Consider the following 70,271-nt stretch of genomic DNA (forward strand, 5'->3'; position numbering starts at 1 on the left):
AAACAGTGCAATTTTCAAGAGCCTCCAGCTTAGGAGTTTAGATCCCACTTTCTAAACTCACAGAAATATAAATAGCATTGGCCATCCTATGGAAAGCAGTGAGTGCATGACATTGGGATACTTTAAGGTTATTTGCTCGGTTTCATACTGTAGGGAACAAGCCAATTATCAACTCCCAGTCTCCGAGTGAACACCTTTACCCCTAATTTCATCTTTCCTCTCTAGCAAGGGCAGAGCTCCATATCCCATTTCCAGCTGCATGAGTCATCTGTTCCCCTTTCCAAAGAGATATGTGCCTGTGTGCGCACGCCAGCGTGTGCACAGAGAATGCATTACCGTTTTTGACAGTGCAAACAAAAGCCCACACTTGTGGGAGCCTTTCTTCCCCCCTTCCTTTTCTTACCATATCTGTGCGCTAAGGATTCACACAAAATGCCTACACAGCTGGGGAAATTTCTGTCAAAGGGGCTCCTCCTTGTTTTCTTTCTTGTATCAGGAGAAATCGAGTGGCTGAATCACACACAAACACACAGATCTTGTTTCCAAAACGCTTCTGAAATGTTTCTAAGACATTCTAGCTGCATAATGAAGGTATTTTAATCTCAAATGAAATTCCTGTTCATTTATTCAGTCGCTCCTAATACCCCTCCATAAACTATACAACTCCAGGTCTTATAAGCAAGGCAGAATAGAGTCTGAAGCCACATGTTACAGTCTAGGTTCAAGGTTAGATATTAACTGATTTTATTTTCTTAATAATTGCCAGGAGATGCAATAAACCCTTGGTATCTTATCTAGTCAGAAATTCCTAAGTGACCGAAGCCTCAGATAACATTAGTATATCAAGACAGTTTGCAAATGACCCTTTTTAAGAGATATTTATGGATCCCCTGTGAAGGCTAGGAGAAGCATGCACGTTCCCAGTCAGTCACAACGCACTTGTCCCGCAGCCAAGTGTCAAGCCGCGTGCTTTGGAGCCAGGCTGAAGGTGCTGCAGCGCCCTTGGACATCGCAGCATTCACGCGGGAGGAAGGCTGGCATGGCCCAGGCTCCACCGAAACACATTCCCTGCTGGAACAGCTTGATCAGCCTCCGAAGAATGAAAGTAAACAGTGTTGCAAAGCTCCTCCTGGATAAGAGCTATCTTCTGGGGCCAGAGGTTCAAAAGCTTTTCTGCAAGCAGCAAAGGATGCAGATAGGTCAGGATAGAAAGGCATGCGACCCAGGCAGCTGATGCTGCTGTCACCAGGGCTGTGAGCACCCCAGACTCCCCTAAAGGCACAAAGGATCTCTTAAAGTCCAGCCTGCTGCTTCTTACCAGCAAAGCCTCTCCACCACCACTTCTGGTGCATCAGATACTTCCTGCGTAATATGGAAGACAGCAACTCCACCACAAATTGACCAGAATATCCTTTTGTCTTCCAACCAAAGAAAGTTCATTGTCAGGGTTTGCATTGCCGGTCTCACTACAGAAATAAATGCTGCATCACTGCTGGGTCCTTGCTGTGCAGAGGGATTGACTGGGCAGGCAGGGAACACCTCCTGATTTCCCCAGGTACCAGCTGGGACACGGGAAGGTGGGGTGGCCCCTCGCTGGGGTCCAGCCCCAGGGACCTTTAAAGGGACACATTGAAACATCTCCTTTAAGGTATTTCAGGCAGGAAAGAATAATCCCAACTTTCATGAAAATAGTAATCACTTCAAAGATAGGTGAAATGGAATAAAGAAATTTGAAACGCCTAAAAGCAGATAGCTCACCATGAGTAAATCTGTGCCTGAAAGCATTTCTCAGCACTAACATCACTAGTTTTTTTCCCCCTTCAGTTTTCCCTGCCTTCAGAAGGCAATATTACCACCCTACTAAGCCTCCCACGAGGTCTGCAGGACTTGCACCCTTCGCAAACTGGCCAAGCACATTTTTTCCACCCCAGTAAGAACCTTACTCATGATGAATGTTTCCAAATTGCATGTGGATCACGAGCAGAGCGTGCAGAGCATGCTCTGAGGCTCTCTGCTCCCAGGCTGCTGCGGTTACTGGTGTGGTTAACCCAAGCTAAAGCCAGCAGGGGCTGGCCAGAGCTTGGCTGTAAGGCACCAGTACGGTGGGGACAAGAGGTGCTCAGTAGCAGTAGGGTGTGCAGCCTCTGAAAAGGGGCACTGAGGGTGATATAAAGGGAATTCTCAAATGGCCAGCTGACAGAGACTCAGGGTGCAGAGAGCTTAACCCTGGATGCGGATCAGATGTCAGAGGCAAAGGAATAGCTCAAAGCTTTGGAAATTGGATACAGAAAAGGAAGTTTCACCCTCTCTCCCCATCCAGCTCATCAGTTAACACTACACAGGGGAGTCCTGATCCTCTGCTGTGCAGAGACAGGTATTATTGAGACACGGGCTGCAGAAGATGGAGCTGCTGCATCACAGAGGTTCCTACGTCTCATGGAGGTGAATGGAAGACTCTGAGATTTAAAAACCACTTAATTTGGATGCACAGCTCCTGGGACACTGCTAGTGAGGGTGGGATGACCTCCCCTCTGCCTAAGTGCAGAGGCTCTGTGCAGGTGACAGTTTGTGCCACCTCACACGTGGATGTGATGGACGTGGGACAGCCAAGTCTGGGCACAGCTTTTCCGTCTTTTGGCCACTTCCAGAAATGAGGCAGAGCCTCAGCCTCAAAGGACCCCTGCAAAGATGTCCGAGCTTGTTGCACTTCAATTTTTTTTCCCCCCACAGGGCTTTCAATCTTACAGTGCTGAAAATCCTAACTGTAAAAGAAAAGCTGCTCAGAGGGTGGATTACCAAACCTGTTCTTCAGATCCATGTCCTGATGTAAAAGAAGTTAACTTATCTATTGACAGAGCCGCTCAGTGGAAAAGGAAAAAAAGGATAAAATACCTTAACCTTGAGCCCCATCACTGCCACCACACACATTTGTCTGTCCCATCCTGACATCCCCTGCTCAGTAATGCAGTTTTTCAGGTCAGGAACATCTGACTCCTTTCTCTCACGAGCCGTAAGTACTCTGGACCCCAAGTGCCCATGGTTCTCAGCTTCAGGACCTTGTCTTTGGTCACTCATCCTCTGGCCAAGCACTTTGATCCAGGACCTGGCTTCACACTGCACTGCATGCCACAGGCTGCAGTAAAACATGCAGAACTGCCGGGACCCCTAAAAAAATGGCCTTAATTCAGGCATGAAGAAGCGCTACATTAACCATCAGGTAAAATGCTTCACCAGCATCGCTCAAGAGTTCAGACAAGGTGATCACAAATAGTCCTTTCTTGCTTTAAAGCCTGTAAATTTTACAGTAATACTGCTCATCATTGCATCCCTTCCAGAGCTGCCTCTCAGCTCAGCCATGGACAGAGCTCCCATCCTGAGATGCACACAGGTTTCTGATCTTCTCTGAGGACCACCAAACAACAAGACTGAGCTCTTACTCTTCCCAGGGTTATAACACCGAGCTTCATATTCCACTATTGACTTGCTCTTTTCTACTGGCATAAGTTCACCCCTTACAGGTCATCTTGCAGTGTAAAAAAAATCAGTGTTATGTGAACATGCCAGCATCCGAAGTGCCTTGATGCAGTGCCCAGAACTGTTTTTGCAGGGATGAAGCTTGGATTGTAATAAATGCCAAATCTCAGTAATCAACCCCAGCCCCCCAAAATTACAGAAACCTCTTAAAGACGTTTATTTCCACAGAGCTAACGCCATTGAAAAATCCCCACCAAGACATGTAAGAAGCTAGTGCCATCAAGAAACAAGGCGTGTCAGATTAAGCACATTTATATCAAGCTGTAATAAATTATGCTCTTCTTCCAGGTCCCTGGCTGTGTATAAGCCAAGAGATCACCCACATCATCTCCAAAATATTGAAAGCTACAGGACAAGAAGGGGGTGAACAACAAGGGAACAACAGATTGCAAAATCAGACTCTTCCATGATAACCTCTCCTCCTCCTTCCCCAACACTTCAGCTTTTGCCTAGAACTGACAAGTTACCCTCATCCAAATGAGGAAAAGCTGCCACAGATCTCCAGAAGAAACAGAAGAATGAGGCAGGCCTTTGCCAAGAAGCACCAAACTCCATGGTGCATCTAGCCATCACCCAGCCTGCGGCAGCCAGGGACTGCGTGGGTCCTCTTCCATCGTTTCTCCCCAAAACATTCATGCTCAGAAGGGTAAGAGAAGTGGGGGAAGGAAAGGGGATGAGTGAGAGCACTGCCTACTGCAAATATTGACATAACCATTATGGGCATGTATAAAACTCCCATTTGTGTTATGTGAGCGTTATATTCTTTGAATACTTCTGTCTCGAGGAATTCTTTATTTTGCTATAGAAGAAAAATGTTTTCATATTCTCTCCTGCCGTTCAGACCTGCAACCCAGTGAGCCCTTTTGCCCTTGAGAGCCATAACATTATTTGTTAACATTTTTATGATGCCAAATGGTCTGTGCTAGAACGGGTGCCATTCTTTAGCTGGGAAACCATATGGCATGCCGAGTAATAAATAAGGTATTGTGATAGTTAATGAACCTAATTGCTAGCAAAGGCTTTAATACAGAGAATGTGCTGCTGAGAATTTAGCACCACATTAGAGATGCAGCAGAGCTCCTCTGACTTCTGAGGCTTAATTTAAGTTCTATATTGCAAACTCCAGAAAATAATTCCAAACCCTCCTGCTGGAAAAGCAACCTGCTGGTAGACTGTGATTATACTGAATTACTAAAATCGCAATCAATTTTATACACTCAGTTAACCCTTGCTAGGGAACTCTCCTCTCGATTTGATAGGAAGCCACTTAAAGATGTATTGGAGCCAAATGACTGTAAGCATTATGGTCATCATCATAACCGTTTCTCTCCCTGGCATCTCCCTCTTTGGGACCAACCCCTTTTAAATCCTCTCCACGTTCCAGCCGAGCTGACTGCTGGCAAAGCAGGGAGTAAAAGCTCTGATTATGAGCGGTCACTGCTGTATGATGCCATGACCAACTTATTACCAGCTGCCATCAAATCATGGCAACCAGACGTGGCACAAAGCACAGACGTTGCATCTGCCTCACAGCTTACAGGCTCCTGTGAGATGCTCAAAAACTTTGCAAGAGCAGCACAAACTTGCAGAGGCAGTTTTACTTTTTCTGGTTTCTTCAGCCCTGGAGAAGGGAAGAACTCTTCTGTGTGAAAAGGACTCAGGAATAGCTACAGATCACATTTTGACACGAGACCTTTCAGCCCATAAAACCTTTGGATTACGCCACAACTGCAGAGGAGAATTTGCTCTTGCCAAAATGCTGCCACATGGCTACATGTATAGTCACTATTGCTGCTGTCTTGCATGGGTGCTTTGTAAAGAAGCCATTTGAGGTCCAGGACACCAAATATCCTCTGGTAAACTGATGCAAAGTACACCAAACCCCACACTGAGATATAATGGCTTATGAAAAGCTGTTTTGGAAGAGCTGCAGTCCTCCTGTTGGGGACAGGGACCCACTCACACATGGGGGATGGATGTCACGCATTTAGGGCAACACACAGCATTTGCTGCAGGTCTGTGCTGCGTGCTGCCTGCCCTTCCTGCTTCAGTGTTGCACACCCCAGCAAAACAACACTAGTGCTCGCTAGCAAATAGCCAGAGGAGGTAAATCAGTTCTGCACTGACGCCAGACACGGCACTGAAGTACTGCTAGTGCTCGCTGAGTGGAACCACTGAGCACAAAGCAATCTCAGAGGTAACGGGAGGTTTCCCATTGGGGCTGCCTTGCTCCATCCCTCTGGATCAGCCTCACTGCTCCCCCAGACCCTTTCAGGCACCTACCCTGCCTCAGAGCACCACGTCCCACCCCACTGCCAGGCACAGCACGCTGGGTGCCAGGCTGGCTGCTGCCCTTTTTGCTCTGTGGTGATCAGAGGCTGATGCTCACGCTTTCCTGAAAGCCCCAGAGACCAAGGCAGAGGTCTCATAGGCAGCACCAACACCTTCCACGTGTCACTCGCCCCAGGCTTTGGGCAAGTGACACGGATTCAGTGTGTGCTGATCACGCAGGGCATTACAGCAGATGCAGAAGGTGGCTGGGGCCAGTGCCCGACAGTAGCATCAAATGAGGAAAGTGCCAAGATAAAGAGTCGCATAGTGTGGATTTAATACTGTACATAAATACACTTTACAATCTCAGGAAAGCTCTGTGCTAAGAGGAAACCATTGGAATATTTTATAGTGATGCAGATCGAGTGAAAAGACTGTGAATAAATAAAAGGGAAGATAATTATTTGATGGAGTTCTCTTAGGATATGCCACAGCGGGGAATACTTACCGAGAATACATATTACTGGAGAGACACAGCTATTCAAGCATCAAACTAACCTATAAATTGTCACAGGAGAAAATTGGAGGAGAGGAATGGATGGGGTTTTGGGCACTGCTCTCATTATTAACGTCGGGTTTCGCTTTCTACCTTCCTCATCGCAATTCCCTGTGCCCAAGGAGTCACAGTCCCTGAAAAAGGGAAGACTGCATCTAATAACTGTCTTTTAGAAATTACGGCCAAACCACTACAGTAAAAAGATGGCATCATTTATCTCTCTGCCATCTGCACGGGATCATCTGGCCAGTAGCAGCAGCCTGCTCCCAGGATGTTTCGAGCCCAGTTGCACAGGGGCAGGTGAGAGGGGCTGGCACGAGGACCCCCGTGCGCACAGGCAGCGCATCCACCCTGCTCCCACTTGCACCAGGCACTCCTGCACTGGCTCTCACCTCCTGGCTGGAAGCTGGGAGTACCCTGCCCACAGGACCATTCCCCTCCCTGGTGCTTCGAGGGGATGCCCACTGCTGTGACACGGACATCACAGGAGGATAAGCACAAAACGAGTGCCTTCCTACCAGACCCCCAGGTGGGGACTGGTTTCCACCTCCTGCCCATCCAGATCTCCAGGGCTGTGCGGGTCTCTGCCTTGTGCTTCATTTCTCATCTTTGCCATCGAGCTGAGAACAAGCTGCAGCCACATCCTTCCCTGTAACACATCCTTTGTGCACAGCTCTCCCCACTACCAAGTCTTCTGACCCCAAAAACTCAGAAGCGCTTCCCAAAGACCACATTGGTTGCACTTCACAGCAAAGCTTAGAGTCCTCTTCCCCATTTTGGAGGCTCTGGCAGGGATTTATCTGGAGCCAGAGTGCTTCCTAGAGGCAGAGCTGGAAAGAGCCCGGAGTCTTTGCAGCGGCACGCGCCAGTGAGCCGCCGGGCTTCCCCCAGTGCCATTTACAGGCTCAGATCTACGAGTTAATAATTAATGCAGGCAGCCAAGTGACTTTACTCACCGATATTCTTAATGGCCACTTGCAGCTTTAAATAAGCCACAAAATCTTGATAGTAAAATGAAGAAATCACAACCAGTTGCAATACACACTGTACATTAACCTCTCGGTTACCCAGCCATTGATCCAGAGCGGCTCCAGAAGCGCGCCAGGGACACAGCACCGCTTTGTTACGGAGCCGACCGCTCCCACCAGAAACGTTTGGGATAATCACAGGCAGGCCTGTAATTAATAAAACAGCCATTCCCCTTTTCACACTCTGAATTGAACCCTTGTTGTGGCATGTGGACCCCAAACTTTCCTCGTATACTTGCATTTATTTTCCTTGGAAACAGCAAGATTTAAAGCCCCGGTTCTTGTCGGGGGGAGACCTGACATTGCCTGGCGTACAAACGTGGCCATGAAATTTCTAAGCAAGTTTAATGAATGTAACAGTAACACAGCAGGTGTTCATTAACCTTTCCCCTCCCAGACAAGTCACAAGTTGAAAATATAATCCCTGTAGTATTGCTACTATGGGAAAATCCTAACTGGATGTCAAAAATACAATATTACTTGTCCAAAGGCTAACTCAGGAATCCTGTAAAAATGGCACGCACAAAATCAAAACCATGCAGACAGAGAGCCTGTGGGTAACAATACTTCGGTTTATGGCACAAAGACCGTGTTCATGGGCTGGCTTAGGAGCAGGTTTTGCACCATTTATGCAGAGCTGTGTGGGTTTACACCACTTATAGGGGTGATGTGTTTTGCTCTGAACATCTGCAGTCTCTTCAGGAGCTGAGAGAACCTTTGGCACTTTAATGGAGAGGGTACAAGAAACACCCTGCACTGCGAATAGGTAGTCTGCTGCAATTAGCAGGGGTGCTCGTTATTTTAAGCAAGACTTGCCACTGCTTCAAAAATGCCAAGCAAGAGAAAAGCCAATGCAGAATACCTTTAAGGCTATCTTAGACAATAAAATCAAAGGCAATCTGATCATGACAGGTCTCCTTCCCTCTCTGCCTGTCAGAAGGGAATTGCTCACTCACCTGCACCCAGAATAGGGCTTTGTATCCAACACCATCATTAATTTATTTCCTGTGAATCCATGTGAATTGGTGGGACCCCAGAGATTTGCACAGCCCACCTGTTCGCACTGCCTGCATCCCCACTGCCAGCTTTGACATTTGGAGGCTTGGTAGCAGATATCAGCACTGGCAAATGATGCCATAAACCATCCGGCAGCGCAGGAGCTGCCAACCCCAGGGCTGTGGGCAGGGAGCTGGGAGCATCAAGCCCAGCACATGCCTTCTTTCCCCAAGCCCAGGAAAGCAGGTTTTAAAAACACAACACAGTTGTGGGGACGCTCAGGGGAATGGGTAACTGGGAGGTGCCTGGGTTTGGTGACTTACAGTGTGTACCTTACTGCCTGCTCTGCTGGTGCACAGAAATCTCACAACACAAATTTAATTCTTCTGGTGGAGGTCACCCTTCAGTGACTGTTAGTCCATTCATTCTAAATGAACAATATTTTAATTGCTGGCATTCTGGACACGCAGCTCTAAACAAGTGGGCTCTAAATGTGTATTTTGTTAAAAGGGGACAGGGGAGGCATGATTTTTAAAACCGCTATCACAGCAATGTGATGATGACGAAATTACCAGGTAGCATGCAGGGGGCTGAAAGCTGCAGTAAATACCCCCCACTTTCTGAATCCTTTGTGTCACAACAGCACTGGAAACAAACCTGCAGCAGGGACTGGTATTCTCTGCTCCTCCTCCTAGACCTACAAAGAAGTGGGCTCTGTGCACCGACTCCACTTTCTAGATGTGCAAGCAGAACCACTGTTGGAGTCCACAGCAGACTCAAATTTATTTATTCTACCTCTTTATTTGTCCCTCACATCATGGGAACAGAGAGTAATCAGCTGCATTCCTAATCAAGGGAAAATAGAGCTTTTAGATAATTAATTGTCAACAATTCCTATTAAAAAGGAAACTTTCCAGCTAAAGGAAGCTATTGAGTGAGAGCAGCTACACAGACAGCTAAACTCTGCCGACTGCAGCTGCTGCTGCCCTGTTGACTTCAGGGCTGATTTGTACCCACCAGGGATTTGGCCCTAAGAATGTATATTTTAACAAACGGTTCTGCATCTGCAGGCATCAGCCCCCACAAAGAACAGTTTATTCACACGCATCCCCCAGCTATCTAGTCAGAGGTTAACGCCACCGCTAGTAACAAGCATTTCTTTGCTCTGCTGCCAGCAAAAAGGAAGCAATATGTGAATACACTCAAAAGCTCTTGACAACTCACGTTTCTGGCTGCTGCACCAAACCTTGCAGCTTTGTCTGGAGCTCCGACTGCTGTGCAGATCTGTATTGACTTATTGTGTTGTGAGGGAGTCAAGGATGAATCCTGATAAACAAAGCACGAGGGCACGCTACAACTCCCAGAGACTGTGTCACGTAGCAGCACGTCAAAGGGCAGTTGTACAACTAATTCTGGCTTATTGAGGAAACTGATAAATATTTTTCTCCAGCTCAATGCACAGGGGCTGATTGAATAATGCCAAGGCTCAAGATGATGCAATGAGACAGGGTTTGCAGGGAAGCCTGGTTTCATGAGCCATGCCTGTGGGACAGAGCACTTGCTTTCCTTTTGCAGTTGGGAAGAATGATGTGAGCACCTTTGGAGTTCAGCTGTGCCTTTATTCTCTGCTTTCTGCTGCCCGAGGTGCCAACCATGCAATTCTGAGGGCTTTCACCCCCTCTGCTAAGGGGTAAACCATAGGTCCTGAACTCAGAGACAATGCTGATGCAGACAGCTGTGTCACTGCAGGTGAGGAAAGAGCAGGACCTTCAGCAGGGTCTGCAGGGCACAGCTGGAGCCAGCACACATTTCTGTGCTCCAAGGCTCAACAGACTCCATGCCCAAGTCTGGGCAGCCCAAAGCAGCCCCAGCACCGAGACCCAGCTCCTCCAGCTCACCACCAAGCTTTCTGCACTCATCATCCAATTCTAGATCACATCAGTCTCCCAGCACTAGATCAATTTGCTGGCTGGGGCATTAATAACCCAGCCAAGCGACCTGCTGCTGCCACAGCTCTCAGAGCTCTGCACCACTGGGCCAAGCAAAGGCTGAGGTTTGATATGAATCATGTTGGGATTTCTAGGCAAAGTCCCATTAATGAAACCGCTCAGAGCCTTGCAGTTCTTAGTCGAGTACTGTAGAGATGAAAGCCTTATTTATGAGTAAGATATATCTGCAGAGGGAGCAATAAACCGCAAAGCAAAGTATGAAGGTTTGCAGCAAATGTAGTAAAGTTTTATACTCCTGAAAACTAGGAATAAAAGATATAACCATTTAAAACACAGTGGATAGAAAGGGTTTCCACAGGACTGTAAAACACTCTTACAATAGTTAATTGCTAGTTTCTTGTTACAGCACAGAGAAACTTAAACCAGGAAAAGAACTGCTTCAATCTCCATCAATGAGTAAGAGCAGAAAGAGAAAAAGAAATGCTTGGAGAGGGAGAGTTTTGTTTCAGGACCCTCTGTGCCATGCAGAGCATGAGGAATCTTTGGTCCCAGCACACCCACAGTGCCTCCAGCCCCAGCTGCTCCCAGTTCCAAGCAAGTGCCTAGGGTAGGACCCAAGGTGAGGTCCCAGCAACATGCACTGCCCATTTAGCAAGAACATAATTTAGCTAAGAGCATATCAATATGCATGCAACAGAAAACCAGCCAGGTCCCTGCACCTGCTTGGCAGCAGGAGACTCATCGTGGTCCCACTGAGACCCGCAGCAAGGAGGAGCAGCTCCCAGGCTGCTGCCCACCTCCAGCCCCTGTTCCCAGGATGGGACTTCCAGATACCAAACATAAAACAATATAAATCCAGATCGGTTGTCCACATGTTTCTTAAAGCTAGATAAAAGAGCACCCAGCTAAACTGCTCAAAACTTCTCTGTTGAAGCTTTTAAAATGCAGCAATTTTTACCAAGTAAAAAGGTAGATACAGAAGGAAAAAATTGCTGAAAAGCCAACAACATGCCTCCAACCAACTCTATCAAAGGTGGAGCATCCTACCTCAGAGCATACCTCTGCAGAATATTTGGGTCACTAGCATATTACCTACCCAGACCCCCTGGCCTGCTGCCAGGAGAACTACCCAGGAACTTCTGCCTGAGGAAGTTTCGCAGTGCTTGAGAGAGAAAGCTGCAGCATTTGCACAAGCCCCCCTGTGTGAAACTTATATTCCAAGAGCTGTTTTAAAGTTATATTTCAGAAAATAAACACATTTTATCATTTAAGAGCACGATTGCCTCTATTTTTTTCAAGTAACCCTTTTTCAACAAAAGAATAGCTGCTCCCCTTCCCTACAAATATCTGAAACTAAAAACATTTGCTTTTCAGGCACATACTTTATGCATTTTCTTGCAGATATAATGAAGGAGAGCATCTAATCTCTGTCTGCTTGAAAGCACATAAAATACAGATTTGTTTCCACCCTCCAGCTCAATGCACCCAGCACACCCCCAAGGGCAAACAGGGGCCTCCTGCACACCCTTTATAACCTCCCTGGCTGCTGCTGCAGCTTAGCCAGGTGGTGAGGTGGGTGCAGGTGCTCCTTGTCATGCTGATGGGACCAGGACAAGGCACAGAGCTGCCCTATCAGGCCTCCACTCCTCTCCTCCCACCACATTTTCTGCAGGAACTTTTATTTTTATTTTTTTTTCTCCCTTTAGTGGCAGATTTTGTGCATTATCCAGTAAAGTAACCAGAGAAACACATTCCACTTACCACAGCGTAAATATCGAAATGCTGTTTATATCAATCAGAGAAGCACTTAGGTAGAGATGACAATGGAGCCCACAGAGCCCTAATCACATACTTTGATTGAACTAAAAGTACTGGGGAAAATGGAAATCAGATGTCTAGTACTGAGATTTCAATAGAGATGGAAAACCGGGGAGGCAGAGATGTGCAGGGAGGCTGCAGCAGGCAGGGGGGCACGCAGGGAAGGGCCTTGCAGCAGCAGCAGCAGCAGCAGGAGGCACTTTTCTCAGGGGCACAGGCTGAACCAGCATTGCATTTTCATTTTCAATATTAGCTTTGCTGTTGGCATCTCCCCTTGGGTGGGAGTTTCTGCTTTGCAGCCTACCATGCATGCCCGGGGGGGAGGGTTAAGGTCCATGGGTACCCCACTGTGTGTTTCCCTCGGTTCCTATTTCAGAGCTCAGATTCCAGGTGTCACCGGGATTTGTCCTAGGGCACTGTGAATGGGCTCTGATGGCAAGGTGGAAGTGCTTGTGGTCTGCTTTGGGGTTGAAATCCCAGTGCAAAGAAGCCCTAAAGGCCAGGAGGGGCCCTTTGGAGACCTTCTAGCCCCCTGCTTCTGGGGGACACGCTGCCGGAGTAGCAGGGAGTGCTTGCTGTTCACTTTGCCCTCTGAGGAAGGCCTTTTTATCGTGTCCATCTTTCAAGCTGACTTTCTTTTCTGCTTCATACCTTTGGCAACTGGCTTGCAGCGACCGGTGGGAACGCTGGGGCACGAAGCAAAGCCGGGGATGGTGCTTGTTAGCGGGAGGGTGACAGCGGCTCACCCGCTCCTCGCAGCAGATCATTAACGAAGTAAAGGCCAATTACACAGATCCCGAGCCCGTAATGCTCCCCGGGCCCTCTGAGCATCCCGGCCCCGCTGCGGGAGGCTGCGGGGCGAGCGCGGGGCTCTGCTGCCGCTGCGTGGCCGGCACCGCACAGCGCGGGGCTCCCGCTGCTCCCGGCACCGCGGGGCTCGGGGGGGTCCCGCAGGGAGCAAGAGCAGAGAAAGCACTGGGGCAGAGCACAGCAACCCTCCCCGGAATTGTTTCAGGCGCTGTTCAGGACGTGGACCCATTCCTCCTCCTCCTCCCAGCACCGGGAAGCACGGCACTCACTCTCCGGCCTTAAACTCCCTCGCCACTTTTTCTTGCCAAACACCCCAATTTGAGCTTGCTGTTAAGAAGTAAATGCATTGGGTGCTCTGATCCTGTTTACAAAGCCGTTGGGCTGCAAAAACAAGCTATACTGATTCGCACTGTACCGCGTCGTTGCTGTCAATTGCTGTAAAGCCATGGACACGTAACGTAATCCCAGGGATTGCCAGTAATTACAGTCATCTTTAAAGGGATTGTGTGGCTCAGGGACTGCCGGTGGGATTGCAATCACAGGTGGTATGGGAGAAGTAAAATGATGGGGAAGAAAAGGAGAGCAGCAGAAGGCACCAGGAGGGATATCGGTCCTGAAGGAGGGAGGCAAGTGCAGCAGAGCCACCCAGAGCTGGTGGGAATGCTCGGAGCAGCTGTCCCTGGAGAAGCAAGTGAGTTAAATGGAGGGGAAGGAAGGCAACCCAGTGCTGAGCATGGATCATTCCCTCTGCCACCTACAATAGAGTGCTATGCTCCGGCTGGGGTTAGCACATGAAGAAGTCGAAGGTTGAAGCAAGTCATGGGCTGCAAGTATCGTAAAAGCTCCCCATGACACAAGAGCAGGGGAGGAGTAGAGGGGTTCGTCCACCTCTCTGCTGGTTTTCCTTTCACTTTCTTGGTAAGAACTTAATAAAAAGCCCCAGTGACGTTTTTAGGGCTGTGGTGTAACATTTGCACCAGCGCAGACTTTCTGCTGTGCTGGAGAGCGCAGAACCTCTGACACTCGCTACTTAACGCTGAATATAACATAATTGTTTCTATAAAGACCTTTGCGACTGTCACAGAGGCACAGTAAATGCAGGAATTCAGCAGCTGCTGACATGTTCTCTGGAAATAACATGCCCAGGTCTTGTAGTGCGGGTGTCTTTAATCGCTGTTTAACTGTTCGAACATCAGCATTGCTGGAGATTTTTATGGTCTGTTTAAAAAGCACAATGATTCCCTTCATGGAGAAGTTTGTAGCTACAATTACCCTTCTGTTGCAACCTGCCAGGAGTAATTGAAAGTCTTTCTCAGCTAGAAGGCTGGGGTATCCTGCCTGCTTGTGCGCTCTCTGGCAAAAAGCGTGGTGGCACTGGCTTGAGCAGCTTCGGTGGGACCAGTGCAGGCAAGGGAAAGGCTGGTGTGACACCCTGCTTGTAAGGACAGGGGGAAGGAGGGTGGCTGAAGGGAGCGGGTGTCCTTTCACCTTGGAGTGAAGAGATGGGCAGATCATTTGTTAATGTATTTCTAAAAGATCATCAGGGCATGAAATCACAGCACAGAGCAGCAGCAAAACCGGAGAAAACCAGGCAAAACTTCAGTATTTGACTTGTAAAATTTATTAACATAATACAAAATTATTTGAGAGAAAACATGAAGGGGAGGAACCCCTCTCCCAGTCTTCTGCTACTCGTCTTCACTTCTTCCTCCCCACTCCAGGCTGAGCTCTGCCTCCTCCGTTTGCCACTCTGACTTGCCCATAACTCACTCCGGGTCTGAACGAGAAGCCAAAGAACTGAACCACAAAAGCCCGTGGAAGTTCACTTTATTGTCGTAACTGTAGCTGTTATTTTTATCTATCTGCTTCTCTCCCTCTTTGTACAGGTGTCAGTCACAGACATTCAATGGCCCTAATGAAAATTGCATATAGGGATAAGGTGTGCGGTTATTGTATTAGCTGGCGTGACCCATTCTTTTAGGCTCTCCAGTGAAAGAACTGTCATCTGCGATGGCTTTGTCTGACCGAGCTCTCTGCCATTTGACGTAATTACGGGTACCTGTTTTCTGGTAGGATAGCAGGGCGTGGAGAATTTTCAAGCATGCACTTTCAATTGAGCAGCCCCATTACCGCAGCACTGAAGAAGATTGTCATCTGCACGGGGAAGTCAGCGAGGCAGCTGAATAACCTGAGGAGCATGAGTGCAATCAGGCACGAGAAAAGGCACAGCTGACATCTGCAATCAGCGCTGAGGACAGAGGCTGCACTACAGACACGGGACGGACAGACAGATGGACTACAGTCCTGTGGGCTCATGGACTGTCCAACACAGCTGAGGCTGAGGGGAGTTCAGATATCTGTAGCTAGAGTAGCAAGCTGTAACACACACCACCACAGAGCCTTAACCAAGGTGCATCCCAACAGAGTTACTGTCTCTGCATTGCATTTCCCTGTTACATTTCAGAGCTTCAGTAGAGAATTATTGTACACCCACGCCCTTTCCCAGCCTGTGAGCTGGGACTAGGTGGTAAGATCACACACGTGCAGCAGCAATCTGAGAACTAATTGCTCTTCTTGCCTCCGCTGGTCTGACATGAACACCGCTTTCTCAAGTAGCTGGATCAGGTCAGGATGCAAATGACGCTGGGGAGAAGTGGTGTCTGGTATCTGTGGCTTGTGTGTGTCACCTGCAAGACTGACACTGATTTCTTGGGCTCTTTCCTTTGCAATGTAAGAGTAATTGTTAACAATGATTAGTGGTGGAACAGGAAGACTACTAAGACCCAACACTAAGAGCCTAATCTAAAGGTGAAAACTGAATTAAGCAGAAACAAGCAGAATTGGTAAGTCTCTGTAATGTTCAACAACATAAGCTCCTTTATACTAAGAGTTTAAATAGGAAGCTTACAAACATTTTTTGCCCTGAAAGCAAATACCTTTGAGGGTTTTATTAAAGAGCAAAATGGGAATAAAGCAACAAAAAAGGCAAAAACCACAACAGGATTGTAGTATGCCTGTAAAAAAATCTGAAATTGTTTTCTCATTCCCCTGTTGTGCATTTTTTTTGGGTCTTGGCCATGCAAGACAGCAACAGGCCAGCCTGAGCCCATCACCTCTGGGTGGGTCCCTCTGAACTCAGCCAGCTACGTACCGCACACCATGCAAAACTGCTACATCCATCTGAAGATGCCCAGCCCAAGTGAAGAAAGCTGATGATGGTAAAGCTGTCAAATACACTTCCAACCAAACCTACGGGGACCCAGTAAGGAAAAAAAAAACCACAGAAGAAAGCAAATGAGGCTCCAGGGAAATTAAGCCAAAGTGGAAGTCCTGGCAGAGTAGGGTAATAATTTCCTTTCTGAATGAGTAACTGTTTAGAATTTAACCAGGCGAACACGATTAAACCAAATGAATATAAATTCTAGGTGCGGTAGTAAGTAATGAACTGGAGAAAATGAACAGGGCCTAATTAACAAGAAAATAGGATATGCCATAATGCATTGAAATCTAATGAAAAATGAGGGTTGAACTTCCCCTTTCAAAAAATTTCCAGATGGAAAATATCCTTGTTTTACATCCAGCGTGTTCCAAAATATCCAGGGGAATTACAGTTGTTGCAAACTGTACTTACCATGCAATCAAACATCATGGGAAAGGGGAGCTATTTCGCAACACGCTGGAGAAGTACCTTAGCTGAGAGATGGGTGTCCAGAACTCTGCTCAGACATAAAAGCAAAAGCGCTGTCTTCACATTAAGAGTAATACAGCTGTTCAGAGGAGGAATGCAAAGCAGCCTGCGTGTGTTTGTGCCATTACAGGAGGCAGTATTTGGGATGGTGGCGAGTATTGCAGCAATAAAAGGGAACGAACCAACGGTTCCACACTCCACTCAGTGCTGTGCTTCCTTTTTATTATTATTACACAAAACAACCGTGCTCATCCTGGCAGCTCAGGGCACTCACGGCGAAGTTACCTCACCCTGGTGGTGGCTGGGCTCTGGAGCAGGACCTGGAAGAGAGGGAGACGGTGAGAACAGGGGACACCGAGGGGACACCGAGGGGACACCGAGGGGACACCGAGGGGACACCGAGGGGACACCGAGGGGACACCGAGGGGACACCGAGGGGACACCGAGGGGACACCGAGGGGACACCGAGGGGACACCGAGGCCGCCTCACGGCGGGGCGTGCCGGAGGGAGCCGTTGGCGGCTCCGCGCTCCCCACCGCAGCCCTCACACCCCCCTCGGCCCCTAATTATGGATTTTTGGCCACCGAATTTCCCGTCCGGTGCCTTTTTTCCCCGTCCCCAGCCCTCCCCTCACGCAGCCCCTCAGCCGTTGACACCGCCCGCCGCCGGGCGGGGCTGCCTTCCCCTCCCCCCTCTCCTCCCCGTGACGTGGCCCCGCGCTCTTCCGCGCCTGCGCAGCAGCGAGCGGCGGCGGCGGCGGCCCCGGGCGCGGGCGGCCGGGCCTCGCGATGGGGGCGGCGGCCGCCGAAGCGGACCGGACGCTGTTCGTGGGGAACCTGGACCCGCGGGTGACGGAGGAGCTGATCTTCGAGCTGTTCCACCAGGTGCCGCCGAGGCTCCGCGGCTGCGGCCCGCCCGTTTTAGCCCCGGCCCCGGCGGGGCGGGGATGGGATGGGATGGGGCGGGCGGTTGGCGGCGCCATGATGGGGAGGGGCCGGGGCGGCGGACGGCGGCCGCGGGCGGACAAACTTGTGCGGGAGCGGAGCGCCCCCGCGCGGCCGCCTCCTGGGGGCCCTCCTCCTTCGTGGTTTAAAACTTTAAAACCTTAAAAATTTATTTATTTATTTATTTATTTATTTATTTATTTATTTATTTATTTATTTATTTATTTATTTATTTTTAAAGGTTTGGGGAGTTGCTCCGCTCCCGCTTAACGTCTCTCGTGTCTTGATCCGCAGGCAGGGCCGGTGATTAAGGTTAAAATCCCCAAGGACAGGGATGGCAAGCAGAAGCAGTTCGCCTTCGTCAACTTCAAGCACGAGGAATCCGTCCCCTACGGAATGAGCCTGCTCAACGGGATCAAGCTCTACGGGAGGCCCATCAAAATTCAGTTCCGATCAGGTACCCAGGAAAAGAAACACAAAACAATGCAGCTCCCAGGTGGGAAGCAGAGCTGCCGCCTTTCTCCTCCTCCCCAAACCTGGCAGAGGTGCACCGAGTTGGTCAGCGATGGTTGTTGCTCACCCTTCTCATCCAACTGCCCCTCATCTGCTAGCCGATGACGTTGTAGAATGTGTTGTCACACAGGCATGTGCTTCTGCCCTTGGGTTTTGACCAGGGACCTACCTGCCACTTCAGGGGGCATATAAACCCCGGGCTGAGTCTTCTCTTTTGTTCGATTATTCGTTCTGTACCCTTGAAAGCCCTTCTAAATTATAGCAGCAGTGAAAGTTGCTGCTGACTTTAGTTAAGTGAGGCGTTTTGGCCAGAATGTTGCAAGCCTGATTGCGTCTTTCCCAACTGGGCATTAAGACAGATGCGGTATCTTGTTTTGGAAACCAGATTGTATGCTTTTTCAGATCGCTGGTGAAACTTGAGAGCTAATTAAGCATGCAGAAATTGTTAGCATCTTACAAGTTCATTTCATATCCAAGTTAATCTAACTGATGTTTGGCGGTCTCATGAAATGTTTGTTTCTCTTCAGGGAGCAGTCATGCATCTCAGGACGGTAATTCATCTTCTTTACCACATGGAAATGCCAATACGAGCCCATCTGGCACAGCACATCCAGCTTCCAGCAGGTAAGAGTCCGCACTGTAGGTACACGTGTGCGGTTCAAGTTAAAAAACAGCACTGACACACTCAGCTTTCCCAGTTCTCATTCCAAGCACAACTTACTCTTTCTTCCCTATGGAATCAGTACTTGCATTATTATTACCTTCAGTACCCTGCATTCTTGGTACCTGAATACCTAATGCAAAAAGAAGAGGGTCATCTTGAAAGTGACTTTCCAAAAGATCTGATTGCCAGAGCTTATGGCCCAAGTCACATTCCTGTTTAAAAACTGTTTTCCTATGAGTATGGAAAAGATTCGGTGATGTGGAGAGAGTTCTGCCAAATACACGATGCAAGCGTCTCCGCACTACTTCCTCACAGCAGTAGTAATTTGAGGTGAATGCTTGCCCAGTTATTTTTTTTCTAATTGTAGCAGTGTGACTGGGCTGCAAGTGCCCCTTAGAGTGGCAATAGCCTATGTTAGAAACATTTAAGACTAAAACTCCTAATCCCTTTTTCTGCAGATACGATAAGAGTCCAGATAATATGGTAGCAGCAGGATTCTCATCTGTGCAGAGGTCTCTGCCGTCTCCTGATAACCTTCAGAGACAAGGAGTGGTAAGCTGTGCTGTTAATAGTGTCTAAACCTGCAGTCACTCACAGATGATGGATAATGTGAAAGAGCTGGCTCTAATTTTGAGTACTTAGATGTGTCCTATAATGATTGTATTAGGTCACAAGAATGTATTTTTGGAGCGTTGAAATAACCGTTCCAAAAGACTGACAGTGCCTGCTACTAAGCTGTGTGACGTCTGGGTGGTCTTGGAGCTTTACGAGTCCAGCTGTAGATAAAGCCCTTGGTAGCAGCCGTTCTGTACATCTGCAGTCAGTCTCATATTGTTGATTCATTCTCATTTTCCCTTGTATTTGCAGCATGATTCACATGGAACTCAGAGGCCAGCACAGGAGATTATTCTATGGCATGGGGTCCTGATAATTTTTAGTTTGAGCGCTCTGCCAGAAGGAAAGTGCATCAAATCCACCGAGCCTTTTTCTCTTTTGTTTTCCAGATGCACGGTGCGATGCGGCAGCAGTCCCAGTACGGTGGGAAGTATGATCACCCTGGCTTTGCTGCCTCCGGGTACCAGCACGGGCACTCGTTTAACCACTCGTCAGCCTCGCAGATGCAGTGGCGCCCAGACGTCGCAGCGCTGCGCAAGACCAGGATGGGCTCCCACCCCTATTACTCGGACAGTCGGCATTTTGGCCGAGAACAGCGTTTTGGGGACCGTGGGCCTGACTATTGCAGGGGCAAAAGGGATGACTACGGGTTTGAAGACAGAGGCCACGACTCTGACCATCATTACCGGGGGAGCAGAGACGATTTTGTCTACGAAGACAGGAATCGTGAAGGCTGGAGCCACGATTACGATAACAGAAGAGAGAACTACAGAGAGGGCAAGTGGCGCCCATCACGGCATTAACAAGCACTCAGTAGGCTTCAAAGAACTCTATGGGAAACTTTAATCTGTTTCTAACCGAATCTCTGTAAAATAAACCCATCAAAGTTACCATTTAACATTTGTAAAACTACTAGCAGAATGCTCCAAAACTAGCATCTTAATTTTAAACGTGTTAACTGCACCAAGCCTGTCTGAATTTAAGAAGTGCTTGGACTGTGCACTTAGTCACAGGGTCTGAACTTTTGGGCAGACCTGTGCGGTGCCAGGAGTTGGACTTGATGATCCTTACGGGTCCCTTCCAACTCGGGATATGCTATAATTCTGATAACTCAACACCTCAGGGCTCTATGCAAGAAAACAAACGTGCCACATTTTAAGAGTTGTTGTTGGGTGCTTGTATTATAATGCAGAGTGTATTTTTGTAGGAGGAGGGCTCTGTCAGGTGCAGGCACACACCCCTTGAAGCAGAGCCCGAGGGGTGTGATGCTTTGTGGCACCTGACGTGCGTTTCCAACCGTTTTGATACACAAACGATTCCTTTTGAATATTCCTTGTTTTGGAGAAGAACATTAAAAGCCTCCCCGTGGATAAACCACACACACGCGAATGTTTTCACAGCCTGATTTATTCGTTCAGTTCACCCCCGTTTGTACCCATTTGGCCTTTGAAATATGCTTGGGAAAAGCTGTGGTGGTCGAAGAGCTGAGAGTGCGGCCGGTTAGCGCCTGCACCGACCACATTCCTTCCCCTGGGGGTTGAAAACAACGTGTTTTAACCAAAAAGCCACCTTTTAGCCCCAGACCGCCCCCAGCCCGCTGCCGCCATAGCCCGGGCCGCAGCCCGGCAGCCCCGCCCGCCGCTCCCGGCGCACCCCGCGCGGCCGACTCACTCGGAACTACAACTCCCAGCAGCACCCGCGCTCGCCGCCCGCGCTCGCCCTGGGGCCGCCGCCGCGGGGCCCGCCGGGAAACGTAGTTCGGCGGCGGCGCTTTGCGGCCTGGCCGGCGATGCTCGGCGGCAGCCGCGGTGGCCTCGGTCGCCTGCGGAGCTGCGCCGGGCGCCTGTGGAGGGGCCGGCGGCGGGCGGCGGCCATGGCCGGCGGCGGCATGGGGCAGCGCATGGTCTGGGTGGACCTGGAGGTGCGGGGGAGGGCGGCGGTAGAGGGGGTGAGGGGGTGCGGGGCGGCGGAGAGGGGGGTCGGGGGGGTTGGGAGGGTCGGGGGGGCCGGGGCGGCCGGGGGGGGGGTGGCCGCGGTGACGGTGCCGCTCCCCTGTGTGGCAGATGACGGGGCTGGACGTGGAGAAGGACCAGATCCTGGAGATGGCCTGCCTCATCACCGACTGCGACCTCAACGTCCTGGCCGAGGTGAGCACGGAGCCGGGAGCGGCCTCACGGAGCCCCCCCCCCCAGGCCCCATGAGGGCAGCGCCGGCCCCGGGATGCCGAATTGCCCCGAACGATCCCCCTCAGGAAGGTTTGGGTTATTTTGTGCTTTCCCTCCCTGCAGGGCCCCAACCTGATCATCAACCAGCCCGACGAGCTGCTGGATGGCATGTCCGAGTGGTGCAAGGAGCACCACGGGAAGGTAAGCAACCCTGCGAGTCCCATTTCTTTGTAGCCATGACGTAACTCAGAGGTGCTAGTTGCAGTACAGGCCTCTAAAAAGGGACAACAGCTGTGCTGAACGGTTTTTGCAATCAAACAGAGGTGATGAAGAATGTGAGAACAGTAAGTATCATCCTTATATACCAAGGAGCCGCCGTGTAGCGTTTTACCCAAAGAATCACAGGTCATCCGTGGCATAGCCACATGTTACATCTGTGTATCTGTAATCTCCATCCCCTGTTGGAACTGTCAGATTGTCCCGAGGTATCCTGTGCTTAGTAGCTTGGCTTATTATAAGTTTGAATAGTGCTTGAAGCTACTTTCTGACTTGAGAATCAAAAGCATCAGCAAAAGCTAACAGTGAATGAGTCCAAGAGAAGGCTCAAGCAGCAACAGCACACAGGAAAGCTGCAGACTGTGAGACAAGCTTTGGTAGGTCATAGAATAGGACCCATCACCCTGATGCGTGCCACTGATTCCCACGTTCCAAAGTGGACACTCAGCATTGTGCCTTTTGGCATGAGATTAAGAGCTGGGTTCAGCTCCCTGCTCTGCGTGCTGAGCTCTGCCGTGGCTGGACTCCACAGCAGTCCCAGTGCCTGTGTGGCAGTGGGCTGGGTTGCATGGACCCCTCTGACAGCTCCTCATGTTGGAGCCTGGTCTGTGTTGCGTCAAATAATGCAAATAATGATTCCAATACAGAAGAAAACGACGTGGTATAACGTCCCAACTAAAAATAGCTACAGGGTTGGTGTAGAATAGTCCAGAGCTGGCAAAATAGAAACTTAGTGAAAATTAAGGTCCTAGTATAATTAAACAGATCTATTTACTGTAAACACTGGATTGCTGTTTTTGCCTGTCCCCCTCAGCACTGTAAGCCTACCTTATTTTTTTCACTGAAAACTTAACTTTTGTAAGAGTAGATTAATTTTAGTTTTTAGTCACCAAGGAAAGCTTCCTCCTTGCCCGTAGCAAGAAAGTGAATGGATTTTCCAATCCCTGATTACAAATTTAAATTCAATGTAGTTTTCAATTAAGTGCTGAAGTTTTAAGACACTCACGGCCCCTCCTTCCTCCCCCCCGGTAGCATCTTACTCTCCCTGGGAAGGATTAGTAAGAGTTTGGAAAATGAATATTAATTTACTGCGATGGGAGCTTTTCCCCTTCTGCAGCTGAGGACACAAACTCAACTTCAGTTCACAAGTGAATTGAAGATGGTAGCATTCGTTATCACTGCTCCTGAGGAGCTACTTATTTTTAATTGACTAAGAAAAGAGAAGCAATTAGAATATAGATGAAAATGCAGCCACATAATGAATTTTTTAACCACCACTTGGATCTGTCAAGTAGATTTTTGCAGCACAGTCATGGAAATATATAGCATAGCCAGATGGAAAAAAATCACTGAGAACACTTAGAGCAGATCTGACATTTAACTGTTGAAAAAAAGAAGGATGAAGCTTTTCTGATTTATAGTTATCTTGATAAACACTTCAGTCAGAATTCTGATTATTTCTGTTTGTTTACACATACTACTCTGTGCTGGGGAGGCAAATGTCTCTCGTTAAACAGAAATATAACACTCTCCTGGATCATGTGCGTGCAGGTGTATAAACGAGGTGTGCATAATGTGTCAGTAATTGAGAGTAACACCCTGTGAAGTATAGCAACAGAGAGGAAAATCACAGGAGAGGCAGTGTCCTTAGGACTGCTCTATGATCGTCTGCACTTGCAATGGTTTGCGTCTTGTGAGTGGTGCCCTGAAAGTCAGCAAGGCCTTATACCTCCTTATGGAGGTATAAAGGCGATTGGGTTCCCCAGAATACCTTAAAATACAAAGTGAATTTGTACTCTTAATACTTCTGGGCATGCTGGGGAGCAAGCAGTACTTTACTGCTTGATCTTTTGCTGTTGAGTATTTCTAGAAATATCTTTGATGGTAGCATATATATAATTTATGACGAATGGCTCTTTCTTGCAGTCTGGCCTTACTAAGGCGGTGAAGGAGAGTAAAATTTCATTGCAGCAGGCAGAGTATGAGTTTCTGTCCTTTGTACGACAACAAACACCTCCCGGTCTCTGTCCTCTTGCAGGTAAAATGTGTTCTTTCTTAATAATAATAATAATGTCATCCCTCCCGCAGTTCCCAGCTGGATGCTGAAAGGCCAGTTGATGCACGTGGCAGGGATGCTTTAGTTTTCTGTGCAGAGATCTAACGTGCGAATCAAAACCTGCTAGTAGAGAAAGGCATCATCTATTCTGCTGATTCCCTAAAGCAAATATTGCACATTGCTACTGCAGGAAACTTTGAGTTCTTTTTAGCATTAATGTTTCATTGTACAGTTACAATTGGGAAGGGCAACTTAACTGCTGACAGCAATCTGTGACCGTAAAATCGGAACAGTAAACCAAAGTGTCTTTTCTTCACTGTGTGTATTGAATGAAGCACCAAATGCCAATCTGCTAAATATCCTGTTACCTGGAACTAAATTCAGAACATTCACATACGGCTTTAGGATTATGGCTAAATGAAATTAATACTGATGCCTGTTTTCACTTGGTGAAAAACCCGATGCTTTTACAATTCTTTGATACTTATCTGTGCGACAGAAATTGTAGTAACTGAAGAATTAATATAGGGATTATGTATTTAAACCATGTGTGATCCTGAAATGAAAATCTGACAAACCTTTACAATCATATTTGCTAGAAAATGAGTTATATGAGCTGCCAGTGAATAGCTTTTCGTACCCTATGATCTTTTCCAAGCATGCATAGCCTGTTTGTAGTTTAGATATTCATAGTAGCTTTGCAATGTCTTTGAAGAAACATCTTGTTTTGTGTCTTTGTAGGTAACTCTGTTCATGCAGATAAGAAATTTCTTGACAAATACATGCCTCAATTCATGAGGCATCTTCATTACAGGATCATTGATGTGAGCACTGTCAAAGAACTTTGCAGGTAAATATTCCCCAAATTGAATAGTTGTATGAAAGATAATCTAGGGAAGCCTGTTAAGTGGCACTAACATGCGCTCTTCTAAAACAAGGTTAAAGGCTGCTGGGAGATGGCTGTATGCAGCCGTCTCATTCTTTCATCTCTTCTGTTCAGGCTGATGGACAGAATGAACCATAAAGTACTCGGGGAGTGATGTAGTCTGCCATTTGCAGCACTTTGATTCACGGGGTTGTGGCTTCGCCATAAGCCAGTGAAACTGAACTTCTTTCACCAATTGTAACAAACCCACAGCAGCCACCGAACACGTCAGTGAATCCCAATTTCCTTTTTAAGTGGTGTTTTTTTTTGTTTTTTCCTGCTTACAGACGCTGGTATCCAGAAGAATATGAATTTGCACCAAAGAAGGCAGCTTCTCACAGGTGAGGTTCCTCGTTATAACAAAGTAGAGTTTGTCATGCAGGAAACATGCTCCTCATGAGCAGAAGCTGGTGCTGCGTGCTTCCTTTGATTCCAGGCATGTTTGTTCTAATGCAGAAGACAGCAGAGGTTGTACGATTCTGCTCCCTGTCATATAGTTTGTATTCTCCAGTCAGAAGCCTGGTTACTGTAAGGGAAGGAGTTATACACAGAGTCAGAAACTTTCTTATCTGTTCTGATTCACTTTGTTTACTATTCAAGCCGAGATGCTTGTTTGGCAATGTAGATACATCTATCACTTTTTAGACATCACAGTGAGAAACCACGTGAAAAAGCTCGCTGAACAGTGCTTTTTTTCTGTCCTTGAATTGGGCAAAGTTGTTCATAGACAAACTAAAATTGGAAGACTGCACATGGGGAGATAAGAGTTCTGGTCCTGGCTATTTCCCGAGCTTGTAGTATGTCAGAGAGCTTGTTCTGCTTTCTGTGAAAGGATTTCATTTTGAGTTATGCTCCTGCTGGCATCTAAGACATCCTTAAAAGTTGAAGTTGCTTTGAGGTTTTGGAAGAAAAGGTGCTATGTAGTATTAACAATTTTTAGAAAGCCACATTTTCTAAGATTTTAAGTTCTGTATAGAGGAGATGGTGGGTCTCACACAAATCCCTTGGGATCTGTAGGCTTTGGTAAGTCCATATGCACAGTAAGTGCATCCATTTTGCTTTTTCATCTGCTCAGACTAAATGTGGAAAAAAGAGCAACACACCTATGCATTGAAATGTCTACACTGGGCTTTCTGTAGGCATTACTTGGTGCTTCTAGCTATGACATTCCTAAATGACAGTGGAAGGAAGTAACTGCATCTTTACCTCTTTGTTCTGACATGGCCTTGTTAGGCAGGAGAGGAGGTTCTGGTATAAAAAGAGAAGGGATGTCTTGTAGAGATCTTGGTGGAAATCACAGGCAGGTGTGCTGCACATTTGAAAACGTGCAGTAAGATTCCTACTTCTGCACAGACCTTACAGTCCAAGCAGGCAGAGCATGGTAACAAAAAGTACTGGGTCAAAACCAGTCACCCTTGCTCACGTAGCAAGCAGATGACTGGCCAGAGCAGGAGCAACAAACAGGTCTCCTGAGTCCTTGTCTCTTTGTTGTCTCAGATTAATAGAGAATTGTTTTTAGTAGTTGAAGCTGTAGAACCTGTTGGCTTTCAAGAGCTTGTATGTCGCGCAGTGACATAAACTAATAAGCTGTACATTACTCCCTGGCACGTCAGTGCTGGTGGACTTTTATTGCTTTCCACATGCCCAAGAGTAGCGAGGGTTGTTTTTATTTCTGACAGATTTGTGATCCATGCATATCAGAGTTTTATTTCTCACAGCCCGGAATTTTTTAGAAGCATTAGAATCCAGATGTAGTTGAAGATGTGTGCAGGCATTTTGAAGCCCTCCTTAATTCTCTTTCAGAGCACTTGATGACATCAGGGAAAGCATCAAAGAACTTCAGTTCTACAGAGATAGCATCTTCAAGAGGAAAACGGATGAAAAGAAAAGGAAACTAATAGAGAATGGAGAAAGTGATAAAACTGCCAGCTGATTTCTCATCTTACCAAGCCATCCCATAGCACATACTAGATGTATCTCCTGTTTCTTTTCTGTTTGCCAGTCTTTTGAGAAGCTGCACCCTTATGTTACCCTGTTTCTTAGCAGTTGATAAAACGCAGATGGAAGTCTGAGTTACTGCTTCTTTTCTGTTTGAGCAAGAAATCTACTACTCAACTCTCAGCAGCTTCTTCGTTTGTACGTACTAGGTAAAATACGCTGTTTGATACTCCTCTTCCTCTGGTTTTAGATGCAGTCTTTCACTACACAATAAAAACAGTTACGTTGAAGGATGATATTTTCATACAGTCTTTCTTTTGTGTGAGACGTAAGTTGGGTATGTCAAGATGCTAGGTGAACCAGCCTCTTGTACATTGGCAAAAGAAAATACGATTATTTTCACGATATGGTAATCGTATATTCTTGTTTTGTTTGGGGGTATTTAACGAGAAAGCCCTTTGTGCAACATGTCCATTAAGGAACAGAATGAAAGCTGCACATCAATAGTACAGTCTACTGGGTATCAGACACTTTGGCATCAAGGCATTGCCCCTCTCCAGCTAATGCGCTGCAATTCAGGTAACAAATCTGTCTTCAGTTCCAAGGTGAACACTGGTTTGCTTTATAAAACCACCAGGTGGGCAGGATCTGTGTGCAAAGAAGCCGTGTGAGCCACTTGGTTTGTGAGCAAGCAGATGACATTTCAATTTGTAAATAACTCTTAAGTGTTTCAGGTCAGGATAGAAGGTAATGATATGACAGCTGGATCAGCATTCGTCTTTTTAGGACGGAGCCCAGAGCAGCAGGTTCATGCTCTAATTGACGGGGAGGAACACCCCCAGTACAGTGTTACAGTACCAGAGAATAAGTGCTGGTCAATTTGATCAAACCAGCAGAACCAATTTGTTTTCAAAAAGAAATGGGTCTTCTGAGTTTTATTTGGCCAAATAAAAAAAATAAAAAATAAAAAAACAAGGTCATCACCTGTTCTACATTAATTCATTGAGAATGCAAAGGGTATCGTGGAAAAAAAGAAGCACATAGCCCCCCAGTGGTTTTGGAAGAGTCGTTTTTCAGAGATCTCCGTTTCCCTGCTGCAGCCTGGCCTTGTACTACAGTCTGTACTGATATGCTGCTGCTGAAATAATACGAGAAGGGAAGATTATCATGTTTACTTTCCCACACAGAACAAAAACCTGTTGCTTTTCTGCTCACACTTTGTAAGCAGCATATGTTTTACATATTGGCCTTTTATAAGATCACGTCTTGAGTCATCTGAATATAAAACCGTCCTTTCATACACCGCAGACCTACATATAACACCACAAATATCTTATCTCCTATGCATATGGCAAAAATGTCAGATTGCTGCAGAGACGTCCTCTTCATTTCAGTTAAACATGACTGGCTGCTGATTCCACACCGATACCCACTCAGCACTCATTAATATTAACGTGGCACTCGCTTTGCTGCTGTTGGCACAGGGCAGGCACTCTGTCGGTGTCCAGGTCACCGGAGCTGCTGCAGGAAGCCCACGAGAGCTGCACACACCCACACTGTGCCTGCCTGCTCCCCCTGTGTGCCAGCAAGCTTGGCAGCCCCCCAAATGGAGCAAGAGGTTCCCCCCCGTGCCATCGTAAGGCTGCATCCTTGCTCCCGTGCTCCCACAGCACCAGAGGGGCATAGGGGCACCCGGAGGTGCCAGCAGTCCCCTTTTCTCCCACACCAAACTGGGATATATGGAGTGGAGCTAAGTACAGACAGGCAGAGGACTGGTTCATTGAGCACTACCTACTGAGCACTCCCCACTTTACCAATCTACTGGCTCAATTAAAAATAAATAAATAAATAAATAAAAATGCACCATTTCTGCTGTTTGTCCTGCAGCAACACTAATCGTGCTCCTGGTGCCAAAAAAAAAAAAGCCAACACACCAAATGCTGATTCTCAGAAAAGAAAAAGCTCTCTCCTGACATCCAATAGCTCCACAGCTTGGAGGTGCTGGTGCTGCTGGTTTCAGTGCAGAGAAATTTAGCCTGAAGCTACAATCCAAAAACAAAACACCTTCAATAAACAGCACAGAAATCTTCTGAGAGCCACAATCACAGTGCTCCTCTGGCCGAGGAGGCCAGGGCCAAGGTGTGGTGGGAGCACAGAGGCTCCCTGCAGGGCTGGGGGCAAGCACCGACCACAGCACGCCAGCGACCTGCCGCACGTTGCGGCCACCTCCCAGCCTCTCACCGCCGCCTGGAATCTCTGCAAGCCTCTGGCAACGTTCTGGACTCATTTCTAATAGAAGCAGTTGTCAAAGAGATCCTTTTCAAAGTCACTGGGATTCGCGCACAGCTCACGTTAGACGTTAAGCCCCCGGACACACTCCAAGGCTTAACACAGGGCCACGTTTCCTTGCTGGTCTGGGTGCTCGTGTAATTTAGCGTGGGTCCTCACAGTGAAACCGGGTCCACCTGAGCACCTCCCACCAGCCAACAGCCCACTGCCTGCTCTCTGTCCCTTGCTGGCCACCAGCAGAAAGTCCTCTGCTGGGGTGTGAGAGCAAAGGAGAAACTGCAACCGTGCCCTCATCAAACAGATCCAACTTAAAAGCCCAGAGATTCACTGCTAAAGCTTTTGATTCAGCAAGAAACGTAGCCTTAAGTGTGAATGAATAAATAGCAGCTGTAGAGCAAGAGCTGCCATCTTCTCTTGTAAAGCCTAAGGGTGAGATTAGGCTGAGGCCCCTGACATGTCTGCACGCCTTGGAGGTCCACGTGAAACCCCTCTGAAGCTGGTGGGGCTGGGCATGGCAGGACGGGCACGGAGCTGGGGTGGCTGTGCCACAGGGTACACTGTGCAGGATGCCTGCAGCTGGTGAACGAGGTAGCTTTTTGCACTGCCAAACACGTTGGGCACCTCACTGCCATGGCTCGTGGTTTGGGCACCTCACCGGCTCTAGTTGGAGGCTGTGGACATCTTACCAGCCCAGCCCAGCTCCCACCACAGCAATGACAAAATCCACACGGACACCAGTGGCAACAAGATTTGCTTCCAAACACTTCAACGTCTCTGTGGTAACATGTCAGAATATTGCACCCTCACTCCCCTGGTGCAGGGAGTTACTCATCCTATCCATAATGTAACACCACAGAGCCCAATAACACTTGAATTAAAGCTTATCTTCTAGGAACCCATCCAATCTCCACTTGAAGACGATGGTGAATTTATCATTTCCTTTGTTAAAGCGCTCCAGTGTTTAATTACTCTCATTGTTATGAAGGTGTGTGTTATTCCAAAGCTGCATTTTTCTGTCTCAATTTTCCAACCCCTGGTGGGTTTCGGTCCCCATCCCCTAACAGAAGATCCCCCCCGTATCGGGTACATCCTCGGAAGGCAGGCTGTACATGTTCACCTTGCTCAAAGAATGGGGATGCTGTAAGTCGTCACTGATTTTTACAAAATACGTGTGTTTATTCTTCCCTGAGAAGTAGCAATAGTTTTAAATTAATATCAGATAAATGAACTTTTATTTCCATCACTGGAATCAGTTAAGCAGTAAGTCCTCACTGCGGAGCTTTCACTGTGAGATAATTGACCACGTGTGTTATTTATTCTGCATGGAAAATGAAGGAACAAGCATCTTCAAGCTCACTTTTCACAAGGAAACTCCACTCACATTAGGGGTTGTTGTCATCAGAGCACATCACTCCAACCTTTAAGCCATTTCTAATACTTTTGAAGTGCTAGAAATGTTTTCCTGGAGTGCAAGTTTCCTGCTGAGTGGCATGTAAGGAAATAAAAACTCAAACCGTGGCTGTTCTTGGGAGCTTCCAGCCCACTGTGGCTGCACGCAGCTGTGCACAGCCACTACCCGCAACCCCTGCAGGTACTTCTCTGTTCAGGGACCCCACATTTCTCCTGGGTGAGCTCCCCCCATGCCCATGAGCTACTGCGGAGCCCAACACCACACTGAGGGACCCTTCCCTTCTGGCACGGAGTGCTGCCAGTGGGTAGAGCCATTGCCTTGTGCAAACCAGCCCAGCTGTGACTGTCAGTGGCTCCGATTTGCCAACATGTGCAAATTCACACAATTCGCACAAGAAAATGGCCGTTTTGCTGACGCTTTGCATAAAACAACAATTCAGGGAAAAGGCAGGAAACCAAGCAAAGCAGCAGACCCTGTAGCTGAGAAAAGGAGCCGGAAAAACTTACAAATATCAAGTACTGCTGCTTTACCTTGTGGCACACTGCGAGCAACACGCTGCTCTAGCATGGCTGTGGTTACTGTGGTAGGAAGTTTCAGCACAGCTGATCCTTGCCCGGCGAACTAAAACTAAGAAGGTTGCAAATGCACCTCATTACAGCCTTTATGAGCACAGCCTGGCAAGCAAAACACTCCATTTAGACCAGGTCAAAGCAGCGTATTTTCATAATTGCTGAGCATGTTCAGCCAGCAGCATCCATCCCCTCACCGTCTTCCCGCCTCCTGCCACGGTTACTGCCTGCCCTCCCCTGAGATAGCCCAGATAAAAAACCTACCAGTCTATAAAACAAAAGGGTATAAAAGAGCACACAGGGTGTATGCATCCCTGTTTCATTTTTATTATCAGTATTAATAATAATGGCCATCCAAGGCTTTTCAATCGCTCTTATTATTTGAACACCTGCTCTTCTCAACGTTGGAATGATTGTTATTTGAGAGAGGCAGTTAAAATGGTTAATGGTGCAAATAAATGAGTCTTTCAAATGTCTCTCTCCTTTGTCACCAATTCCTGGGTAATTTCTAGGTGATGTAACTGTTCTGTTTATTTACTGTATACCGGTACAGACGACCTGCAGTCGGGCTCGGACACCTCCAGCATCACAGCTCTGGTGCTGCTGGCCCTGGAGCCCTGGCAGGGCAGGGACCCTGGCACCTGCAGCTCCTGCTCTGCGAGGGATGCTGGCAGGACGCTGCTGACATCCCCGTGACGACCGCATGCTGCTGGAATATGCTCTATCTTTGATTTTCATTTTGTTAGTTTTCCCTTTCCTTACTTTGAGTTATTTTATTGTGACCTACTTCTCCTTCTTTTCATATTTTATTCTATTTAAAGAGGCTTTTATTTTTTCTTGAATCATTTTTTTTTTTTTTTTTAAGGAAAATATACCATCTGTGTTTATACATTTTTAAATATTGTTTATTCTAGCTTCTGAAGTAACGGTAGTGTATAAAGGATTTTTATCCCATTTTCTTGTATTATGCAATAGCTTTCCTGTTTTTAAACACTGGCATCTTTTGAGGTTCTGATTTAGCTCAAATTTGTTATGCATCTTGGCAAACCAGCGATAAAACCCACCAAAGCACTCAATTCTCTCTTCACAGCGGGCCTGATCCCCTCAGCCCAATGTTTCCCTGTCCCCGGTGAGAGGCGGGGGAGTCCCGCATCCCCCCCGGCGCAGGATGGGCTGCTGAGCTGCTGCCTGCTCGTCCTGGGAATTTGAAGACACCAAATATCAAACGCATCGGCTTCAAACAAGGTAACAGCAGCTCTCGCTGGAACACCGACTCTGGAGCGCCTTGATAACGTCTGTGGCTTTCACACTCATCATTCTCCTATTGAAAATGCATCTCTCTCCTCTGACTGCACAGCTTCTGTGGAGGAACAGGAGAACGAAACGGCATGAGCCCACCTCTCCGCACACACCTGCCTGAGAGCAGCTCTCCTTTTCTGAATGGCACATTTATTTTGATAGTATTAGTTACACGAGCATTTATGTGCATAACGCTCTGAAAGCTCAATCAATATAACCCTTATGATTGCAGAGGTTTTGAATAATAAAACAACATTTTGCACTCGCAATCTCATTATTTATTTAATCAAAGTGCTTTATGAAAAATTACCGACTGGTTGGCACATTTACTTGCTTGTAAATGACCAACAAATGAGATGCAACCAAGCCTTGTGCAAGCTGCCATTAAAGTATTTCTACCAAAGGGAAACTTTCTGGGCTATTTGGCATTGTGTGTCCATCCAAGAACCTACATTAGTTTTAAATTATTCTGGCGTAAATGAAGGTAAGAAACGAGTTGAAATGAGCGTGGTGCACTATTTCTGCTCTTCCCCTGGTCTTTCATGCTGTATGGAAGTTTAATCACACGGCGTTACTTGCAGAAGCCCAACACTTCAGTGCAGAGGCTCTTTTGTAGAGATGATAGGGAACGCCATCAAACATTCCTTTTCATCTTTCTCTCTCATTTCTTTAAAAGGCAAATGGAACGCAAATGACATAATATATAATGCATCCCTTTGGTTCCTGCCAATGTATTTTAGGTGTAAGAAATGATAAGGATTTCTGTTTGTTTACTTCCAAGCGAATTCAGAAAAGTACATCTATGACTTTGCCTGGAGACATGAAATGCAGAATGAGGACCCTGCCCAAGAGCGCAGGAGCCAGACTGCGGACTTCAAATCACAGCAAAATTGTCTGCTGCTTCATTTGAAACAAATCTTTATCTGTCCTACACTGATTGCAGCTGAGGCTTCTTAAGAGACTCAGCACTGAGGCTGTCTCACGGTCCATGAAAGGTGCCAAGCTGCCACATTGGCATTCCAGCCCAAGTTCAGAGCCTCCGGATATGGCAACGTGAATAACAGTGTATTTTTGGACACGGTAGTTAAAAAAATTACTTGAAGGCAAATATAGAGTGTCTGGGTTTTTCAATTTAATTTAATAAATTATCTTGGTTCCAGTAATTATTTATTTGAAATAGGAATTTGCTGAGAGGCCTCAAGTCCTTTTAATACTATATTAATAATGTAACCATGGATTACTGATACAATTCTAAAGCAAGTTTAAAAGAAATGCATCACTTATTCTGTTGAGGCTTTAAAGCAATTCTTGCCCTGAATGTACAATTGTTCCACATGGAAACACCCCCCCCCCCCTTAATGTCACCAAAAATGCGACAGAAGTATGATCCTGTTCTTAAAACAGCTCTCTGCCCACTTCAATAACAGCATCACCTTCCTTCTCAAACATCACCAAATTCAAGTTTTATCAGACACTTCAGCTGAATATTTTTCTTCACGGTTTTCTCAATCAACACATCAGCGTCTCCACAGAGCTGACGACAGTGACGCAGTTTCCATTAGCTGGGTTTCAAGGGGAGCAGACGCTGAGGATGCAGTGCACAAGACATCCATAACAGCCCCTCCACCCCATCCAGGCCCTGCCTGCCTTATGATGCTGCCCTGAACACCGCCAGGGGACCCTGCCCATGCCTTCATGGCATGTCCCATGTCCTGACGTCCTGCCAAGCATGTCACACATCAGGGGACCTGTGAACATGAGCGCTTGTGCCACGAATGCCTCCTCTCGCCAGGATAACTGACCTCTCCCTGCCCATGTCAAAGAGCACAGGCTAAAAATTGCTGTCCATCAGCATTACTTTCATTTCATTTTGAATGGAAAGCCTCTTTTCAATGCTGTCTTCTAGCCCGACAAAAGAAAAAATGAAAACTACAAAACGTGCGTTTTTTCCTTTTAGCTTTCATTTTTGCCCCCTTAGCCCTACTCTTCTCCTCTCCTTTCTTCCTGCTGCAGTTCACTGTTGCAAATGAAAGGAAGGGTGAGAGAAAGGAAGAAAGTAGAAAAAAATCATTTCAGTGTTTGGGGAAGCATTGGTCATGAGTACTTCAGTTTTTAAAAGCAGTTTTGGCCTTTTTTATTTTATTTTATCCTTGCTGGCTCTTGGAGCTGCAGCGCTCTGAGCAGAGATGCTGATGGTGCTTCTCTGGAGCAAGGCGGCAGCTTTGCCAGCACTGCTCTGCCACTGCTCTCGTCCCACCTGAGACCACATCATTGTCCCGGTGCAGGGAAACCTGCTGCCTGCTCGCATAGCGCCTGCAGATGATGGAAGGATCGGAACTGGCATGAGTCTGGCGCCAGCCAGCAGCAGATAACCAGTGACAGGGGAGCAGCAAGAGGCCACGCCAGCCCCGTGATGCTGCACGAGCAGCCAGGCAGGGCATCCATCACCTGGCACTGTGACAGGGGTGCTGATAAGCTGATGTCCCCATCCAGCATCAGAACAAGGTCTTCCTCTGCCTCTTGGTGATGCTCTGGGTCTTTGTGCTGCACGGGATTTCCATCAGTGAGGGCACAGGAAAATTCCCACGTAGAGGAGAAGGGAGGAGAACTCCATGGGAAAACAACCTCCAGCTTTCCTGGGAGCACAGGCAAGTGACAGAGAGCATGTGCCCTGCTAGGTTAAAGCAGCGCTTCTCCCAGGTTTGTTGGGACAACATCATTTCATCTTTTTAGGACCTGTTGCCAACATTTACCATTTATGTTGCAACACGCATGCAAATAGTAAGTTCCATTCTGCCTTTCCAAGCAAATGTGGCAGCAGGAATGGCATGAATAAATACACACCAGGTGGCCAAGGCCCACAGACCAAGAGGGAAACTTAATGTGTCATCAGCAGAGAGAAACAAAACTATTTTTATTTTGACTGACTCCATGTTGCAAATAACTCTGCTATAATTCCCCTCTGAATTCCTTGTTTTCCCTTGCTTGACATGCCCCTGGCCTCCCACTCTAGCTCATCTCCTCTTTTATTTGCTTCTGCACTTGGAACAAATATTTTATGCATGTTTATACAATATTTTTTTATGATCCAGTCTGTCACTCCATTTCTAAAGTAAATGAAATATGGCACAGCAGTTTTATGTACCAGGGTGAAATCCATTTAATACGTATGTAAGGCCACCTCCTTGGACAGCAAGTCATATAAATATAGTTAATGGCACATTAAAATTTGTTTACTGCAGAAGGCAAGTTTGTTTTCCAGTTCAGTGTTCAGAAAAAGAGTCCCTGCAGCTAAAGGTAGCACCATGCCAGTGACTTCTTCACTTGGGAGCTCCTTTACAAGGCAGCTGAGTTTCCCATGCCAGCACACAATGGTTTTCTGTCCATCCACCCCCCACCATTTCTCCTCCACCTTTCCACGTCCCTCTCAGTCCTTCGTCCTTTCCACACTACTATTTGGGTGTAAACCATAGATAGGTGCAAACGAGAGCAAATATCTTGTGCTACAGCAAAGCAAAGAGAGAACTACACCCTTGAACATCTCACTTTTAGCTTTACTAGAGGCTGGCCCACTCACATTTTTTGTTCCCCCAGAAATCTCTGGGACCCATTTCCCCTCCCAAGCACAGCAGCCAGCTCAGCTCTGACTTTCATGAAGTCCTTGCTGCACGCCGACAACCTGCAGCATCGGAGTGGCACCGCCCTTGTTAAGACAGGCTAAGAAATGGCAAAGTCCTGAGAAAAATCTCTGGCAGCTCGTGTAGGCAAGGCTGGATGGCTGCACAGGGCTGCTGCAGCCCAGCCCTGGGCACCACAGCCGGCGCTGCCCCCCAGCTCTGGGCACCGCTGCAGAGATAACGGGGTCTGCAGTCAGGGCTCGAGCCTGGCTGCAGAGAACCTGGAATATAAAACCTTCAGTTCCCCCCTCCTCCTGCTGCTGTTGATGATAGCCTTTTACTGGAATAACTCACTGATGCTGACAGATAAGCTTTTAGGCTAGTGAAATCTCAGTGACACTTTAAGTGCCCTAAATGACAAAACAAGGACGTGCAAAATTATCCTGCCCATCCTTGATAAAACACACTTGTCAGGCACTCGCATGCCGTTTCAGATGCATGACCCCGACGAGGACGGGCCACCCCACACCCCGCACGGCCACAGCACCCCCAGAGCCTCCCGCAGGAGGGAGGAGGAGGACACCCAGCTCCTCCTGGGGCGCTGTGACCGTGGTGGTCCCAGTGGTGGTCAGAGGGGTGGCAGGGGAACAGCACAACCCCTCCTTGCATCCGCTGGTACTGCCAGGTCCCGCTGGGAAAGCCTCCATTTATCCGGTCATCAGATCCAATTAAATTCCCATGACTTGGACTGCTGATGAGCGGTACCAGTTCTCGCTAATTAAGCCAGGCAAGATTTAAAAATGCCCTGATGCTTTGTCCTCACAGGGGAAGGGAATGCAGAATAGGGCGGGCAGAAGGAAGAGAGGGGAGTACAAAACACAGAAGCGGCGAGCCCCCCTGTCTGCAAACAGCCCATTGCCCTCGGGTTACCCATCACCAAGGGACCAGCACTGCCCTGGGAGGCTGGAGCACCGTAACCTGCCCACCAACACCGCTGTGGCGAGGAGCAACACAGCCCTGATCATTGCCGGGCTGTTCTGCACAGAGCAGAGGAGATGGAGGCTCTCTCTGGCATAAGGGAACCATCGCTGCTGCCAGGCAGAGCTGCCTCTCCGTGCTGTTTCCTGAGTGATGGATGAGAACAAAATGGCTATAAATTGCTGGGTACTGAAGCAATGTTTTATCTGTTGTGCTGGAAGAGCCTCGAACGGTGGGCTTTGCGCTCTGTGCAGGGCGCCAGCTGCCAATCAAGTGTCAAGTGGCATCGCGAGGGAGAGGTGATGGAGATCAGCAACGAGCACGAAGGGAGGCACGGCTCAGGAGACAGATGTGCGCCCGTCCGGGCACTCAGCTCGCGAGGGTAGCAGGCAATAAAAACGCAGATAAGTCCCAGTGCCTGCTGTATGCTCCATCCCCAGATGCTTCGGTTGCTGTTAGGTAGTCAGAGATTGCACCTGAATGCTCTCAGCTGTTTGGGGAGATCACTGGGCCATGTCCATCCCAACACAGAGTCAGAGAGCGGCTGCTCCCCAGCACCGGCGGGTGGAAGACGATCAATGGGTGTCATTAGCGAGACAGACGGTGTGGTACAGACTAAAGGAGCACATTTTTTTGAAAAAGAAACCAATTAGCTAGTGAGCTAAGTGGCACGTAATTATCTCCACAGCACTCCGTGCTGAGGGAAGGTTGCTGTAAACGGCCAGGAAAACTAACAAATAATTCATATGAAATACCTTTTGTTGCCCTAAGACAAAGATAAAGCGGGTGCCTTCAGCTGGCGTCGCATACCACAGAAATTGCTCTTGCTGAGCAGCTCCTGGAGAGCCAGGGGGGCTCTGAGGGGCCTCCCCCACTCGCAGTGTTGCACCCACCCAGTCTTGTTTTTTTCTGAGGGTGCCCCGAGACGAAGCCCCTCTATTCTCCCCTCCCCTCTTTAAGAACAAAGCTGTTTAAGGAGGTTTTGCATTCCTCTTAAAATACAATCGTGATGCCATGGAGACTGGAGCTTCTGAATAGCAGTCCCCAAACCTTACTCGTACTCCAAAGATTACAGTGAAAGGTATTCTGTTCATTTCATGTAGTGCCTTTTTTTTTTTTTTTTTTTTTTGCATTTAATCACAGAAGTCAATGTTTTATCTGCTTGATAAAACCAGACGGGGTGGGAAGAATCCCCCTCAAATCCCCATCAATCAGAAAAAAAAACAACAAGAGAAAAACATGAATGTTTGCAGGTTTTTCTTCCCCAGTACACCTGGAAGCAGTGCCTGGGCTGAGGACACAAATCCTGTCTGTGTGCGGAGCAGCCCGGGTGCCCTGAGAGCGTGGAGCACTCGGGGAGCTCCCGCGTCCCCGCTGCAGCCCCTGGCACAGCACTGCCCACAGCATAAACCCATCAGGCTCTTCTGATAACACGTGCATTTGGCCAAGGCAGCATTTGACACGTATATAACTTTGTTACTGCAAGGCCAATGGCTTCAGAGCAAACAGACAGCCAGATACAGAAGGGCAAACAACAACAGAGATCGCGTACGTGAATCAGGCTGCAAGAAGTACCTTCATTCCCAATCTGCTCTGATCTGGTGTAACACTACTGCTTTAAAAATAAAAGCCTTGTACTGGAGGGAAAGGAGATGATGCTGAAGAGGTTTTACCACAGAAGGCAGCACATCCCGACTGCAGCGGAGATGCTGCCAGAGCCATCTCTGTCCTTCAGCCCCACAGAAATAACTCCCCAGAAGCTCTGGCCCCAAGCTGCTTATGGTGCTCATGTCAAAGTTCGCGACGAATGCCATTCACGTGCCACTGAGGAGGAAAAGCTGCAATTACCTCAGCTTTGCATCCCATTCCTATATCACTTTGGACTGTTTATTTTATGGTCCTCCCTACACACCCCAGCCCAGGCATTTTCTGGCACACAGAGCAGGAGCAGTGCCTGCCCCCGAGCTGCCAGCGCAGGCAGCGGGGAGGAGAGCGCTCTCCAAACTTTGCAGAGGGGAAATGAAGCGCAAAGAGATTAAGTGACCTGCTTAGGGTCACATGGGGAATTGGTGGCAGAGCTAAGAATTGAGCTGGGATCTCCAGGGTCTGAGCACAAACTACTCCTTCCCCTTTCCCTTCAGCTAGCCAGGTTAAAAATAAAACCATGTTTCCTTTCTGCTCAGCAGAAATGTGACTTTTCAGCAGAGAAGCCAGTTCTGTTAACTGCCTGGACTGCAGCATCACCAAACGCTGCCTGTTTCTCCGCAGTGCTCTCATTCTCTGTGTTTTAAGGGATGTGTGTGAGTATATAAATACATGTATATATGTTTGTATGTTAATTAGGTTACTTGGCATTTTCCTCCCCATAATTAAAGTGGAACCTCTTCACAGGCCCCTTTGAAGGGAACCTCTGTTGGCTAAGAGAAACTTTTCATCGTCAGCCAGTGCTCCGCAGCGCCTGCTCGCATTGTTCACTTCAGTCAGAATAAAACTCCTTCTGATAATGAAGGAGAAAAGGCTTTCACTTCTGCGTGCTGTCACACAAGCAGCCTGCCAGTGCTAGGGATATGAGCGAGCAGCCTGCTAGCCACAGCTCGGGATGGGAAGAATAAGATCATGATGGCTTTGATTGCTTGGTTTAATCCATACTGCGCCAGCCGGACACGAGCTCCCTTTGGGGACTGCTTGTGGCGAGTTGCAACTTCAGGCTGACATTGTTTGTAGAGGAAACAATAAGCTCTGATTGCTTTGGGCCCAATTAAGTGCTCTCCAATGTACAAAGGTAGGTATGTGTTATGCGTACCACTACCTCCTCTGGGATAAAACATTCCATGCAGAAAAAACAAAACAAAACAAAACAAAAAACCCTTCTGGGGGCTCTGTGTTTTAGTTCTACCTCCCCCACTAGCCGCAGCCATGTCAGATCTCATTGCACACAGGCAAGCATACCTGGACATGAGCTTGTTTGCAGGGCAGATGCCAAACCCTTTTTTGGATGGGATATGTCTGAATTGATATCTGCAACAAACCTTCAAAAAAACCCAGAGGACTGGAGAACAGCTGGTGGAAGGCTCCTGTGCTTTGCCTGCTGCTTATTCAGACAATTTGTATCAGCTCATTGTCCCCCTGAGTTTTCCAACCTGTTGTGTCCTTCTGTTTTCTCTTGTCTGCTAACTAAGATCTTTGGGGCAGGAGCTGTCTTTTTTATTTTTATTTTTTTTCCCTGCCAGGGCTGCATGACTGCGAGCTCTGCCCACCAGCAGCCCCAGACCACAGCCAAGATGGACAAGCATGATGGATGAGGGAGGACTGAAGGACAAAAAATACAGCTTGGGTGAGAAGCGAGACAGCACAGACCACCTTGTGTTCCCACCTAAGAGAAGCTAACTGCGATGGCAGGAGAAAAGGGATGGGGCAGGAGTTCCCCCTGACCTGTCTGTTGCTGTGATCAGCGCTGCCCATCCAGCATCACCTGCTCCAGTTGCTGTACAGGGCTAGGGCGAGCACAGCACATCCAGCACATCAACAGGTCTGGCACGGAAAATACACGAGCCCACTGATGGGAGGTGCACAGACGCCTGTCAGATTTTAGCTGCCATCACAGCTTTAAACACTCCTGCCTTTCCTCCACCTGAGGTTTGATACTCGAACCAGTGCTCACGAACAGACCCCGAAAACAACAGCCACACACACTGACGCGAGCGGTGCCATCAGCCCTGAGCTAACGGAGCCGCTGCTGTTGCTACGTTTGGTCTTGAGGTGTCTCCCAAATACAAATATCTGCAGCGCTGCGAGCAGAGTGAGCGTAAAGAAAAGCAGCTCCGAGTCTTTTCAGGAACCATGGCAATGAAGCCAGGACTGAAACACCACTCAGAGCCCACAGCTTTCTCTTTGGCAGCTATTTTAAGAACGCAGAGCTCTCGCGGTCAAAGGGAAGTGTTAAAGGTACATATTGTCTTTACAGGTATAATCCCTTTGTTTCAGAACGGAAAGAGAATCTCCTGCAGAAGCAAGCACTGTTTTGTTCCTCATTCACAAAGGGAAGGAGAAGCCGCAGCTGTGAGGTGCCCACACGAGGCCGTGGCTTGTGGCATGTGTCAGGGGAGAAGGCAAAGTCCCACCTGCCCACATCCCCGGTGGTCAGTGTCGGATGCTGTGCGTTTTCACTCCTGCCAGCTCCCCCACCGGGCCTGTATCCGAGGCAGCTGCACACATTTTGGGTGATCTCCACAGCCCCTGTGCCCGCTATGCCCGTCCCCAGTGGCAGCAGGCCACAAGCACAGTGAGGTTGGAACCTGCTCCGCCTGGAAATGGCTGGGGGAGAGAGAAACCTTCAGCCTCATGCTGCGAGGACACCTTGGTCTTCCAGCTAGCGGGGGCTTGGGCTGGGACCCGTAGCCTGCAGCCCTGTGCACCACCCACAGCCAGCTTCTGGCCCTTCCCCTGCCCTCCTGGCCAGGACCGACACAAGGATGGGATGAGCAGCTAGACAAAATCCCCTTCTCTTTCACCAGCAGGCACACACACCAGTGGTGTTTGGTGAAATGCAGATGGCTGAGAATAGATGGGAAGCACATTTACACGGTGTTCACCAGCACTGCGGGGATGGGGCGGCACCTCCAGGGCCTGCTCCCAGCTCCTGGGGCCACTGGGCTTCATTGCTCCTTGGGGGGAAGACAAGCAGGACAGGCAGTCAGCAAGACAAACAGCCACGCTGGAGCCATTTGTTCAAAGGACTGTTCAGCCCAGAACGTGGCGATTTATCTCCCATGCTTTCTAAAATAAATACATCATCTCTGGCTTCTTGGCTCCGTCCTCCAGTGTGGTACCTACCCCGTGCCTGGTGCCCCTTCTCCCTGCAGGGAATTGGCTGGGGAAAAATGAGCAAAGCATGTTTACGTCTTCCCACTGAAAGGGGATTCCCTCCATTTTCACACTTGTAGCTATCAGGAATGCAAAAATCTGGATACAGTGCTTGGCCAGCACAGGCAGAAGATACCTGCTGAGAAGCCAAGCCTACAGCTCTGTAGTGATGTCCCCTGAAGAAATGTGCTTCAGACATAATCCTATTTGTAACCCGTTCTCACACCCACAAGAATCCACCTAGTCAAATATCACAGGCGGCTTTTAAAAGGTCTGCGCAATTTTCTAATCATCAATAATATGAGTAGATAAACTAAGGCTAATCAAATCACCCGCTTCAGAACAAAAGGTTATCAGTTAAAAAAAAAAAAGAGGGGAAATGTATTCCTTTCATGTACAGCTTTACAGAATTAGCCAGGAGTGCTCAGTGCGCGTTTGATAGACTCAGAGCCACTGAGGTGTGCACCAGCCTCCGCAGAGCCGGGATGCTGCTGTGCTCTGCCGTGCCTGACTGCACCAAAATCCCCAAATGCTCTGCAAGGCACCATTACCTAAGGAGAGCCTGGGGCCAGCCGTGGGGCTCGACCCCTGCATGTGATTCCCAGGAGCACGATGCAAATGCAGCCTGAGATTTCCATGCCCCGTCCCTGCCTGTCCCTCGGCACAGGCGCCTCCGGCCAGCCTCTCCTCCACACCCGCTGTGGTGGGATCTGGAGCCAGCTGGAGGGCTCTCAGATAAGCTCGGATGAGTCTTCCTAGAAAAACCATCTCCCTCTAATGCATCAACTTCAATTTCAGGCAGCAAAAATGCAGACAACATATTTGGGGACAATTATTTCCCTTGCCAGAGGGCACAAAGTTGCTTGGCCTGGGGTCTTCACCGTGTCCTCTGCTGTTTGTTCTCGCTGCCCTGAGATGCTCTACCTGGAGTGAGCCTTAGTACATAATTATATACCATTAGAAATGAGAATAACATGACAACTGCTTTGGATAATCACACAGAGCACAATTTCTGCCAGTCTCCTAGATACCATAGACGCATAAGTATTGGTCTCGTTTTTATGAGAGAATGTTTTGGAAGAATTATTTAAAGCTGGAAATAAAAGCTGCAGACACACAGCCCTGGTTTCACGGTGCTCAGATGAAAACCAAAGGGAAAATTCGCTACAAATCCCAGTCAACTGGCAGGATTTTTATTCTTCCTAATTAAAAGCAGAGTTAACATCTGAAGGCAGCCTCCAGAAATTGCCTCGTGCTCTCTGCCCATCCCCGGGGCTGGGGTGGGCCAGGCAGATCCCTGCGTGCTGGGAGGGTTCCTCCTGAGAACTCATGGGGAGAGGACAGGATGGGGGGCAACCCAGTCCTGACAGAAGGGATCACAACCATTCAGACTGCTGGTTTTGAGCACAGATAAGCACAGGTACATGACTTCAAGAGGCAGAGTCCCTGGAGCTCTGCCATGAGAGGGGCAGCCGGAGTGGGAGATGGAGAGACCATGGGTTTGAGGGGAAATCTACCTTCCAGCCACAGAAAGTGTAAAATTCAGTGAAATCTTATAGGGTTTTGCAAGGCAACAGTAAATAATTTCTAATTAAAGCAAAATGTATGCTACTTAACTGATAGAATAAGAATTAGAAGTGTATGTTATTCACATATACATTTAAACACATACACCTTCCCTTCCATAAATTACCCCTTGCTCAGGGCATTCCTGCACGGGGATATGGCCAGACGAAGTCACCCCAGGATTTCACAAGTAGCTGATTATCTCGCCTTGCATTTCACACCAGCTAGCACCAGATGCTCTGGAAGAAGCACTGGGATCTTCAGGTCAGAAGGGAGCATTTTGATCATTTAATCTGACCCTCTGCATAACACACAGGCCAAAAATGCAGAAATATCTGCATTGAGCACTGTGGCTTCTGCCTGAATTATGGCCAATCTTTGAAATGGATATCTAGTGCAGATTTACAGACTTCAGGAAGCTGCACTGCTATCCCTAGGTAAACTGTTCCTGTGTTTTATGACCTTGCTGCTAAGAGTTTGTACCGTATTTCTAGTCTGAATTTGTCCAGGTTCTGTTTCTAACCACTTGATATAATTTTGCCTTTTCCTATTCCGCTAAAGAGCCATCTACTGTCAGAAATCTCCTTCTCCTTTAGGTAGCTGTAGAAAATGCAAGTGATCCCTTAGTGAATCATTACAGAACACCTTGCCCCTTGCTTTGCTTTTCTTCTTCCAAGTCGTTTTTCAACACAGAAAGACTCAGATGAGTCCAGACTTTTCCGGAGCAATTTATCACTGCTTTCTGGAAACTACTGCTACAATTCCACCATGCAAAAATTGCAGAGTCACAGGAGAATACAAGTGAAGAACATTTTCCTCGAGCTGTGGCTCCACCTGAAGATATCCTCCTTGCCATGAGATGTTTTAGAGGCTGCCAGGAGGACAGAACCCGCTCACCACAGGTCTGGCCCTGCTGGCTGCAGGGTGTGGGTCACCCCTGGGTTTCTTGCTCAGTGCCATGGCCCCTGGGCTGTGCTTCCCTGCAACACTTCTGATGTGGGAAAACAGCAAACAGTGCATAGCAGGGACCTGCAGGCATCCCATCCATCCCTGTGTGGCATGGGCTGGCCCACCCCACGTGTGCCTAGTGATTTTACCTGCCCTGTCACACTTCTCCAACTTCTTTCCTTTGAAGTATTTTTCAAACTGAAGAATGTCACTGTCAACCAGCCCCTGGTGAATAAAAAAAGCAAACAAACCTTCATAGGTGCTGAGAGCCCCAAGGACAAGGCTGGCTGCTGCCAAGGTCACATGCATGATGATATTCATCTTCATTCCTCACCATCACCATACAGTCTTAGTGAGCTGCCTTGGAGAACTGAGCGATTTCTGGGCTGTGCATTTTTAAAGGATGAGGGAGCACAGAATGGTTCAATAGGAGATTGCTTCGTAAGACAATGGCTGAGCTGATAATGCCAGCTAAAGTCGTACCACTGGGGACCTCTTACAATTTTAAGATCCAATCAACTTTAAAATATTACTGTTTCAGGTAGGCTGCAAGTCTTGGAATAGAAAACAAGTGATCCTGTTTTATTTACAGGAAAAAGCATGCTCTCCCTTTCCTCACCCACGTATTGAAATATTAATAGCGTTTGTGTGCATCGCTGTGTTAACATCACATTACCAGGGCTCAATCTATACAACTTCTGCTAAAAACATCTAATGCCACGCGACAAGCTGCACACGAGAAGCAGATCAAAGAGGTGAAGAGGGCGGGGAGAGCAAGGACAGGGAAGAAAGACTTAAGGGGGAGACTGCAACCAAGCTGATCTGCATCTTGTTCCCCCTTGTCCTCCACCTTTCCCTGGCTGCAGGTGCCGCAGCTCTGGCCCACTTGGGCCACATCCACCAGCACAGTGCTGGTGCTCTCCAATATAGGTTTGGTGAATCTATTTGGAAATTCCACACTATTCAGGTTCCTCTGACCTTTTCACTCCCCTTAATTACCATTCGATCACCTAAGAGTAAAGTCCTGCTTGCAGAAATTTGACTTAGGAACAACAGCACAGTAACAGCCCTGTTTCTGCATCTCCATCGTGTCGTGCTGAAATTGCCCATATGCTGCCTATCTATTGCAATGGCGTTATACAGCACAGGAGCCTCTTTGCGATGTATCTGTGCACTATATACCTCTGTTACTATCTTGGAAGTGCTTACATGACACATCATTATTTTGCCTTACCCGGTCGCCACAGTGGGAAGGCAATGGTGATGACTGCATTATATATTTTATCATAAAAACAAAGGCAACTACTACAAAAGGTTCTTAATAAAAACACATTCCTCTCACTGGTGCAGAGCGTGAGTTAAACACTGTGTAACATAAAGCAATTTGTAGCACATGCACATGCTATCATGCGAACGTCCCCAAAGTGCCCCATGAAAAAGTCAATAACATCAATAAAATCAACAACAAATAAAAAGCAGCCTGGCTCAGCTGCAAGCTATATTCTAAGGAAAACATTTCAGCTGCCTTTTAACCAGGCTTAGTGAACGAAGCAACCTCACCAGCGGGGCGGGGGAGGACAAGCACTCCCTGCCGTGAGAAGCACACTACAGGGGAAATTAATAAATAAGCACATAGAGAGGAGCATCGCCCTGTGCCTACACTCACAACCAACACCAGTCACAAGCATCTCACCACCTCCCCAGGGCTTGCTGTTTGGTATGTGGCATCACAGCCACCTCCAAGGTCCTTACATCATCCCGGGTGTCTGCAGCAGCACGCCTGGAAGCTACAGCGACACCAGCACCAAGAGCTGTCCCTGAGGTGTGCTGCTTTTTGCTGGGGTTAAAAGCCCTACTAAACCTCTTACTCCTTGATGCGAGCCCTGGGGGTGGCCTGGCTCCAGCAAGCCCCCAAAAACACACACACATGAGCACCATGAGATCTTTTTGGGAGGAAGAGCAGGCATGGGGACAGCCTTCGAGGTGCTGGTGGCACCATGCTAGCAAGACACGATCTGGGGAGGCTGAGACCTGTGCTTCACTGCCTGGGACTTGGAGCAGAATTTGGCTTTGGTGCAGGATGCTGAGGAGGAGATGGGGCTGCGAGAAGAGCAGAGCCCTTCTGCAGGGGCCTCCCCCAGGGAGGACATCCCTGACCCACGGTGGTTCAGTGCCAGGGTGAACGTGTCCTACCCTGCCCTCAGAACCCGAGCACACCGCATTATTTTTCTTCCTTTATTATGTATCCATTCATCCATCCCTGCGACTCAAATTCGTCCTCCTTTATGAAGAATTAACTTGTTTCAGCTGATTTATGAAGACTGGCAGGCACCTGTGCTGAAGCAACGCTCTAATACGTTCATCATGAAGTCCTGTAGTTATTCCTAAAAGAGCTCATGTTAATGCTTCACATTAAAATTCATATTTTATTTCTACATAACTAAATGTCTCTCTGCAATCTTTAAAATCTGCCCTTCAGAACCTGTATATACATATATATGCATTTTTTTTTTTTGGTCAAAGATTGAAGCTACAAAGGTGACAGTTTCATATAAACAAGCGATGGCATTGGCAGGCGCTAACAGGTCGTGCATCTGCCATGTGTTATATGCTTCTGGTTTGACTGACAGCTAGGACTTGTCTTGTCAAATTACATCTTCAGTCAAATGTGACTAACTTTTGTTAATGCAGATAACAAAATGATTTTGCTCAAAAATACAACCTTTTCTAATCCAACTTTTACTAACAGTAGCCAGATTTCACTGAAAAAAAAAAAAAAAAAAAAGGAAGAAAAAAACAGAGGTTTTAGTTTTGCATTCTTCTAAAAGACTTTTCAATTTGCTCCTGGTGAATTGAATGCTAGTCCACGAGCGAGCTGAAGGAGCAGCTTCAAGGGAGCCTTTCATGTGAACCAACTCAGGGAGGAAGTAATCGTCATGAAAGCAAAGCTATAGGGGGTAAAGTCTTGAATAGTTTGGTGGGAATATTTTTCCTCTTTCAATCCAGGCATATTTCATTCCCCTAAGTCCTTGGTAGAAATGAATCCACTGGAACCCATTGAATTTGGCACAAATTCCGTGCAAAACTTAATTGGCCTGAGTTCACACAAATTGGCTCAATAGAGCAGCCCAGCACCACGTCTCCCCGCTCCCCCGCCTGCTCGTGCATTTTCTTGACGCGTTTCCCTTTGAATACCAAACGTACACGTGACTGGTAGCCAGATTGTGCTTTTGCTCTGGTTAGGGCTGCAGTAGGTGTCTGAAGCCCTGCCCAGGAGAAGAAAGCTTCTCCGCGAGCTCAGAGCAAAGCCACTCGGGCATCCTGGCCAGCTGGCTGCCAGGGACCGCTGCTGGCCACGAGCAGCCCTTCTCACCATCCTCTCATGTTCCCCCACATACGTTTAAAAGCCAAATTGAACAACAATCGATGCAAATAGCAGGAAGGCAGCATACATGCTTTTCTGGCAAGGCATCAGCCCTTGCACTGTGCTTTCTCCCTCCTCCTGCACAATCCTGTTTTCTGTTTGGCCGGCAGCATGGTATCAGACTCACTTCAAATGTCCTCTTCTCCTTGTTACTCCCTGGGTTGTCCTTCACATTTTGTAGCTGCAACGTTCATGTTTCACCACCCTGATTCCCTCACAGTCCAGCACCCAGCTGCAGAAGGCTCCATCAGCCCCTGCTGGGTGACTGCAATAGCTGAGCTGGCCCTCAACCTCTGGGGCACCTTTTCCACCCTGACTTGAATTCTCCTCCCCTTCCCCTCCACTGTCTTTTCTTATTTGAAGCCTTCTTTCTTGACCTGAGTCTTTTGACAGATAGAAATCTTAACCTCACCTCCCTCTTCGCTGCATGGCTCCTTTCGCATGGATGCGAAATAGGGACAGATAAGGGGATGGGAGCAGGCAGAGGGAAGGAGGACAACGTGCCACAGGGACCTGCTGGCTGCTGCCTGCAGACTTTCTTGTGCCGGCCAGGGCCAGCACAAGGCACACAGGCAGCACAGGGACCTGGCTGGCACAGGATTTGTGCAGTGGCACAGGCTGGAAGCGGGCAGGCACCGATTTCATTTCCACCACAGAAACCTATCGTGTTCTGCATCTCACAGACACGGCACCATCCTAGGAGGTGGCAGAGAATAAGGGGATGTCAGAATAGGTGTACCCACACCTTGACAAGCCAGGATCAGAGGCTTGAAGCTGGCTTACAGCCGGACCTCTAAACTGAATCTGACACCGCAGAGCAAGAGGAAGGATTATTAGCTGGACCAGTGGCCTCACGCAGCATACGGGTGGTAGGCTGGTGACTTGGTCTGGTGGAAAAGGGAAAGGGGGGCAGGCGAGATGGAGTGATTATTGGATCCAGAGCGACAGCCCTCTTTCTGCCATTAAAACCCAGGCTATTTGGAACCATAACGAAGTCATGCAGGCTGCCACCAAGCCCTGTGAAGCGAATTACTCAGTGCAAATCCTCCACGGCGCATGCATGAGGTGCGCTCCCAGCCGAGGAAGCAGAGCAGCAGCACAGGGACATGAGCGCGGGCTGCAGGTAGGGGAGGGAGGAGCAGAGCAGCTCCACGGCTCCCTACGAAGCCCCAGGTGAGCAGCAGGGGCTGGCAGCATTGGGGCAGGAGCTGGTGGCATCTCCTCAGGGGCTCCTGCAGCACGCACTGGTTGGCCGGGGCCCCACGGGAACCTGTCAGCAGAAACAAAGCACCACCGGCTCCTAACCGAATTCCAGAGTGCTGTTGTTGATCATAATTGACCACTTAAAGCCTTAGCTACAGTACTAATTTGAAAGGACTGTAATCAGTTGTGTTTCTCGCTCTCAGATGCGGAGAAAGAAAGAAAAGAAAAGGAGTGGGAAAGTTAATCAGATTTTTTGGCCTACCACTGTGTCCCTGCAGAAGAAAAGAAAAAAAAAATCATCCTTTTCTTGTTATTCATGAGGAGCAGATTGCTTCATTGGAAACACTCAAGGCACGAAGGCAGCCAGCCTGCACTCTGAAGGTGGCCCATCCTAAGCAAGGTATTCACAAGGCTGTGCACACAACCAGGACAAGAAGGGTGCCAGCACCGCTCCAAGCTCACATGGGGGGCGCAGCACTTGAAGGGGTGGCTCTGAGCAGAGTGGTGTCCTTAAGGACAGCCACCACTCGGGTCAGCACGGGGCCGAGCGGATGTCTTCATCCCACTCCCGTGCCTGGATTTGGTCCAAAGCAGACTGAAGTCCGTGGAAATCTTTCCATCGACTCCGCTGGGCTTGGAGCCAAACAGTACTGTACTGAGCGCCTAGGACACAAGGCAGAAAGACAGCACGGCCCCATGCCAACACACAAGAGATTTCTCTCGGCGTCCAGGAGGGCACTGACACAGCTGCTGACAGGGTCCCCACAGCAGAGGAAGCTCTCGAGACGTTCCCGTGGAAGTGCCAAGGCCAGCTCAGCGGTGCCGGGCTGGCTGCCAGCCCACGTGCCATCCCAGCACCATCCCTCTGCTCACAGGGAGGCAATGCCCAGCTCCGTGGATCAGGACAGGATGGGATGGGATGGAAGGGGATGGGACACATCCCAGTGCCAGCCCTGCCACCTCGCAGGGCACTGGGAGCACCCGCAAAGATGGGCAAGGCGAGCGGCAGGAGAAGGGAAAGCAGCGAGCAGCAGCGATGCTGGCTGCTGCAGGACGTCAGCACTGAGCAGGGCTCATCCCTGCGTTTGTTTATTTTCACAGGATAGGACAGAAAATGACAGCTAATAAACTGCCTGCCAGCGACCTCCTTCTCCCCTGTCCTTTGAAGCTAAACTAACTGTTGGCTTTGAACACCTCCTATTTGTTACGTGCAGCAAAGCTTATGTACTTCTCGGCTGCCATAAATTATAGAGAATTAGTAAAAAGAAAAGAAGAACGATAATGCAACGTGCCCTCCCAACTAACTTTGCTAATTAAACCACCTCTGAATCGTTCCCAAATATTCCTGTGTTACGACAATGAGAATAGCACATTCCAGTGAAACTATTAAATTTATATTGTGCAGATAAAATTCAAATGAGACAATTATTACTTTGTAATGGTGGTTGAGCCAGTGTTGCACCAGGCACGAACAGTACTTTATTCATAGCCTAGGGATGGACTTCTCAAAAAAAAAAAACAAAAAAAAAACAAAAAAAAACCCACAAACCATCTAACCTCCTCCCCCAATCTGTGTGAAAGTACTAACAAAAGACAACCAAACTATTTTTTTCCAATTATTGAGACTTTTAATTGCTTCAGTAAATATCTGAAAGAATCTGCTTTTTAGAGGGCCAGCCTTTCCTACTTGCACAAGCGTCTCCTGCTTGTTAGAGACATTTCTCAGACGTGTGCCCAAATCTCCCTGGTTATTCACAGCTCGACCGGTGAGCAGCCTTTATTCTGAGCCAAATCCGTGCTCTGCAGAAAGTCTCTTCCTTAAAGATTTAAAAACTTTTTAAACACTGCAATGCGTTTCCATTGTATCTACTCAAGACATCCAGGCTTTCAAGCCTGTTTCCTATGCTGCAGGAGGACAATTTATTTCCTTTGTCATATTTCTTTTTTTAAAGACTGAAGACAACAGTTTCCAGTAAGCAGAGGAGTTGTCCCTGGGTAGAATTCTGCTCTTTATCCCACTTCTGAGGAGGGAATTGATAACATGCTTATCCATCAAGGATTTGAAAGCGACTCCACCTTCCTCTAGAGCAGAATAAAAATGTCACTCGCTGGCACTTAGCAAGTATCCTCCATTTACTTTCTATTACCCTTATGACAAAGAGAGTGATCCTTTAAGACATCCTAAAGGAAGAGGAATCCCTCTGAGCCTAGGTCATTTCTCCTTCTGCCATGCTCACGCCAAGATACCTACAACACAGATCAAATACATCTCCACTGTATTTTTCCACTAGGTTATAGTGAGCAGCAGCAAATCTTCAGACTGTGACATTACAGAAGGTAAAACAGGAATTGATCGCCATGACAAGAATAATATTCATTGTGCAGGTTTGTGTGCTCTTGCAATTAAGTTATGAAACACAATGAGTGCCATGAGAATTAGGTGGACTTTGTAGGAGCTGCTCTTTTTGCAGAGCATTTTTATTGTCTTTAGCTGAAATAACCTTTTTGGAAACTGGAATAAGCATCCTCCCCCTCTACCCTCCAGTCACGGCTGTCCTCTGCTAAACACTGATTTTCCCAATACTCCTCATCCTTCCTGCAACTTGAAATGAATCTGACTGCTTATTTCTGCGGAGATAGCAAGAAAAGAGATAGTAAAGTCAGAGAGTTCTGTGTCTGTGAGGTCAAAGAGGTCCAGCTTTTAGGAGTCCTTAAAAGAGGCTTAAAGACTGAGTGTCCTAGGCAGTTTAAACTCAAGACACCAACAACTGGGAAAAAAAAAAAAAGAGGCTTCGTGCTTATCTTATAAATACTTAAGCAGAATAAGAAAGTCCCCATGTCAAGGAGCAGGCTGCCTGAAGAGACCAGTGGTGGGTTAGACATGAGCAGCTGTCCCCACAGAAAGGGAATTCAACCAGGGGTGATGCCACCTCCACAAAGTGGCATGGCACCAACACCCTGGTCTCAGCACTGCAACACCATCAGTCCGTGGCTGGCTCTGGCTGCTGCCTTCTCAGTTTTGGCTTTGAGACATCATTACTAGCTCTAAGTAAAAAGATCTCTGAGTGGAGAGCCTCCTGCATCTCCACCACCCTCTCCATACCCATTAGCCATGACAAAGGTCTGCGCTGGCATCTCAGAGCAAACCTGATTTCTCACTACCATTCTTGGGACAATAACCGATGTCACACCACCACAGCTATTTGCATTATACAGAAACAAAGAGCTTTTTTCACTGCTTTCTTGCAGACTCTGGGTGGGGTATTTGGGAAGACTCTCTCAGGTTTACAGGAAGAATATGCTTTTGTGCCACACACACTAACAAAAACGTATCACGAAACCTGCAATTAGTTACAGCGTTATTTCTGTAGAATGGCTCTCACGTTCGAAACGTGAAAGGTAATCATCTGACGTACCACTACTAAGGCTAAAAATAGAGGAGCCTAGTACACCGGCACCCACCCGCCACTGGTACTGCTCCATCTCCTAGTAGTCATTAAGGGAAACCAAGATCACGGAGCCCTTTGATCCTCACTCCTCCTCTGCTCTGGGGTAATTGCTATGCTCATCACAGAGAAAGGCACGCCAGGAAGGATAACATAAACCTCACAAAGCAACCGCACCAACCTGGTGGTTAGCATCAAAGAGGTATAATCACAGGTTTCATCGGTTATCTGCAAGTGACACCCACCAGTGCCACAGTAATTCTTGTGGGATGCTCACTCAAGGCTCAGATCAGAATCCCCAGCTCCACGACTGCTGTAAATCAGAATTTGGGTCCTCCTCAGTGCTGGTGAGGGCTGGGAGGGAGGGCAGCTTCAGCTGGCAAACAAAGACTCCAGAGCAGTGAGCACTGGTGATTTACACAGTGCCGGACAGAGGGAGATGCTTTATAGCATCCCTTCAGGAAGATGCCATCCCATGCAGAGAAAGCCTCAGCTAAGCAGAATACAGCCCATCCGCATTGCCCCTTGAGATGACCTATTCCCCTAAAAAACAGATAAGCACAGTACAGCATATTTATATGATCCTGGGGGAAGTGGTCCCAGAGTGCACTGCTCCCTGCTAAATGGTGCTTTCAGATCATCCCCCCGAGATAAATGGTGCCATACAGATTAATTCCTATCTAAGCACAGTGCTGCACATTCATCTTATCCCCTGAGATACATCATCTGCAAAGTAGAAAGTCCCAGGTAAGCCAGCTACAGCATTTTCACACTATCCCCCTAGGATGTACAAACCCATAAAGGGACTTTCCTAGTTCCATTCTTATAAAAATACCCCGCAGAAGCCAGCTGAAATGGTCCAGGAGATTAACACTCGGGCTGGTATAACACCGTGGGCTGCTGTCCCTGCATGCTTAGGAAGATTTGTGAGCAAAGAGAAGAGAAGAAAATATACCAAACAAACAAACAAAAAAACAAGATGCCCTTTGCAACACAACGGAGCCCACTAGAAAGCAGGGACAAGACAGGCTGGCGGCAGAAACCATGCCTTAACTGTGGGCACAGGGTTCAGCTGCGCTCCAGACTTCACTCCCACCAGGGCTGCAGTAACAAGCACCGGGCCGTAAATATTTTGGTTCACCGTGGGCAGTACGAGCCTTTGTTCCCCATGCCAAAACTTGGCATCACAAAGCCTGTAGTTAAGAGGTGCTGGAGACAGCAGAATTGGCCCCAAACAGATCGTGTGCTGGAAGATGTTCTGGGCATGCTGTAGGAGATTTATTTCACTGTCTTTCACTGCTGCTCTTTGTAAGCATGGAGGGGGGTTACTGAGAACAGGAGGGATGGTTTCAGGGGGCCGTTTTGCTATTTTGATTTGTCAGCTGGCTGAGTTAATCCATTATTTGTGGATTATTTTTTTTACTGACAGGTGGTCATCATTTGCAACTGTAAGACTAATTAACTGTAAGACCCCTGGAGCTTTTTGTCTGGCTGTACTTTTAATCATTATTCCATCTAAACAAACAACAAACAAACAACTTTCCTTAAATAAGACAGGATGAGAGTTTTCACTCAAAACACAAATGAAAGGCTAAGCTGAAGGTACCTTTTTACAAGGATGAGATGTTTAGATAACTTTGTATACATTCCAATGCATGTATGCATTTATATATGCACATATATTTACAGTAGCCTCGCTGCCTCAGATCCCAGGTGATGCCAGAAGCATCTGAAAATTGTAAGCGATGCCACAAAGCAGACACTCCAAAGGAAAAAAAACAAAAAACAAAAACCAAAAAACTGTTCTTGTGCAACTTTTGCCTCCAGGTCTAGATCTTGCAAGGCCTGAACACATGATAAATTCTGCTGCGGAAAGACATCTCTTCAGCTTCTGTATTTACAGGTAGAGATGCTTTGGTGAGGAATCAGACGAAACTCTGGATGTTTAATGTTATTTGGCCATTCTATTTTAATGGTGCCAAGAGGCCCTAGATACAGCTCAAAGCCCAGTGCTACCCAACCAAAGCTGGCATTTTACCATTGCAGAGGGTCATCCCCCCAAAGGACTCCTCGGACAGAGCAGCAACCAGGGCCAGGCAGTGGGATGGAGACCCCTGAGCCTTGCCCCCAGCAGCACGGGCTCTCCAGCCACAAGCCCTGCCTGCAGTTCTTGCAGCAGGCGTCTGGGGACAGCATGCGACATGTAAATAACTGCACGAGGTGTAGGAGCCACAGCATGTGCCACCAAGGTCATGGTCTAATATCGGGTAATTTCCTGTTGCAGACAAGCCCAGAGAAGGGATTATTTCACAGGAGGAGACCCTGCCTTGGCTCTTGACTGGAGGCTGCCGGGCTGCCCTTTCTTCTGAAATGTCTTGGCTTCCTCCGTGTCCCAGCTTTGTTTAAAGGCACAGCCTGCCCGGCTTTTACAGGAGTGTTTGCTTCATGCCTTGCATCATAAAATTTCCCCCAAAACATGAAAGTTTTTTTTTTTTTTTTTTTTTTTTAATATATATAAAAAAAAAAGAGAATACAGATACATTACCACAGGATGAGCTCACCCTAAAAAGTTATATGTAACTATAAAGGGATTTAACTCTGGGCTTGAATGATTAATTTCATGGCTCCGTTTTTATTCTCCAGCAGTCCCTTTCTTGCCTCCCTCTCACCAAGGCTCCTTGTAGGAGGGGGGCATCTGGAGGAAAACAAGATCTTTCAATTTAGATCTTTCCGGGTAATGTTCACACAAATGTAATCATTAGCGAACAGTGCCGAAGATGCAGAACTACAGAACGCAACGTTTCTGAATATCAAACAGGAAATGGAGGGGAGTTTCAGAGATCAGACTCCACTCTGATCTGGCTTGGATCTCTCCATTTCAAAATCTTAATTGAAATGCTACTTGAAAGCCTCCTGCTCTTTTCCTAATATAAGGATGGGAGATAAACCTGTGTGCTTGCCCAGAATGCCAAAACAAATGACAACAAAATGAAAGTGCTGTTTCTCTCAAAATAAAATTGTCTTACTAAAGAAACCAGCCTCAACTCCCCTACTCCCCACCTGCACTCTGCCCCTCCGGAGGGGCAGAAGGGTGTAGGAAAATCCTCTACCAAACCCCACACAGGTGGCTCGCTCACATTTCTGTCAAGTGCCAGAGAGGCGTCAGCTCCAGATACATCGACTCAGAGCAGAAGTGCTGCTGCTGCTCTAATTGGAGCCTCTCAGGTTTGGAAAGAGGGAGGGAGAGATGAGATGAGATGAAGAGATACACGTGAGAGTCTAGGGTGCAGACCCCTGCAGTCCTGCGCTGCTTGTGACACCTCGGTGCTCGCCGCTTCCCTACGTGGTTCGTGCGCTCTGTCCCCGTCCCTCTCCCTCCCTTCAGTGCTTTTAAAAATAGTTTAAATAAGAGAAGCCAAACACAGAGAAAAAGAGGGTTTCCAGGACCTGCGAGTCTCTAGCAAATGTAAACACAGAGCATATATATTTAATAAGGAGTAATCCCATATCACACTGCTCAGCCTCACAGCAAACAGATGTAGCAATTTGCCAAGCCCCTCTGAATGCTGCTTGCTCTGCTCTCCTCTGATCTGTCACTCAGTTCATTTCAAGAGACCAGAAGAGATTGAAGATAAGTATTGATTTTGGAGAGAATAAAGCTTCCAGGCCTCATTTTCAATGTGCATCTGGGACTCACATCACAGCCAGGGCCTGCGCTGGCCAGGGGTGCCCATACCAGCGCCGTGACGGCAGCAGGGACCCCACAGCGCCGGCAGGGGCTGCAGCAGGAGCACCCCCAGCACCTACACCCCCTGTGCTGGGCATCTCCCTGCACCCAGCTCAGCTTCCCCTGCCAGAGCAATCTTCAGGGGATGATGGGAGGGAAAAAACAACAAAATAATAAAGCCAACCCAACCAACCAACCAAATAATAAAATAAAAAATACCAGAAACTGATTAGCTGGTAATTACTTCTTGTTACATCTGCTGCTTGATACCATTTGTTTTATTATTTCTATGTTGAAAATCAGAATACATTGAATTTTTGCTGTCTGGTGCTGCTGAACTGTCTTGAAAAATCTGACAGTCTCCGGCTCATCAATGGCTGGCAAAGCAAGGCAGCAGGAGATGCCGAGGCTCATAACCTTCATGCACCCTAAACAGGGTTTCTCTTTCCAAATCTGGATACTTAAAAGGAATTCAGTGATTGTCAAAAAGCACTTGACAGCTTTCTTGCCCTCCAAGTTGCCTAATGCTAAAATACTGCAGTCTTTACCATGCTGTAGAGCTGATTTTTTCCCTGCAAGGAAATGGAAAACCTTTGAGAATTTTCCCTTCACAATAAGCAATGACCAAAGATCACGGCCCCTTCCTACAGTCCCTTGTCATACATGTGGTATGGCTGACCAGAAGGTAATGGGAGGAAAACCACCGATCCCTTTGCCATCATGGAAAAGCTTTCATCATGCCCAGAGCTGGTGTGGCGAGGAGCCTGGGGAGTTGGTGGTTGGTGCTACTGAGAGCTGAAAAGTAAGCAAGGTATCAAAGAATGCTCTGGAGCAAAGCGTCCGTTCCACTTATTTATTTATTTAGGGTGCAGCAGACAAACTGTTTGTTCATTTAGGTACAACAAAGTTTAAAAACAAATGAGGTGTTAAAAGGAGTGAACTAAAAAGTAGGGCTTTCATCTGAAGGCTGCAGTGTGGCTTTGATAGGACTCAGAGAAAAGCTCTTTTCTCAGGGGGATAATAATTATTTTTTTTGCTTTGAGAAGTCCAGTCAGTTGAATCTTCACAGGCTTTCATTCCTCTCCTCCCCTATCTCCTCAGATTTCTACTTCAATAAAAAAAAAAAAAAAAAAAAAAAAAAAAAAAAAGAGAATAAAGGAAAAAAGGGGAAGAAGTTCCAAATAGCATCATTTTGTTGATCAAAACCCTGTACTAAATGATGGACCAGATGAAGAAAACGGATTTGAGCTTTTCATTATCACTAGATGAAAATAACACCTAACTCAGCCTTCACAAGCAGAGAGTGACTACAATGGGCTTCAAAACCCAGGCAGCGCAGTGGCCTACGGAGGAGCACCACATGCCACCAGGCAACCACAGGGACAGGGAGCCCCCAGCTCCGTCAGCAAGCACAGGACACCCAGCATCATTCTGCAGGACACGTCCCTGCACACTGCTGGACACAGCCTCTGGCTCAGGGGCTGGAAGAGCATAGGATGCCGCTGGTATCCCACAAGCAAATCCCTAGCAAATTCTTCTGGGCTGCTCCCCAGGCTCCCAGTCCTCCTGAAACAAAAATTCATCAGCTGGCTTCCATCAACAGTGGCTGATCCGGACCCTTGTACTTGGTTAGTGCACATGGAGCCACCCAGATCAGGCTCCTGATGCACCCAGCTTTGCAAATCCACCAGGACTTCAGGCTGCTTGGCCAGTATTCAGTCACAACTTGCCACAGTCCTGTAGCTGCTGTCCCCTCCTTTTTATTTGAATTGGACTCAGGGGCCTTTCCCCTGAGCATAAAGAGTCTCTTCTGCAAACTCCTTGTGCCAGGTGCCTTCCCCCAGCTCACCCTCATGCTCAGTCTGTACCTGCCTAGCTGCACATCTCACAGGCACCTGGCACAGACTGCTATCCTCCCCGAGCCCACCTCTCTTATTTTTAATCATTCTTCTCCATCACTACTTTTCATAAATCTTATTACTTCGAAAACCCCACAGTTTTCCCCCATCCAAGCTAGATTTGCCTTCTGCCTTGCCCAAGTAGCTATATTTTATAAGAAAAGGAGCTATATGCACATCCCTGGCCTTCTGCATAGTTAGAGAAAACCATATTATCTAGCTCTGGGCACAGGCATTTAGAAGAAAATGGTTTTCTTTCATCTGTCCAAGTAAATCTCTTCCCAACACTTGTAAGTCTGATTGCTGCCAATTTCCACTGCAGAAACATACCCATTTGGAGGGGAAGACGTTAGTAACTAAAAGATGCTCATAACATTTAAAACGAAGCCCTCTTTGTTGCTTCTTTTCTCCATTCCACCTGGGGCTGTGTATCTTTGAGTTTTGCTATCTGTTCCTCGAGAAAAGCAGATGCCGCTGTGTGAGCTCCGTGCTGCCCAGCCCATGCCAGGCGGGGAGATGTTGCTGCTGGAGGGGCTGAGCCCCCCTGGTTGCCAGCAGGTAACCTCGCCGTGCCATGCATGTCACCAGGCTGGGACCTGCCTGGAGCCAGCCTGCAAGGATGGTGCTACAGTGGCCAGGGCCCTGGGCTTTGCAGAACTTCACCCAACTCCAGCATTTCACAATCCTATCTCAGACATCATACCGTGGCATCTCACAGTACTTCAAGTTCAGTCACAGTCTCATTTATTTTAAATCTGGAAAGTATATAGAAAATAGCTTCTGTCATTCAGTACTCTAGTATTCTTCCTCAGGTGAAAATCTGGCTAATGCATTAAGGTGTTTGCTGCTCCTCAGATGGTTTCTCTCTTCTGCCTAAAACCACCTGGCAGAAGACACCACCCGACACAGGAAGCAAAGCAGCAGCAGCTAGGGCATTACCTGTCTTATGTGGATAGCCTGGTTGTTCAACCAAGCCCTTTTTACTGGGATCTTCCTGTGCTCCCAGGCAGCATGGGAATACTAATTTTTCCCCCTGGTCTCAGCACTGATCACCTTTGATCGTTCCCCAGCACACCCAGCAGCCCCCCAGCCACCTTGCTGGGGCGGGGGCTGGCCCATGCTCAGCAGCATCAACAGCAATGCTCAAAACCCTGGAGTTCAAGGACAGCCTCGCCTACCAACAGGTCATCCTCAGGGGTGTCTGGAGGGACTGAGAAGCCTATCACGGCAATATTTGGGGCTCAAAGCATTTCCCCCCTGGTGCTATTCAGAGCTACGGTCTTTCGGGGTGCATATGGGCATGAGGCTACAATGACAGCATTTCCAGCTTGTCCCTCCGTGCCGGAGCGTTGCCACACGTATGTTATGAAAAATTACCCGCTGTTTGGAGAGCTCGGCAATACAATAAGCTCCACATCAACATTAATGAACCCCTGTCTCTCCTGTGAGAGAAAGTTAATGTAATAACAATGTTATATTCAGCAAACAAATGCTTGAGACAATTTTTTTAAGCACCAGACAGTAAACAGGACCTAAAATATCCTCATGAATTACAAGAGTCTAAAATCCTCTACTGAGAAATTAATTTAATAGCAGTAAATACTGGAGCAATTTCCCCCATGTGAAATGCCACTGCAATGTTCAGTTAAAAGCTTTGTTTAAATGGCACATGGGCACTTGCAGAGGGATGTAAATATATTTCATCACATAATGATACTTTAGCTACGCCGGAGAGGGAAACTTTCCTCCCTCCCGCACCAGCACCGGGGCTGCGGGCGCCCCTTCCTTGTGGAGGGGATGCACAGCAAAAAGCCTGCTCTTCGTGGCCAACCTGTAGCACATCAGTGGTGATCGGAGATCTGACCTTGTGTTTTCCATCAGCCACGCTGGCTGCAGATCCCTGGCTCCATTGTGGCCTCACACAAGCAATCACTCCGGCTACCAGTACTATAATGGTCACTGGACGGGAGGGAAGCGTCCCCGTAAGGGAAACAAACCCTGACTCCGGTTGTCTGAACAGAAGAAGTACTAAAAACACAGCATCGTTGTCCTGCATGTCCTGTTTGTGCTGCGATTTCTTCCTTTCCTTTATTACAGTTGCAGATGTGTCATAAAGCAGAGAGCAACAGAGAAATGAGAGGAAGTAAAAAATGTTTCAAAAACTAGGGAACAAAATGCAGGTTTACAGATTTTCTTAAAACTCGGCCTCTCTGGCTACAAAATGGACGTCGCTGTTCAGAAGCAACTTTCATCTGGCCACAGAAAAAGGGAAAAGCAGCGCTAGGATTGTTAATTTCAATTGATTTTTTGATAAGGTTTCATATCCTGAAGGGGCTTCATATCTGAGAAGTGACATCTGCTGAGATCACCGATCAGTGTCTGAATTCTCCTGAACGTAATTAGATCTGAGAGAGGATAGAGGAGTTGGTGTGGTGGCCTTTAGGGAGGAAATGGTCTTTGAAAAGAATTATGTTAATCAGACTAGCCTTCTCCCCGCATCTGTTCTGCTGTTATTCTGGGTAAAATTAATAGGTCTAAGGAAAGATCTGATCATAATGACAATCTGGTCTTCACAGCAGGAGATTTTATAAAGGAGTTGAACTGTGGCTCATTGAAAACACTTAAAGTAATTAGTTACAGGGCTACTCACTTTCTTTCCTTTTTAATAATAATAATGGTTATTAATGTTTACAAATTACAGCGACTCACTGGAAATGAAAGGATGGCTGGAACGGTTACCCAGGGAAAGCAGGCGCTTCCTCCCAGCTCTCAGTAACTTGGCATCCACGCTCCCTTGGAGACAGATTTTCTCCCACCCAGCTCAAGTAGCCACTGGAAACAACCTCTCCTCGCAAGACTACAGACATGTTGAGACCGAGCACTTGTAGATAGAAATCAGTTCATAATTATAAACCTAATTATTCAGATTCAAAAGAATAAAGGAGAACGTGTTTGCCTGGAGCCTTTGAGTCCTTAAAATACAGTGCCACAGAAAGGACTCGCAGGAGCTTGAAAGGAGTCCCCCAGAGGTGAGCAGACAGCGAGGCACCTCCAATGCACTCTGTTTCCCTGAGCGCCTGCTGCACCCCCTGGCACAGGGCTCGCAGCATCTGGCACGCATCAGCCTTGGGGTCTGTGGATTGCTTCTGAAGGCAACACCGAAGGTAACAATGCTGAGGTTACTGGGAGATCTCTGTTTGCCACCCACACCTGGAAATGTTTCAGGGATTTCAGGGTCTGAAGGTGGGGGCTGGCTGCTGAGATGGGGCACGGGTGCAGTCACCGCGCACCAGGGTGCAGAGGCAGCAGCCACATCTCACAGAAAAGCAGAGCCTCGCCTGTAAAATGCCTAGGAAAGGCAAAGGGAGAACCACTCAATTTATAAATATGTAGAAGAAGCTCAAATCAACCTGAACTTTAGGAAAGAAGAGAAAAGATAATTAAAATATAAATAGACATGTTTGTTTCAAAGATTTATGGCAAGCGCTTGACTCAGTCTGAAGATTAATCAGGGAAGTATAATTATGTCTTTGCACAAAAAAAATTATTAGAACTCCTCCCCACCCCAAGCATTCACACAGAAGTGGAGAAGGGAGGCAGGCAATGTTCCTGCAGCCACCAAATTGCACGTGAGGCTCGTTTCTGAGCTCTGGCTCCAATCCAGGCACCCCACATGCCCACTTTTCCTATATAAAAAGACAACACCACCACACCGGCTGTGCCAGGAAAGGGGGGGACAGGTATGCTACTGAAGGAGGACCAGTGGTCCCCCGTGAGGATCCTCCAATTGTTCTATTAGCTTGGCACTACGGCAAAAACACAAATAACTGACTTGTGCCTGAAAGCATTTCATCCAACCTTTCCCTCCTCTTGGGGTTCCTTGGCCTGCCTCTCTCGAATGAAGGAACCAGCTCCTTGTAGAGGGTTGCACAGTGCCAAGCACTCGCCTGGGGATCTGCAGTAGCTGTCGGGGGCAGCACACAGTAAATATTCATATCTTTTAAGGCTGCTAATATTCCCACCAAAGTGTGTAGCGGCAACAGAGTGCATGAAGGATGCTTGACTAAATGTTTAATTTAGATTTAATGAGACCTTTAAGGTATGTTAATTCATTTCCAACTAGTTGGGCAATGCAAAAGTGACAATAGCTGCAGTTTGGAGCTGTTTTGCCCTAACCTAGACAGAGGTGCTGGAGGAGGGCAGTGCTGTGGCTATGGTGCATGGTTCAGGGGGCCCAGGCCATCCTCCAGCATCCCCCCGGTGCTGCACCAACCCCTCCGTGCCATCCTCTCCTTGCACATCTGGCTCCTCTCCCTGCTCAGGGATATTTCCGAGCACCTGGCGGATGCTTCTGCTTCCCAGTGCTCTCGGTGGCTCACGGAGAAGCGGGGAGCAGCCGGGTGTCACAGCACGTTTCCTCGCTCACGAGCCCCACGTCCCCAGCGACACCGCTGTCGCGTCAGGCAGAGCGTGCCGGGAGCCCGGTGTGGCAGCAGCAGCTGCACCAGCAGCAGTAACCGTCTCTCCGATGACAAGGGGGAAAAACTCATCTCGACTTGTTTCCACTGGGGACTCGGTGGAGAAAATCAGTAGAGGAGGGCTCGGGGGGCATTTGGAAGGCTGCACTGTGCTCGCGGGGCTGCGACTAACAGCTCGCCGCTAAGTAATAAAATAACAACAGCTTTTCCCAAAAGGAAGAAGGTAAAGCCCAGCAACAAAACAAGCAACCTACTCGCACAAACACAGAAATCTTGGTTTGCTTTTAGATACTCCTCACCAGCCCTGAACTGTACTTCACGTTTCGTCTAACAGGGATTCTCCTCTCCAGCACACAACCCCAGGGGCACAGCAGAGCCTCCTGCTCTTGGTGCCAAGGGATGGAGCCAGGAGCAGGGACAGGATGGGGTGCAGGGACCCCCACCCCTCTCCCTGCTGTGGCACAGATATGGGGCACGGGCATTTGCTGATGTGATGAGGGAGAATGCTTGGTCCTGCAGAGCTTTCAGTGCTGTGTATATAGTGTGTTTTGCCAGCACTTAAATCATCCCAGGAATGGACAAAGACTTTCTGTTTCTTTTTAATTAACCTCTTTCTATTCCCAAGAGAAAAAAAAATCCTTTTATCCTTGTATGTTTGACACCGTCCTAGTTTCACCGTTTGCTTAAAATTGTTTGGATGCATCCCAATAAAGGAAATATTATAGCTGAAGCTGGTAGCGCTGCCTAATGTCAAAGCAGCTCATCCCTTCCCATTACAAACCCATTTTCAATCACTTACAATATTGCCAAACTAACTGTCTGAGCTGAAATGTTACACAGGAGGGCTAAGTTCAGCTTAAGAAAAGCACTCAAATTTGCAGAGTGCTAGATTTTGCAACATTTCTGTTGCACAGGGATATGGCAATATATGTTTATAGTACAGTGCATATATTTAAAATCATTTTTTCCTCCTGTGTGTGCAGTCTGAAGCTTGAGACAGCAGCACAGGGAGGATTTTAACCCAAACGCAGATCATTGCAGTTCAGTAGCACGGCTGTCTCTCTCGCTGTTTGTTTATATACCATTCTGCGCTTGTAAAGCCTCTGAACGCTGCTGCACCGTAAATAATGCCTGACGAGAAGTGCCTTGCCACAGTCAAACCACATGGAAGTGAGGGAGATGAGCCAGCTCTTCATTGTGCCTGCTTGCTATGAGCCCGTCCTTTGCCTTTAGGTGGGGTTTTGAGGGCAAAGCCTGGGAGCAGCGACTGCTCTCAGCCCCCCAGCCAGGAACTCTGATGTCCTGCTCTTCCCCACAGCCACTTGAGCCATTTCAAGGAGGTTTGGTCCAGCCCTACAAGGGGCAGGCCGTGTGATAGTGCACAAGGTGATTTTTCACCCCACACCCCTGCACCACATCGCCTATGGAAGCTGCAACGCCCCGAGGATGACGTTTTCTCTTCCCAAACCCGAGTCCAGTGTAACAGCACAGAGATCTCACTTGGGACACCAGCTACCGTAATACAAAATAATAAATAATCAGCGGTGGCTAGGCACCTTTGCCATTAATTAAAAAAATACAATACCCTGAAATCGATACGACATCCAAACAACATCACTCCTGCCCTCCCACATACAGAGCAGCTGTCAGCAGACATCCTAAATCAGCTCTCCTCCCCAGACACCCCCGAGCCAGTGGGCCCCCCCAGCCCGGCCGGGAGGGCTGGAGCCTCCACATTTCATCTCATGGTGTAGTTCAGCCAGCAGAGCCTCACAGCACCGTGGACTCGCATTAGAGTGACTTCGTAGGCAAGATGTTAACAGCGGGGGCAGGTGGGGTCAGGGAAGCGGAGCGGTTCACGCGTTGCCATGGCGTTTGTTGGATTAAACACCGAACACGGAGCTGCAGGTAAATGAGCTGACCCCAGTGAGCCCCACAGCACCCGCCCCGGGAAGCTCTTGTGGGCAGATGCTGTGTGGATGGCTGTCTGTCCGTCCGTCTGTCTGTCCTTCCCCTGCCTTAAACCTCCACTCCTTGCTGTGCTGGGAAGCGAGGCATCGGCCCTGATTGCTCACTTTGCTTCCTGCCCACACAGCCTGGAGCCCCTGCCTTGGCCTCACCACCCCATTTCCACTCAATTCCCCATGGGGTGTCCGGTAGCACCCTCGTTACCCAGTCCCCAGCCTTGCTCTGCTTGAACCTCACCACACGAGGCTTCTCCTCGCTCCTCCACACACATCCACTGGGCTGGTCCCTTCCCTGTCCACACTGCTACAGCTGAAGGACATCCCTCACCATGCAGGGCACCTGGTGTGGGTTCAGACTAGGGCTCCTCTTTGGCCCTTGTCACCCAAAGCCCCATCGTCTCCCCCACGGGGCAGCCAGCATGCTGTCCACACTGACCCCCAGCCCTAACCCCACTTTCAGGATGATGCTTGAGCGGACAGTCCCGCCCCGTATGGAAAGCAGCCCTTTTGTCTGCTCTCCTCCCTTTTCTTGTAGCCTCTGCAGATTCTCCAAGGACGTTTCAAGGCATAATTATAGCGCTAAATATTATTGCCAGAGCTTGTCTGACCGTCTCATAATCCTGTGGGTGCTGCTCAGTGAAGCTTCTCCGTAACCCCATTACAGCTCAAGGCTCTCAGGATGGCAGGGGCGGAGGGGGAGGAGGTGGGACAGAAATGTAGCACCACCGGCCTCACATCCCTCCCCAGGAAAGGATCAAGCGGCCGGCCCAAGGAAAGAGATTGATTTGTGTGGAACTTTGTGTGTCAAACCATGTGTGACGAGCACAGAGATTTGTTTGACATCTCTTTCCCAGCAAGGTCAAGTTGTGCTTTGTGGCTGCTGACTCAGGCAGCCGGGGTGCTGCCAGCCTCCTGGGAGGGCAGACACTGCCTAACACGCTCACCACCACACCGAGGGGTTCGCTGCTGACCACAGGGATGAAGTCTCACTCCCTGACGTCTCTGGCTGCCCAGTTCCATGCCAGCTGCATCCCACCATCTGCAGCAACAGCACACAATGTGCCTGCTTCAGCCAATGTGCTTCTATTTGCCAGACCAGTAAGTGTTTCCCCACCTCCTCCCCCATCATTTATTCATGCAGCAGCATTTGCTCAGAGTTGGGAAAGTTTTCTGCATGGACCCTTCCGGAATAAAACACCACAGAGCCATTTGCCAACTGGAGACATAAAAGGAGGAAATATCATGCAAGTAGCAAACGTTTTTACAGCCTCAGAGTTGCTCCCTCAGGGTGCTTCCCTTCACTGGGACATCTTCCAGCCATGGATGGAGCAGCACGGTTGCCCAAATGGGTTTCTTATTTACCTTTGGGTTCAAGGTCCCTGTGGGAGTGCTCCATCACAAGGTAGCGAGTGCTCATCTCACAAGCCAGCTGGAAAATGGGCCTCTGCTCTTAACATTATTTACTTTTTATAGAGAAAGCTGTGGCCCTGGACTTTTTTTATTAATTAGAAAAAAAAAAAAAAAAAAAAAAGCTTATCCATGATGTACTTCTATCCTGCCAGTAATCAAGCCAAGAGGAGAATGGTCTGTTGGGACAGAAGCAGAATTTATTCTGCAGCCTCGGTGCTGAAGATGAAGTGACAGGCTGGTGGTGGGAGATCCCAGCCTGTTCATGCCTGCAGAGGCCAGGAGGGGCTGCACCCTGCAGAGCTGCTCCCCATGGCTGGGTGCCTGCTTGGCCTCGTGCCTGCAGCTGCTGGGGGCACACCAGCCCCAAGGGGCGCACGGCGTGGGACTCAGCTGGGACTTCTCAATGGCACCAAACGCCCCATCCTCTGGTGACTGCAAAGAGGACCTGGGGAGAAGCAAGCACTGAAGTCGTCTCCCCTGTGCCCAGCAAGCCCAGGGGCACTTTCATCATTTTTCATAGCCTTCATGTTTTCTGCATATTTCCCTATTCAGCATTCAGAGAGCAAGACCAACGTGAGAGGACGCATGCACCCTCTCTGCAAAATTCAAGAGATGAGCAAACAGAAAGCAAGAAACACTGGATTCCTCCTCGTCCCTGGAATCAAAAAGAACATGCCATCATCGTGTACCAAGCTAAGCCAGAGAGCCTTAAGTACATCAAGTGTTTTATTTAGTGTATCTGGAGAGAGAACAACTAAAATAACTGAGTTCAGGGATAAGGCCAAGATTCCTGCGGATTCAGAGAGCTGAAACTATCAATACAAGAGCTCAGAGTGATTTTCATGAATCAGACTAGCAATGTCAGATCCTCTCCTCTCAGTTGGAAAGAGAGGACTGAGAAAGCTTTTTTCCTTTTTTTTTTTTTTTTTTTTTTTTATTTCTTTTTCCCCAGATGACTCTCCATCTCCGAAAGAGCCTGCATTGCCCCCAGGCTCTCAGCCATCACGCTGAGCCCACTCCGCCTGGTACTGGCAGGAGTTACCAGCTGCCCTCCCCACTGCAGCCCCCGTTGCTGTGGGGCCAAGGACTGTCTGTGGTCAAACACCTGTGCACAATGACCAGCCTGCACGCTGAACCCGGGTGCACACCTACAGAAATGGCAATTTCCACCCAGTCTCAGATCCACGCGTGGCCACGGACACACAGGATGGCGAGCAGAGGCACACACCCCCACGTCCTGCCAGCAGCCAACTATGTGCTTGTGGTTACACTGCTCGTGGCTGAGAAAAGGCATCGCCTTGTTTTAGCACAGCATTAAGTTTCAGACTTACTAATCTGTCATTGTCTTTTCTTCTTTGATCTCAGAGCAAACCTCAGAGCCATTATGTCTTTGCAAGGAAAGGAACAGAAACACTCTAGGCTACCGAGGTAGATTTTTGCTTTGTTGAGCTTTTCCTTCTCCTTAAGGATGTTGGAAAACAAAGTTAGATATAAAATCCCTTAAATTATTTGAAGAATAAAAAGGCCTCCATGCATGCCAGGCAGGCATTAGGGGAGTGGGGGGGAAGAGCCAGCTAAAAAGCTACTGCTGAGCATATTAAAGAATGGCATTATCAAGTGGAACAGACAAGACATGTATATAATGCGTAAGTAGTGTTTGCTGCTTCTCCAAACAACTCATAGATCACTAGGACACGAGCTCCTAGGAAGAGCAAAGAGAAAAGAGAGAGGAACGCCTGATAGCATCAGAAGGAACGTGCCTGGTGCTGAGAAACAGAAAAAGACTTATCAAAGCCTGGGATCTAGATGCGGCTTGGTGATGCTTGCTGATGTCTGGAAGAAGTGTGCAGACCCCGAGGACCAGTGTGGCAGGAGGAAGCACCTGTCCTGCAGGGCAGTGGCAGCTCGGCAGAGACCACCAGAGCTTTTCCCCCAGATCCGTGGGACACATCTGGTGGCAGAGAGCTGGGATGAGGCTTTTGCATGCTTGTCTTGGACATAAACAAACAAATCTCAACTGGAGCATTGCTTCGACAGTTTCTATCCCCCCAAACATGGTTGTAGGTTCCAGTTCAGGAATGGGGTTGCAACAGCCAGCAAGCCAGGCTGATGAAGCTGCACTTATGTGAAGCGTAAAAGGGATTAAAATTCATTAATACCCTACAAATTAAGTACTAACGATAGCACCGGAGTTTAAATGAGAACCTGAGATATGAATTGCCACATTCGCCCAGGCCTTTTAGCTTTCTCCCACCTAGCAGCATTGTTGTCACTGTTCCAAGCCAGCACTTTTTAATATGCGATGACAGCAGCAGCGCTGACCCCAGACAATGAATAGGGCCTAATAGTTAAGCATTAATCTGCCAAAAGAATGACCTTCAACCACTAAAGAAGAGATGTTTTTAAAAACTCATAAGTGTGAGAAAGGTTCATTTGCTTTCTCATTTAGCATATTAAAAGGGTATTATTGCTACAAACAAGAAATCTAAATGAGCCCCCAGTTGAAGCTTTGGATAACACTTCAGATTAAAGGTGCAGGGCAATGATTAACATGCAGTGTATAAACCATTTATCGTTCATAAACAAGGCAAGACACATTTTCTCTTATCACAAGTGATGGAAGGTCCATAGCGAAGCTGCACAGAGACAAAGGAGTAATACAGAGAGGTGGACAGCACAGGGGAAATCTCATGGATCTGGCGGGCTGTGGTGGCCACCAGCCCCAGCAGAACGCAGAGCTCAGCAGGAGGTGATGGATCTCCACAGAGCCTCTCCTGTGCAGAAACCCCAGGGAGAACAGAGCACCCTGAGAGCAGCTCTGAGGTCAGCTGCCTCCCTGCAGGGCTGCAGGATGGCAGACCGCTGCTCCACCACCGCCAGGTTGGCTGTTTTTTGCTGAACAGCTTTATTCTATGGTTGGTTATCAGTGACCGAGTGTGCCAACAGCCCATTTTAATTAATTAGACTGCAGGAGGCAGGTTGTAGTGCGAGAGTTCGAGCCCAGATACTGCACACTGTCTGCAAGGGACACAGTCTGGGTTCCTCGAGAACTTGCAGGAGCATGAGGTGCACCCTGCCAGCACGGCTGGGACCAGCCCTGGACACTGGGACAAGCTGGAGCCCTCAGCTGCCACTTCCCCAAATCCCTGGTGGAGGCAAGAGACCTGAAAGCTCTTATTAGACAGGCAGGGGTGCAATGGGCTGCCCCAAGGGAACCTCCTGTCCCACCTGAACACTTCCAACCCCTTGGCTGCTAGTCACTGGCCCTGGAGCTGGCAGAGAGCAGGGACAACCAGCTTCACCATTTACTCTGACATGGCAGGAGCTGCCCTCATCCCATGGCAGGGATCTGCACTGAGTGGCTCCCAAGGGAGCTGCTCGCAGCCGCTGCAGCTCAGAGCACACCAGAGGCCTAATCCACATATGCTAGCAGCCCTGAAAGGCTGCCTTGCTCCTTCTACCTTTATCGGGGTTTTCTCTTCTCCTTGTGAATTTGCAAAACCCTCTTAGCCAGAAAGCCCAAGTTGTGTGACTTTCATATCTCACCTTCTAAATAGATTTGTCAGCCATGCTGTAGCTATGACAGCTCCCGACTCCTGCTCCCTGGATTTTGGAAAGCATAAAAACAGCTAAGGGCAAAAACTCACAAGTCAACTTAGAGCTGTGAATCCCTCCCCCACGCTATTTTTGTGACAGAGAAGGGAGAAAAGGAGATGGAAAAGGTCTTGCTAATACAACCTAGGAGAGAAACAAGATTGTTATTATTTGTGGGTTTTAGATTAATGTTTTCAGACTTCCTGTGCTTCCTTTAAGTACATCTGATTAAAGGTTACTGCACAGAGAGAGGCAAGGTCCTCTCGGAGATGGCTGTCCCCATCCTGAACGATGCAGACCTGCGCTGCCCTGAAACGCACTGGCTCCCTTCCTTCCTTCCCCATTTGAATGCAAGGATGCTATGGGAAGTGGAGCCTTGGAAAGCTCCTACGACTGAGAAATCCGTCACTTTAATTACCCTCTTACACTGTATTTATCTCAATGAAAGGTCCCTTGCTCCTTTGTCACTGACTGGCAGGGTTAGCAAAAAGAACTGGGGATGATCTATATGTTTATTTATTTCCACAGCCCCACCACAGGAAACTGAGCCTCCCCCGAGCTTTTACTATGGCTCACGAGGTTACAAATCCTGCTCATCCCTGACAGATGGAGGATGCAAGGAGTGAAAGCAAAGCAAAAGGGCTCTCTGGTTCCCACTCTCCAGGATGGTACAGGTTTCCTGCCTGGCCTTTAACTCAGCATTCCTGGGTCACAGGCAAGATGCAAAGAGCTGGAGGGAAATCCCCTTTCTTGTATTAAAACTGTGCTCAGCTGAACAGGAAAGATGCAAAATCCTCCCCTTGTTCCTAACCCATCCCACTAAATGTCTCTGAAGTTA

The 70,271-nt window shown here is 48.1% G+C and overlaps 2 protein-coding genes and 3 long non-coding RNA genes across 11 annotated transcripts in view; 2 read left to right on the top strand and 3 right to left on the bottom strand.

Moving 5' to 3' along the window:
- Positions 1-369: 369 nt before the first annotated feature.
- On the bottom strand, positions 370-11,830 carry LOC311422506. Of its 2 annotated transcripts, none has more exons than XR_014685386.1 (3): positions 11,717-11,830; positions 1,319-1,466; positions 370-1,173 (listed from the first exon to the last, which is right to left on the bottom strand). It is a non-coding gene; the product is annotated as an uncharacterized lncRNA (long non-coding RNA). The 2 variants fall into 2 exon arrangements; XR_014685387.1 differs by having other exon boundaries at positions 1,319-1,614; positions 11,717-11,827.
- Positions 11,831-14,567: 2,737 nt separating this feature from the next.
- LOC311422508 lies at positions 14,568-17,651 on the bottom strand. 6 transcript variants are annotated; one of them, XR_014685389.1, is made up of 4 exons: positions 17,487-17,651; positions 16,594-16,970; positions 16,114-16,211; positions 14,568-15,683 (listed from the first exon to the last, which is right to left on the bottom strand). It is a non-coding gene; the product is annotated as an uncharacterized lncRNA (long non-coding RNA). The 6 variants fall into 6 exon arrangements; XR_014685388.1 differs by having other exon boundaries at positions 14,568-16,211; positions 16,651-16,970; XR_014685390.1 differs by having other exon boundaries at positions 14,568-16,211.
- Positions 17,395-20,769, top strand: RBM7 (RNA binding motif protein 7). The gene is made up of 5 exons (XM_084495639.1): positions 17,395-17,534; positions 17,889-18,051; positions 18,635-18,731; positions 19,230-19,323; positions 19,776-20,769. Exons 1-5 carry the CDS (start codon positions 17,439-17,441, stop codon positions 20,187-20,189), a joined length of 864 nt encoding a protein of 287 aa, XP_084351765.1. The 5' UTR covers positions 17,395-17,438; the 3' UTR covers positions 20,190-20,769.
- Positions 20,770-21,151: 382 nt separating this feature from the next.
- On the top strand, positions 21,152-27,044 carry REXO2 (RNA exonuclease 2). The gene is made up of 7 exons (XM_084495640.1): positions 21,152-21,307; positions 21,450-21,533; positions 21,675-21,752; positions 23,754-23,865; positions 24,625-24,733; positions 25,096-25,149; positions 26,612-27,044. Exons 1-7 carry the CDS (start codon positions 21,176-21,178, stop codon positions 26,739-26,741), a joined length of 699 nt encoding a protein of 232 aa, XP_084351766.1. The 5' UTR covers positions 21,152-21,175; the 3' UTR covers positions 26,742-27,044.
- A 38,972-nt stretch (positions 27,045-66,016) lies between these two features.
- LOC311422512 overlaps positions 66,017-70,271 on the bottom strand; it is a 6,083-nt gene continuing 1,828 nt past the window's right edge. The window contains exon 2 of the long non-coding RNA XR_014685396.1: positions 66,017-66,284. This is a non-coding gene — a long non-coding RNA (uncharacterized lncRNA). The remainder of the gene's footprint in view (positions 66,285-70,271) is intronic.

The sequence above is a fragment of the Aythya ferina genome (genome assembly GCF_964211825.1).
Source record: "Aythya ferina genome assembly, chromosome: 22".
Lineage (NCBI taxonomy): Eukaryota > Metazoa > Chordata > Aves > Anseriformes > Anatidae > Aythya > Aythya ferina.

What these genes read in the sequence shown, in the direction of transcription:
- RBM7 (XM_084495639.1), top strand. Translation starts at nt 17,439, where the DNA reads ATGGGGGCGGCGGCCGCCGAAGCGGACCGGACGCTGTTCGTGGGGAAC. An exon ending in CAAAATTCAGTTCCGATCAG is followed by an intron (nt 18,052 to 18,634) that starts GTACCCAGGAAA and finishes GTTTCTCTTCAG; the next exon opens with GGAGCAGTCATGCATCTCAG. An exon ending in ACCTTCAGAGACAAGGAGTG is followed by an intron (nt 19,324 to 19,775) that starts GTAAGCTGTGCT and finishes TTTGTTTTCCAG; the next exon opens with ATGCACGGTGCGATGCGGCA.
- REXO2 (XM_084495640.1), top strand. Translation starts at nt 21,176, where the DNA reads ATGCTCGGCGGCAGCCGCGGTGGCCTCGGTCGCCTGCGGAGCTGCGCC. An exon ending in TGGTCTGGGTGGACCTGGAG is followed by an intron (nt 21,308 to 21,449) that starts GTGCGGGGGAGG and finishes CCTGTGTGGCAG; the next exon opens with ATGACGGGGCTGGACGTGGA. An exon ending in GCAAGGAGCACCACGGGAAG is followed by an intron (nt 21,753 to 23,753) that starts GTAAGCAACCCT and finishes TCTTTCTTGCAG; the next exon opens with TCTGGCCTTACTAAGGCGGT.